This window comes from Pelobates fuscus, chromosome 4, assembly GCF_036172605.1.
Source record: "Pelobates fuscus isolate aPelFus1 chromosome 4, aPelFus1.pri, whole genome shotgun sequence".
NCBI lineage: Eukaryota > Metazoa > Chordata > Amphibia > Anura > Pelobatidae > Pelobates > Pelobates fuscus.
The window spans coordinates 163,831,958-163,904,046 of NC_086320.1; the positions used below are offsets into that span (position 1 = coordinate 163,831,958).

A 72,089-nucleotide genomic window follows, 5' to 3' on the forward strand; every position below is an offset into this window, starting at 1 on the left:
CTACACCCAAATACAACCCTGCATCCAAATGTGAACACTGCATAAAAACACACCACCATATTCAAAAACCACACTACAGAAAAATGCACGCCTGCATTCAAATGCCAATACGTGCAAACACAAGTACATTCACTCTTACACTCCATACAAAAACATTCAAACACACAAACACTGCTCAGTGCTAAATACATTTAAAAAAAATGTGGGTGTTTTTTTACATTTTTAAGCTTGGTCAGGGGTGCCAAATATAGGATCCGCCCTGGGTGCCAAATGCTCCAGGTACGCCCCCGGCGCTGATTATCACTAATAATTGTAAAAACACTAACTGCACATTGCATAGTGTTTGCTCAACTTCCCAGTGCCCAGCATATTTTTTTAAAAGTGCTCAGTCACTCTGTAACTCAGACCTGAAATACTCCTGCTGCGACTAGTTTAAAAAAACTAAAATATCTTTACAAAAAAAAGAAAAATAGGTGTGCTGAGCCTTTAAAATCATGATTGATAGATAGATAACTACAAACTAAAAGTGCAATCTGTAATAATAAACAAACAAAATGCATGTGCTTAAACACACTAATCAAGTGTAATATACAAAATATACAAGTGCATGTGCTTTATATCAGAAAAACTTTACTATATATAGCACATGTGCCATACAAATGTACAAACAGTGTAATACTGTGCCAATGCAGGTAACTTAGGGCTGCATAAACAGAAACAAAGGTGATTTAAAGGGACACTCCAGGCACCCAGACCACTTCTGCCCATTGGAGTGGTCTGGGTGCCAACTCCCACTACTCTTAACCCTGCAAGTGTAGTTATTGCAGTTTTTTTATAAACTGCAATAATTACCTTGCAGGGTTAACTCCACCTCTAGTGGCTGTCTACTAGACAGCCACTAGAGGGCACTTCCTGGTTCCTAGCACAGGACCTCCAGCGTCGCTCATTTCCCCATAGGAAAGCATTGAAATTCATGCATGCGCATTAGGTCTCCACGGCCGGTGGGCGGGATCAGTCTCGCCCACCGGCCGACGGAGTCAGAAGGAGGAGCGGCACGGAGGAGGAAGCAGCGACGAGGGACATCGTCGCTGCCTCAGGTAAGTTACTGAAGGGGTTTTTACCCCTTCAGAAACCAGGGATTGGGGGGTGGGAGGGAGAGGGGACCTGCAGTGCCAGGAAAACGGCCAGCTCACAGAGAGCACCCACACAGTCAGAACTGAATCTACAGGCCCAGACAAGGGCCCACTGGGTCCCTGTCTCAGCTTCGGCCCATACAGCCTTCTAAGTCGCCTTATGAGTAATCCAGCCTGTCTGAGGACACTCTTTATAATGCAGTTGTGAGTAGAATGGTAGACTGCTTAACCTATTTGTCCTTGATCTAGTTAGCTGACTTACAGTGACGACATTTGCTAAATTTACGAATCTAGACGTCTACCTAAGTTATAAGTTTAACCCCTTAAGGACCAAACTTCTGGAATAAAAGGGAATCATGACATGTCACACATGTCATGTGTCCTTAAGGGGTTAATGATTGTAGGGCTTCTGACATGCTTCACTGTCATTGTATTGCTTGCACTGTATTTTGACTGTGTCACTGCTACTGAATAAATGTATTAAAAGTAGACACAAAAAGGCACAGTCCCACACATGCACAACCCGACAACACCTACCACATGGGGTGTCGACCTTATACTCCACCCTTATGTCCAGTGGAGACAAACCCCCACTGGGATTCACTGCAAAATGGGAACAGGTCATAAGCCCATCTAATTTATGCTTTTGGGGACACCAGGGAATACATTTGGGATGGCAGGTCAGTGCCCTGACATAGGTACTGTCTCACTGAAATCGAGACAGTTGGGAAGCTTATTCTTGAGCTTGGGTAGCTATATGTGTGGCTTTACATTTTGTTTTCTTGTTTGTTTTTAGTTATTCTTGTTCGGGCAGTACGACTTTAATGTTCTATGGCTGTATATGCAAAATTTATTTTTTTATTGGTGTATACTGTGTGTCAGTATGCAGTTTTGTTTATGTATGCATTGTGCCTTAATGCATGTACAAATATATCCATGTATGTTTGTGTTTTACATTTGTTAATGTATGTCTGTGCCTATGTAAATGTGCATACATGTATACAGTGCTGGAATAACAAAGGTGGATAGAAGAGATAAAGCTCCCTGACCATTCATTTTAATAGGCCCAAATAGAGATGCCAAAAGATTGAATTAAGCCCCACTCACTTCTGCCTGTCCACCAATCAAAGCGCATGCTATTGGGGTGTAAGGGTTTGATCAGGAAGGGGTTCTGCAACAGTGCCTCAGCAATGAAATTTACATTAAAAACACAATATGCAAGGAAAGAGGACACAACACAACGAGATAAAGTAAAACAAATATATTATTGGCTACAAACCTCCCAACGTTTCAAATGTACAAAGAAATTCTTCTATTTTATAGGTTTGAGCGCTGTGGTGCCCTGATCTCCTTGGTTTTGAGTGGGAGGGTGTCTGGGACGGTTCAAGAAATTTTAGGTGACTTACTATTTTTTTAGGTAACTATATATTTAGGGGAGCTATGATACTCTGAGTGAGTATCTCTGCCATACAGCCCTTTTAATCCTGCAAAGTCTTCAGTGATTATAACAGATCCACCCAAACATCAGTCAAGACTTTATGAAGGGTGAAAACAAGTATTCTGTATTAGGAACTTGCACAGATATTTGTACCCAGCATGGGGTTGGTGACAGAAACAATAGAAATCCCGCCCAGGTGCCTCTGTGTCTGGGAGATGATTTGATTAAACACGGTTAAGTTAATTAACCTATGGGGGGCGGGGCCTGACTAGCAAGCTGTGCAGACATGTTTTCAAGGAGCTCCTGCAAGAACAAGCAGTAAATCTGCTAAAACTACGATTTAAGCACAAAAAAGCGCTCAGAACCAGGCCCTACCATCAGCTTTCACAAAGGGGACCATACAGGTTCCAAAATAATCATTTTTTTAAGCATATGCTGAAGTTTGGCCCTGAGAATTCCAGGGACAGCTGGCCCATTGGCTGGGAGAGTTGGCCGATCTCCCACCTGGGACCGTGTATCCCGACACAAATCTCCTCAAGCTCCGTTAACGCCCCCCCCCCCCCCCTCTGGACCGTCGGGGTTATCCCGGTCTCCACTGGGAACACTATCTATGCTGCAGTAGCCACTTTAATCTTGGATAGCCAGAAACCGCATGGTTACCCAAGATGGCCGCCGCACCAAGACTTCAGCAGAGTACAGCAGGCCCAGAGACCCTGGATTGGGTACAACACTTCGAGATAAGATTCAACTAGCTCTGCCAAAAGTTTTGGGGTCGTATAGCCTGCCGATCAAACCTTACTGCCTCACCTGTTCGAAACAAGCGACAACTGCAGGGCACTGATGCCGTGGCTTGCCCATTCCGGACACACCGCAAAGCAGAGCTGACCCGGGACCAGCTGGGCAAGACCCTGATACACTGCCAAAGGTAGGGAAATGGAGGCAGGTGCCTCAAAAACAGCGGTGATCCTGTCGACATGGGGCTGCGGAGAACAGCTCCCCCTCTGGAACGCAGACCTTCCTACCCATGCACGCCACTCATATCCACTGTTTATAATGACCCGAGATCAAATCCTGATGGCGGTCCGACACTGGACTTGTGAGACCGGGGTTTCGGCCAGGGGCTGGAGGGGCACAGATGTGGGGGGCCTCTGTGATCACCCACATCAGGCCACTGTTCACCTTTTGACGGGCATAGGATGAAATCTCCACATTCTGGATGTAACCCCTACTAAACAGAGTTGTTGACTACCTGCTCATTTAATGTATATTCTCATGCCCATTGGTATCTATAAAGAAGCTAACTGACAACCAATTAGCCTAAGTTGCCCTATGTCTTCTGTACAATATAGTAGACATATGTGCCTGTTTTCCTATGTTTTAGTATGTCTTATGTCTTGAAAAAAGTGCCGTCTCTCTTGACATTACCTAAATCTATAGTAACTGTCTACATGCCTATATTTTGTCAATTTCTAAATGCACTACAAAAAAATGTTTTGTTTTTTAAAAAATGTTAATTAACCTAAAGACACATATAGGCGCCTAACAGACACATATAGGCCCAAAACAGGGTGAAATACAATAGTAGCCTCGCATTTTTGGCATCCACAAAGAATAGAGTTCCTACAATATCCTAAACAGGGACAGTTGGAAGGTGGCCATACCCTGGCAACTCTAGTAGGCAGGCCAGTTATGCAAATTGCACCACATACTCTACGCAAACAAGAGTGGACTTATCCGGAAAAGGCAGGAACGAAATATTAGGGCAGCCTGGTTTGAATACACACATTTAAAACAATGATGACGTCAGACTGACCAGAAGAAGACTTTTCACTATAAACCAGAAAACAAATCATTTATGCTGGATAAACTGTAGATAGATCTGATATTATTCTTGTGTCTGGTGATCATGTCCAGCTCTATAACATCACACTATTGTGGGCCTGTTGTATTTAGATGTCTACATTGCAGGTTTAGTATTGGGCTAATAGTACAATCTCATTCTCTTAAAGGGATACTACAGTACCTGGAATACAAAGCTGTATTCCTGGCACTAGCGCTCCCCCTGCCTCCCCCTCCTTCGCATGCCCCCTCTCCCCAGTGAATAAAGGGTTAAAAACCTTTGGCGCTGGGTCAAAGCTCCTCCTCTGTCCCGCGACAAGTGGGCTCTAATGCACATGCGCAGCAAATGCAGCGCACACATTAGACCTTCCCATAGGAAAGCATTGAATCAATGCTTTCCTATAGGGCAATATATTATGCTGGAGGTTCTCATGCAGAGCATCCAGCATCAGATACCGGACCAGGAAGCCCTCTAGTGGCTGTATGTATGTATGTCTGTATGTATGTTTCTGTCTTGTGTGTATGTATGTGTCTTTGTATGTATGTGTGTCTTGTGTGTGTGTATGTATGTGTCTGTCTGTATGTGTGTGTATGTATGTGTCTCTATGTATGTATATGTCTGTGTGTATGCATGTGTGTCTGTATGTATGTGTCTGTGTGTGTATCTGTCAGAGGTGGGGGGGCACATGGATTGTGTGTACGCCACTGCAGACACACACAATCACTCAGACACACACTGACAGACATATGCACTCACTGACAGACACACACAGACAGACAGACTCACTTACAGACATACACTGACAGACACACACACATTTACTGACAGACACATACACTCACTCATAGACATATACTGACAGACACACACAGTCACTCACAGAGATAAACTAACAGACATACACTGACAGACACACACACACAGACATACACTGACAGACACTCATACTCACTCACAGATATACACTGACAGACACACACTCACTAGCAGACACACGCTTATTCACAGATATATACTGACACTAACAGACATACACACTCACTAACAGACATACACTGACAGACACACATTCACTGACACACACACTCACCCTGATACTGACAGACTCGCACTCACACATATTATCTCATGCACTCACTAATTGTTTTTTATTGTTTTTTTATTTTAATTTAAATCCACAGGTGGCTTGTCAATTGAGACTATAATCTTCCTGCTCAGCTCCCTTGTGTGCCGTACTGATGCCAGGAGCCAGAGTGTTGTCATATTCCAGCTCCAGCAACACCACTGGGCATGCGAGAGAGCTGAGCAGGAAGAGCTCAGAAGGCAGTACTCCCTTGCCACCCGCCCACAATATTAGCAGCTGCCCTCCTCAGGGCGGGGCCTAGGGTTACCAAACGGCCAGCTGTTGGGTCCCCCATGACAGAGGCTAACAACGCATCTGCCAGGGCGCTTGTCAGGTGGCATATCTTGCCGTCCCCCTGAAAGTGCTGCCCAATGAAAATGCCTTGTTAGCCTCGTGGAAGATACAGCCCTGCTCTCGATTACTTCTTTGCACCAAGCCAGAGTCCGGAATTAAATTTTAAGGATTAGCATCGGAACTTAAACTGTAATTAGAAGGTTGGAAACCAGCTAGAAACCAGTAAATAAGCAGCATTTTGGGAGTCAGTAACTAAACGCTACTCATTCACAGCGGGAACAGCAGGCAGCAGGCTGTTAAAAAATAGCAACAACTTTGGTAAGAAGCACTTAGATTCCATATCACTTCTTATAGTGTAGATATGGACAGGACAGAGAATAAATGCTGAAGAAGAACAAGAAATATGGAATATGTGCACTTTAGCACTATCACCCAGAGTAAAGAGTTTGATTTTGATTTGTATTGCATTTTTTCCCTTAGTAGTATGTCATATATATATTTTTTTCTCTATAGCATTGTGTTCAATACTTGGATATGCAGTTTTCATGGCTCATCTATAACGAGTAATAATGAAAAATAACTTTTTTTATTATTATTATTATTATTTCACAAAAAGACAGATAAGACCTCAAAAGGTCATGCAATAGGGCAGAACCCCTTTTGAAATATTGTTTATTACACTTTAAAAAAAAAATAAAAGGGATAAACAACTATGGGAAGGATACAAAAGATAAAAAAGGGAAAGGTGAGGTAAACATTTTCTCCTTCTGCAAACAATTAATCAGATATGGGAACATAGGACATTTCCAGCAATCAACTAATTTAACAAGAAACATAAACCATGAAGTATAAGAAAATATCAAACACTGCATTGTTTATTAAATAAGAAACTAAAGATGTCTATTTATAAAACATTGAGATGTAGGCCCAACATTTTTAAATTAAAGTCCAGGTTCATCCTATCAAGATCAAGATTATGAGAATAAACATAAAAAATAAGATTTTTTTAAAAGGGGGGGAAACCAACATAAATAGAAACATAGTTTCTATAGCTTCATAGGTCTATAGAAAATAGATCTTAAGGGAGATGAGTAAAAATGCCCCCCCCCCCCTAAAAAGATTACAAGGTCTTAAAAGTTGGGGGGTAAACATATACATACATCTAAAGATAATATGGATCCATGCATTAAAAAATTGTTATAATGTAGTAAATACAGTAGAAATAAAGAAAACATTAATTATACAATATTACTGCGTAAACAATAAAAGATATATAATATATAAAAATAATAATATATATAAATAATAAATGATAAAAATTAAAACAAAAGGCCACGGCACTTAGCTCATAAAGGATCATGTTGGAGCCCGGGGGTGGTCATACTAGTTGGTCTGGGGGGGATTGCCACCTACAGATGAAAGGTCCTAACCGGACCAACTTATGTACCACAGACACACAACTACCGTTTCGATTCATTACGAGAGGCAGGTCACTCCCACTAACACCCGTGTTCAATCAGAGTTTGCAGGAATCTATGATCTGCAAACTTTCTTTGTCTTAGGGATGAGCATAACCACCTAGCAAAACTAGTGGGTATGCGGCAGCCTCCCGGAGTCAAATGCCAGAGCTGAAAAGACTCGCGCTGTGCATCTGCACAGCAACAGCCTTTCAGCCAATCAGGTAATCAGGAGAGCCGTGTTGAGGGCACGAATCCTGATTACCTCAGGTTTTTAAAATTGGGAAACTGCGGATGGTTAGCACATCCCACGAAATACTAAGGAGAAATATTTCCCACAGTGTACAGGAATATAATTAAACGTCTATAAAAGAAAATAAAACAATTCAAGATGCCAATAGTACAGGGGAACAAGAAAATATTGAATAAATCATGAAGACATACAAGATAGACTTGAAACTTTGTATAAAACAGCTGAACTGAAAAACAAGGCAACAATGTATGCCAAAGGAAAGTATCAAATGAACAGTGGAACATTCAACATAAATTGCAACAAAATAAGTTCAGTAAAAGAGAAAGGAAATGTTGAAACAAGTCCCAGCAAACATATTCTTTATGCAGGGAGTCCATGAGAATATTAAACCGACGAGACTACTTGCATTCAATCCTCCTACTTAGGTGGATCCTTGGTTTGTTGGTCCTGTCTTGGAGTACGGCTATAGCCTGTAAAAAACAAAACAGAGAACAGTTATCAAAAGGTTGAATAAGCACCAGATAACCTTATGTTTTAGAAAAACAAACTACCACCAGCAGGCAAAACCCTTAACTTGGAGGAGGGTGGGAAGGGCGCTATAGCTAGGTGGTTATGCTCATCCCTAAGACAAAGAAAGTTTGCAGATCATAGATTCCTGCAAACTCTGATTTGTCCTCCAGGAGGCATAACCACCTAGCAAAGCTAGTGGGTAGAATAGCACACACCTGGTGGTGGTCCTAAGAAACTGAAGGCGTTCAACTTCTGATGGCCTCCAGTAAAATCTAACAAAGGTTTTACTGGACAACCATCTTGTAACTTTTTAGATAGTAGGGAGAGAAAGGCCCGTTCCTGCTGCTTTAGTAGCCGAGGCTCCCCTAATTGAATGGCTTTTGAACACTGAAACATCAATTCCAGCCGTAGACATGGCGGAAAGTATCCAGCCTCTAATTGTATTAACCTTGGCGGGACGAAAGGGATTCCTTGATGTAATGAATAATTGACTGATATCATTTCTAAATACAGCAGAAAGTTGAAGGTACGATTGTAACAAACTGACTAAACATAAGCCTGGTTCGGAAGAATCTTGGACCAAGTCCAATTCTACCGGACCAGGAGAAAAATGGGATGTTTTTGTCTGCTTTTTAGTATAATATGGAAACCTCCCGGGGTCCTGGACAAAGGTTCTGAAATATGGATTTGAGTTAACTCTGCTCCTCTAGCTGCCAGGGCCAAGGACAGCAGAGAAGCCAACTTAATAGCAGTCCATCTTTTATCAATTTTAGCATTATCCAAAGACTTTAGGAAATTTAATAAGACATCTATATCCCAAGTAGATGTGTAGCGTGGGGTATATGGGCGGCAGACGGCTAACCCTTTTAGTAATCTCAAATACAGGGCATCCTGAGTAAGGTTGGGGATCAGGAAGTTTAAGGCAGATCCGTAGGTCTTGATTGAACTGACAGATAAACCAGAATGGAACTTAAGGGTAAGAAATTCTAACGCCAAAGGAATGGTATCAGATCCTTGTGAGTTAGACAGAAAAGAAACCTCCCATTCTTTGAATTCCTCAATCATCTTTCTATAGCTTACCCTAGTTCTACATCTTAAAGATGAGTTAATAATATCCAAGACCTGATCCGATAAAAGGGGATGTGTTAACAGCCTACCAGGGCTGCGATCCACATCAGCTGCGGGAGCTTTAGCAGAAGATCGCTGGTTCCCTGAAAGCAGTCCACTGTCATGCCTAATGGGATCTTGGTTCCCTTGACTAACTGATGGATCAAGGGATACCAGGATCTGGAGGTCCATACTGGATAAACGAGAACTAAGCTCTGCACCCTGTCCCTGCTGATCTTCTCCAGCACTTTCATCAGAAAAGATGGAGGGGGGAAAGCATAAGGGGCTGGAACATACGTCCATTGGAAAGACATTGCATCCATTTTCCAAGCTCCCTTTGAACCTGGGAGTTTGAGCAGATGTTTGGGATGCAAACAGATCTACCTGTCTCTGGCCAAAATTGCTTTCTATCCGTTGAAAAAGAGCAATCTTTAATTGAATCATTGCCAGGGACAAACTTTGGCGAGAGAGAGAGTCTGCAAGCTCGTTCGCCTCTCCCGGAACATATTCTGCGAAAACCTGAACATTGCTTCCTAAGGCCCAGGACCAAAGATCTAGAGCCTCTAAGCAAAGACCCCTTGATCTTGTACCCCCTCTGTGGTTTATATAAGCCACCGCTGTCCTGTTGTCCAAATGGACTTTTACCAACGTCGGTGACTGGTTTAGAGGAACTAGGCCCTTGAGAGCTAATTTTATAGCTCGTAACTCCAAGATGTTTATATGGAGGTGACTCTCTTGGTCTGACCAGATTCCTCTTATGGCGTTCTGGGTTGTGAACACACCCCAACCGTGACTTGAGGCATCTGACGTCAGAGTGACTGTCGCAGGCTGCTCTAACAGTGGACGAGGAAGTGGAATTTCTAACTCCAGAATGGACTTCAATTCTTCTCTGACCTTCTTGGGGAGAACAAATTTTGATTCCCAATGGCCACCCTGTCTTAGTCGGTTCCCTAAAAACAGCTGACTTCTTCTGCAAAGTAAGGGGGAATTGTTGTATGCTGGTGTTAAAGCTATTCATTTCCCGATAATCTTTGCTAGGTCTCTCAAGGACCAACTCTGGTGCTTGAGAGATGAGTTGAGATGTACCAGTAATTTGTCCCATTTGTCTTGAGGGATTCCAAGAGACATAGTCCTGGTGTTCAGTATGAAACCCAGAAAGAGGATGCTTTGAGTGGGAATTAGGACTGATTTCTGTAGATTTACTACAAATCCTAGGTCTTGTAAAAGGGAAGCAAGGTAATCCCTTTGAGAAGCAAGTGCTTCCCCATCTGGATGCATGAGCAGGATGTCGTCTAGATAGTATAGACACATGAAACCTTTTAGTCTGACATGAGCTATCACTGATTTCATAATTCTGGAGAATGTGTATGGTGCGTTGGATAGGCCAAACACCATAACGGTCCACTGCCACACTTTTCCTTTCCACTGAAACCTGAGAAAAGCCTGTGTTTCTTGGCTATGGGGACTGAATGGAAGGCATCTTTTAGGTCTAACTTTATGCAGAAAAAGGCTTTCTGTACTAAGCCTGGAAGATCTGATAAACCCTCCATCCTGAACCTTTTCCTTTTGATGAAAGTGTTCAGAGGCCTCACGTTTAGGATCGGTCTCCAGGAACCGTCTGACTTTGGGATTGGGAACAATGGGCTGACCCATCCTGTAATAGACGTGTCTGCCAACTCTATTTTCCCTTGACTTAAAGCTAAGGAAAGGGAGGCATCTAGCACTGGGTTCACCTCTCTGTGGGGTGCAAATTTCTGGACTGGGAACCTTAAAAGGGGGAGTTGTAAACCCCTTTGAAAAATCTTTAGAACCCATTTGTCTGAGGAAATATCCTTCCAATTTAGTGGCATATGAAGAGGCACACTTACTTGAATGCATGGGTTTTCTTGGAAGCTGAACCGCCTCTGGAATGCGCTCCTCTGCCACCACCTGGGAGCTTATGTCTTCCACTGTAGTGGCGGTACTGGGCCTGGTGAGAGGCTTCTCGGGACGCTCCTGCAGCCCTATAGGGGCGACCCTCTGTCCGAAAGGGCTTTTTGTAGCCAGGGACAGTCTTCTTGAGTTCTGAAAAGGATCTCCTTGCCTTGTAACAGCCTTTAACCTCCTTAATGAACGAGGGACCGAATAGGTAAGAATCCTCCAAATTTGGGAACTCATGCGATTTGGGGGCTAGGTCGGACAGACCAGCTGCGTGGAGCCAGCGGGATCTGCAGATGTTTGATATATAATTAAAGGATTGCCCAATAATTAGCACTGCCCTGCCAAACGCTTTTAAAAGGGCCATCTTAGATGCTAACAGAGATGAAGTGGAAGGTTTCTGAGCATTGCCTTCTTTTTCTGCCTTATCCAGCATCAGTAATAGTGTGCCCACAGCATCAGCAATTTTAAACTGTATATTGCGAAAAGTCTGGTCTGTGGGATCAGAGGATACGCTGCTCCCTGTGATGGATAACAGCGCAGGGTCTACCTCTGGGGCCATTAAAGCCTGAATGTCCGGGATACCTATGTGGTTCCTGAGGAGAAGGTCATCTTCCTTAACCAAGGGGGATCTGAAGGCTAGTTTAGCAAAATCTCTAACCTCAGAATCGTGCTCCATAGCCCATCTGGAGTGAAATAATTTTGATGGGAGAGTCTTTCCTAGGAGACTTACTCTGGCCATCTGAACATTGCTTAGCTTCCCTCGCTCAGTGGAAGCTGCTGAACGAACCACTTCCTCGGATTCCCAGTCTATTTCTGGAGAGCCGTATCTGGAACTGGGACGGCTTTGGGAGGAAGAGTGAGCGAACGCTCTAGAAGAGGAAGGAGAGGGACTATCTAACCTCCAACGAGATTTGCCCTTTTCCTCTGGAAGGTGTTTCTGGTGCTCAAACAAGGGAAACACACTATTCCTTTTTTGGGGTCCTGTCCCCTTAAATTTTCACTTACTCAAACGAGTATGAGGGGAAGGAGAAGCGGAGAAGTTTTCCTCAGACGAGGAACTGGCGGAAGAGACCAGCTGTCTTCCTTTATGCTTTGTATTTAAAACTGGGACCAAATCCTCCTCAGATGATGAAGAGGATAGTTCCCTGGCAAGGAAAGCCCTCTCTTTCTAATATTGATGGGGCTGCCTTTAAGAGAGGCATCCACTAAATCTGTGGCAGACACAGAAATAGAGTCCTCCATCAATGATGCCATTTTAAAAATCTGAGGTAATCAGGATTCCCGCGCTCAGCACGGCTCTCCTGATTACCTGATTGGCTAAAAGGCTGTTGCTGTGCAGATGCACAGCGCAAGCCTTTTCAGCTCTGGCATTTGACTCCGGGAAAACCTCATGTCGTCACCGTGCCCACATGTCTTGACACTTCTTATGATTTGGTAATAGGATGGAATAATCCCTGAGCCCCTCTGGATAGCTGTGGAAACTCCATTTATGTATTTTGCACCCACACAAGTGAGCATGGTGTGGGGAATGGAGAGACAGGTTGTTCTTGGGCCCTATGGACCATACTTATTAACTTGATTGTTTATTTATTTAATCAGCACCAAAGGTCAGCTCCACTCTGCTTAAATGAACACTCAAAGCACCTTAACCCACTACAGCATACTGTAGTGGTTATGGTGTCAGGAGTTCCCTGGCACCCATATTGTAAGTCACTCGGCCACTGCATGCCCCGGTGCAGTTGTGCACTTGCCCTAAAGTAATGCTTGCCCACAATCGCAGGGATCGACAGGGCTGCGACCCCTACGGCTGTGGTGGTTATGACGCCCACTGCCCTTATGTATTATAAATGAGAATGCTCATGAAACAGGATGTGTTTAGAGCACGACACCAGGAAATGTTTAGACATTGTTTATATATGTGTTTTGATGACAGATTCCCTTTAAAGCCTCCCGACAATCAAGAAGTATGATTTCCTTTAGAACATTAGATGGTAAAAAAAAAATCGCTTCATAGAACAAATAAAACAGGTAGGGGTTCTTTGCTGAATGGAGTTGTGCAGATTTGTTTTTATAACATATGATGTGTATATTAGGAGATAAGAGAGAATATTTGCAGTGTTCTCCCCACCATACTCTGTTTACTAGCAGATACTAAAGATGAGCACATTCAGACACTCATGGAACAAAAATGTACTTTCATTGTTTGATAAGGTGTGGCTATTTTAGTTGCACAACAGCTTTTTTTGGCTGGTGGAAGCAATGCAAACCATAGATGATATATTTAACTAAAAGGTATCAAATATTTTCAACATGTATATTATTTAATGAGAAACTGCTGATGTTTTCATCAATCAAACCTGTCAGGGTAAAGTATATGCATGCTGTCAATAACATCAAAGCAGATCTTCATGGCAATGGTATTTGGACACCTCCACCTATTTTCTGCCCAGCCCACTCGTTTGTTTTCTAACCTTTTTCATTGACAAAGCAAAAAAACATTTGTTATACATGAGAAAATGGTTTATTTACTAAAGTGAGAATTCAAAGTGAATTTCAAATTTAAGGCCAAAAAAGCCAATTGGAAAAATTATCTACGTTAGCTATCCTTCAAGTTTGGAGTCAAATTGGAAAATCAGTTAGAATTTTCACTTTAGTGGATAACCCTGTCTTACTTTTAACTGGTTGACTTCTTTTTATTTTAAAACATCAAGACACATTGGTTTCATCAGCACATAGCATTGTTGGTGTATTAAAGGGATACTATAGGCACACAAACACCCGTTAGGTGACTTACACAGCCTTCCTAAACACTTTCTGTACATATAGATCTAATATTTAAACTTCCTTTATTGCACAGACTGTAAAATTTAGAATGTCTTATCTTCTGCTCTGTTAATGTCTTCTAGAGCCTGCAGGACCCTCCTGTGTATGATTTATATGGACATGCATAACTTCAACACAACTGTCTCAGCCAAAAGCATTAGCTTTGAATGAGGCAGTAGCCTCACTCTGCAGGCTGAAAAAAGGAGGTAAATATGTTTTCTTTTGTTTTTTTTTTTATATTTACCTGCTTCTACTCTCTTATTGCACATCAACTCGAGTGGGACACTGGTCTAACCAATCAGTGTCCTGTCCCTAGTAATGCTGAAAAAGTGCGTTGACAAAACAAATATTGTCAAGCGATGTATGTCCCTTTAAGTTTCATTTACATGGCCGGGGATAAAAACTTCTAAAGTAATTTAAGATTTGATGTCTCTATGTGTCACAGCCAGAGGTGGTGTGGCTAGGACTGCATGAACAGAAACAAGAAGGCTGTGTAGGTCACATAAAGGAGATGTATGACTAGGGCTGGATAAAGCAAGTGATAAATGTCAGAGAATTAAGCAGTGAGACTGCAGGATATGAACTATACACACACTGGCGTACATACCGCAGTCACAGGGGTAGCAGCTGCGACCGGGCCCTAGCCCTGCAGGGGGCCCGACCGCCCTGCGACCCAGGTATGTATGCCAGTGCAAAAAAAATAACAACTAAACCGTGCAATATACGCGCTCAGATACAATATAATAAAGAACCTAAATTCAGTAAGCAGCTCAACACACGTGTAGGTACCTCAAACCTTAACACAATAACATGCAAAAAAGTGGAGTAGTATAAGTGGGACAGAAAGTCACAACAAACAAAACCCAGTGGAGCGCTAATTTAAAATAACATAACTTACCCTTATAATAAGGGATACAGATTCATGAGAAAATCTGGAGAGGAAGAAATAAATAGAAACGTTTCTATCTGTATCCCTTATTATAAGGGTAAGTTATGTTATTTTAAATTAGCGCTCCACTGGGTTTTGTTTGTTGTGACTTTCTGTCCCACTTATACATGTGTGCCAGTGCGGCCACGGCCGCATTTTGCCAGGCTCTTCTCCTGGGAGGCCCAGGAGCTGGCCACCTCAGGGCCCCCCGAGGCTGGCAGTGGCGTCACTTTGCGGGCGCGCGAGGGAGCATTCTCCCCTGAGTTCTCTGTGTGTGTGTGTGTGTGTGTGTGCGTGCGTGTGTGTCAGTGAGTGTGTTACTGTGTGTGTGTCTGTTACTGAGTGTGTTAGTTGTGTGTCTGTTAGTGTGTGACTGTTATTGAGTGTGTGTCTGCTAGTAAGTGTCAGTGAGTGTGTTGTGTGTCAGTGAGTGTGTCTGTTACTGAATGTGTTAGTTGTGTGTTACTTTGTGTGTGTCTTTTATTGAGTGTGTGTCTGTTTGTGAGTCTGTTTGGTGTCAGTTAGTTAGTTAGTTAGTGAGTGTGTGTTTGTCAGTGAAAGTGTATGTTTTGTAAGTGAGTGTGTATGTGTGTCTGTCAGTGATTGTGTATGTATGTCTGTCACTGAGTGTGTGTCTGTCAGTAAATCAGGGCCGGATTAACATAGGGGCTGATGGAGCTGCAGCTCCAGGCCCAGGCCCATGGAATAGGCCCATTTAAAAAAATATATATATTTTTTGTAATTTATTTTTTATTTATTTTTTACACACTACTCTTAGGTTTGCCACTTGACTGGTATTTTACTGGCACAGCTGGTATTTGAGGCTGCCTGGCCGTTCCGGTATTTCAGTAATACTGGCAATACAAATGCAGGTATTTTTCTCAGAATAAATGGAGATTACTCTACAATACCAGCACCTGCCAGTAGGGGTCACTGTGTGTGGAGAGAGGCAGGGATAGGAAGTTACACAGCATATCCCTGCCTCTCTCTACTACTCACTGATCCATGGGGGAGCAGCAACACAGCACAGAGTCCAGACAGCAGCTCTACAGGTCAGGTAAGTGAGGGATGGGGGAAAAGGCAGCAGGGACACTGAGACACTAGGGGACACTGAGACACTAGGGGACAAATGGGAACACTGAGACACAAGGGGACACAGACACTAGGGGACACATGGGGACACAGACACTAGGGGACACAGACACTAGGACACATGGGGACACAGACACTGGGAGACCTGGGAACACTGAGACACATGGGGACGCTGTGAGACATAGGGACATTGGGAGACACTGAGACATTGGGACACCGAGACACTATGTCCCCATGTCTCCCAGTGTCCCCATGTCCCCCAGCCAGTGTCCCCAGTGTCTGTGTCCCATGTCTCTCAGTATGCCTAGTGTCCCCATGTGTCCCTATATGTCCCAGTGTTCCCATGTCTATGTCCCCTAGTCGCCCAGTGTCCCCTAGTCTCCCAGTGTCTGTGTTCCCGTGTCTCTGTGTCCCTAGTGTCTTAGTGTCCCCAAATGTTTCAGTGTCCCCATGTCTCCCAGTGTCTGTGTCCCTAGTGTCTCAGTGTCCCCATTTCTCTCAGTTTCCCCAAATGTCTCCCAGTGTCTCCATGTCTCTGTGTCACCATGTCTCTTAGTGTCCCCATGTCTCTCTGTGTCCCCAGGTCTCTCAGTGTCCCCATGTCTCACTGTGTCCCCAGTATCCTAGTGACATGGGGACACACTGAGACATTGGGACACTGGGAGAAATGGAACACTGAGACACTGGGAGACTAGGGGACTGAGCGACATGGGGACACTGACACTGAGACACTGGGTGACTTGCAAGACTGAGACACTGGGAGACAGGGGGACACTGGGAGCAATCCATCTATACAGCAGAATCAAACTGTGAGTAGTTTGTTGGTGATTTTACAGAATTTTCTCTGATATCACTCCTTGTGATTTACATCATGTGATGTCACGCATAACTAATTAATTATACAAATGATTAAGACTGGTAATTTTTTCCAAGAAAGGTGGCAACCCTAACTACTCTTCACATACTCTTGCTTAAAGGAGCACTATAGGGTCAGGAACACAATCATGTATTTCTGACCCTATTATATTAAAACCCCCACCCTGGCCCCTTCTTGCCTCCCTAAATATAGTAAAATATTACTTGTATTCAAGTCTGCAGCTGCTGACTCTGCCTCTGAACTGACTGTCTGCTGACATCATCAGAAGTGGTGGTCTGAGCAAATTACAATACTTCCCCATAGGATTGGCTGAGACTGTCAACTAGGCAGATCAGGGACAGAGCCAGCCTAAGTCCAACATAGCCCTGGCCAATCAGCATCTCCTCATAGCTGCATCCTATGAGTTTCCCTCCAGCACCATCTCCATCTGATGGAGATGGTGCTGGAGGGAAACTCATAGGATGCAGCTATAAGAAAACACGTACTCTATGCTAATCTCTCCATAATTTATGACGTTGGGAGGTATGACTGTTTTAGTGTTTTTGGTCGATAAGATTCCGTAATTAGGCCCATCATAATTGTCAGCACCAGGCCACTGTGCTCTTAATCCGGCCCTGCAGTAAATGTGTGTTTCTGTTAGCTAGTGTGTATGCGTCTGTTCGTAAGAGTGTGTGTATGTGTGTCTGTTAGTGAGTGTGTGTTTGATAGTGAGAGTGGATATGTGTATGTCAGTGAGTGTGCATGTGGGTCTATTTCTATGAGTGTGTGTGTGTGTGTGTGTCTGCATGTGTGTGTGTGTGCCTGTATGTGGGTCTGTATGTGTATCTCTTGGTCTGCATGGGTATCTGTTTGTCTGTATGTGTATCTGAATGTTTGTCAATAAAGGACCACTATAGTGCCAGGAAAACAAAATAGTTTTCCTGACACTATATAGTCCTTAGGTCCCCTCCCCCCCCCCCCACGGTAGTGTAGCGGGCCCGGGAATAACGCCTGAATAGAAGCTGCCAGAAGACCGATAATCCTCGCCAGCTGTCTGACAGACATATCCGGAACTCGAAGAGCCCGCCGGAGCTCTTTTTGAATGGTCCTCATCTTGGAATCCGGTAAGTACAGGAATTGTCTGATGGAATCCACCCGGAAACCCAAGAATTCTATTGATTGCGCAGGGGTCATGACCGACTTGTCCCAGTTGACCAGGAAACCCAAGTTCTGAAGAAGGTTGATCGTCCAATCCAAATGTAACAGTAGAGAGTCCCTGGATTGGGACATGATTAAAATATCGTACAGGTAAATAATCAGTCGTACCCCACGGGTACGGAGGAATGTCACCACTGGCTTCATGAGCTTGGTGAAGCACCAAGGAGCCGAGGAGAGACCGAACGGCAGGCAGGTAAATCACCAACGCCTCCCGTGCCATGTGAAGTGGAGGTAGTCTCTGTATTCCAACGCGATGGGGACCGTAAAATACGCGTCCTTCAGATCTAACTTGGCCAACCAATCCGATTGCCAAAGAAGGTCTCTGAGGCAATGTATGCCTTCCATCTGAAAATGTTGATAGCGGGGGAACGCGTTGAGGGGACGGAGATTTATCACGGGGCGGACCCCGCCCCCTTTCTTTGGTACCAGGAAAAGATTGCTAGTGAAGCCCGGAGTAGCGAACGGCAACTCTTCTATGGCACCTTTCACGAACATCTCTCCCACCTCTGTGGAAATCATTCCGTCCTGATCTGGCAGGAGGGATAACTCCCTGGGGGTGGAAACTTGGACAGGCATAGAAACGAACTCTAGTTGATAACCTCTTACACATTGCAGAACCCAAGCATCCGAAGTTATATCTACCCACCCCTGGTAGAATAAGGCCAGCCTCCCTGCCATAAGTACATGATCGAGAGGGGAAAAAGGGGTACTCACCATAAGGACGTCTGCCCGAAGTGGCACCACGGGGGTATCTGGAGCCCCAAGATCTCCCTCTGGCTGGGAAGAAGGGAGGTGTCCTTGTATCCTGAAATCCTCGGGAAGGAAAGAAGGAACCTCTGGTGGCCCGAAACGAGCCTCGGAAACCGCGGCCGGGTGGACGGTTCCTGCTACACCCAGCCCCTCCGAAAACCTTGGGTGCGAACATGCGCTTCATGTTCGCCTGGGCCTTGTCTATGGCCGTAAAGGTCTTCACATATGAACCCAGGTCTTTTACAAAAGAGGTTCCGAACAACAACCCCTCGTCCGAGGGACCAGGTTCCACCACTGTCATGACAGCCAATTTAGGGTCGATCTTAAGGAGAATCGCCTTACGTCTCTCTGAAGACATAGCCGTATTCGCGTTCCCCAAAAGGCAGATTGCCCTTTGGACCCATCCAATGGCCACATCCACATCCAAAATGGAATCACCAGCTCTAGCGGCATCCAGCAGCTCGTACAGCTTCAAAAGAGGGCCCAGGGTATCCAATATTTTGTCCTGGCATCCCTTGAGGGAGTAATCCAGCCCTTTCTTGGGCTTCCAGCCTGACTTGTTCAGGAACTGGGCAATCTGGGGATCAATGTCTGGAGTCTTGCAGGCCGATCCCGGGAGGGAGGGCCTGGGGCACTCGGCACGCAACTTGTTGCGACCCTCCTTGGACAAGGGGGTACGCAGGCGCCTAGCCACATGTTGGGCGATATGGTCCGGAGGGACCCATTCTGCTGACCGTGGGTGACGAAGGTCGTCAGGGTCGAACAGGGGGTTGCCCTGGGGGTCAAACAGTGCCTTACTATCCCCAGCGGGGCCCTGAACCTGACCTCGGGTAGCGGCAGAGGAACCAGAGGGGGTTACACCCGTAATGGGCAAATCCTCGCCTGACTCGCCCTCATCATAGGAGTCATACTCCATAACATCAGAGTCACGCTCCACACTCCGGTCGGAATCCGACCCATCATCCAGGGCTCTAGCCCTTTTCCTTGATCTAGCCTTTTTAGCCCGGCCAGGGGCTCTTTTGCGCGTGGGGTGCGCGCTGTCTGTGACCACTTCCAGTGTGTCAGTCATGGCAGGTACAACCTGCATCGAGGAGTGGGAGTCAACGTGTTTAGACTTTGCCTTCACCTTACGGGCACCAGGCACAGTCTGGGCAGGGGAAGGGGTCCCCTCACCCAGGAGGGTAGGGGTCGCTAGTGAGGGCATAAGCATGGAATGCAGGGACTGAGAGAAGGAGGAAGAAACAGCACCCATAGATGAAGCAAAAGCTTTTTGCAAGGAAGAAGCCATAGTGGCATCCAGCAGGGCCTGAAATTCCTGGGAGGCCATAGCTCCTTCAGGATTGTCAATAGTAAAATCCCCAGTGGGGCCATCAGGCCCTTCCTCCCTATCCTGCATGATGACAAAATTAACAGAGCAAGGTATAAAAGACTAGGGAAATATACCTTTAAATGTGTACATTTTAAAAGACTAGGGAATATACCTTTAAATAAGTAAAGTATAAAAGACTAGGGAATATACCTTTAAATGAGCAAAAATGGAAGGGTTGAGTAACCCACAGATAAAACGCAAGGGAAAGTGAAAACCTGCCCGCTGGTGCACTCAGGGGACCCAGGGACCGAGAGCCAGACCGCACGGCAGCAGAGTGAGCGACCGATCAGAAGCAGAAGGACCGCCCAAAATGGCCGCCGCACGTGCAGCAGAACGATCGCGGACTGATACCCGGCGGGGGAAGGGGCGCATGCACCTTACCCGCGCGGGCAGCCCGCGATCGAGGAGAACAGCAGGGGAGCAAGAGACAGCCGCGGCAGAGAAGAACAGCTGCGGCCAGAGAAAACAAAACTGGATCCCGCGCGGCACCCGCAGGGAGGGCGCAGGGGAAGCCAAAAGTATAGGGGAAAACCCAGGACACCAGTCAGGGGCTAGACTGAGTACACCAGCGGAAGGCAGAAAGGAAAAAAAAACAGCTGCACAGATAAAGGCAGCTACACACAATAATAACAAGTAAATATAATGAATATTAAACAAGAAAAAACAATAATATCAGGAATAACTCAATAACAGGAGCAAAATACTTAGCTGTCTGAGAAAGCAGCAAAGAAAGAGGGGGATTGTGGGAGACACAGGCCTTATATAGTCACTTCCTCTGTTATGTGATTGGTTGCCTGTGTACCTATACAGTTTTTTCTTTCATTTTTGATATATTTATATTCCTTTGCTGCTGAGGAAATAAAGAAAGAGTTATGCATAATATGAGCCTCCGTGTCTTTAATAAAATTCAAATAAACAGAATGTTTAGTAACCATATAAGACACTTTTTAAAAAGCCTTGAAATGGAAGGAAGAAAAGTTTTGTCTGATAGTGACAAGCACTAATATGCCTGACATTACAGGCCAAAAAAAAACCTGTTTGAAGAAGAAATGTATATTAAAAGGTTTGCATTGCAAGTCATGCATAATTATATCACCTGAGGTTAAAAAATCCCATAAATAAGGCTTCATGTGAACTGAATATTTGTACTCATGACATTTTGTAAAACCAACTACCTTTTAACACCTTGGTCTTTTCACTGGACTGTAAGTTGGGGTGCTTGGCAGTATTTGAATAAAAATATCAGCATTAGGCAAAAAAAAAAAATTGTGGGGGAAAGAAATGGAGATTATTTTTAACTTGGCTATTTGGTCCTGGATTTTTAAGGTAGGCTTGTTTTTAGTTAACAATAAACATACACTAATATTAGAAAACTACTTTCTCTTTATACATACATACCTGTGGGACTTATTCACTACACAGTTAATTGTCCATTTGGATATTTTATAATTGAGGAAAAGCAATACTCATAGGGGTTTAATCACTAAATAAGGAACTGTCAAAAATTATTAGTGTAGCCAAACAAAAAAAAAAAACAAAACCAAGTCAGCCATGATTTCCTTTGACCTAAAAATAAAAATCACATGTTTTAGTGAATAAGTGAGTTGTTATTGAAAAGTTGCCATTTTGTTCACTTTTGTTATGGCCTACTTTTTTCACTGTCCACTGTTTAATGAACTGAGGCACAATCCATGACTAAAAGGGGAGGTCAGAGGGATTATGTATATAGAATAATTATGCTGCAAACATTCAAGCTGGCAATTTAAAATGTGGCGCAAACAGCTGGAACGTTGCCTTGGTTTCCATAGTGACTGCAACAGATATGTACCATTTTATAATTACAGTTGACACTCGCAAATCTTAAAAAACGTAACAAAAGACAGTAAAACAATACTGTAAACCCACAAAAAAAAAAAAAAAAAAACTATAAAAAAAGCTGTCTTAAATCATGAAGTTCTGGAGAGTTTACAGGTCCCTCTTTGTATCATAACTAATTATCATCGTAGAGTCAGTTACGATTGGACGATTGAGTAGTTGAAACATGCAGTCATCAAGGGGAGTATTTACTAAACAGCGAGCTGTGAGAGTTGACTACCTGCTTGCAGAGATCATATACCATAAAAAGCAGATTGAGACGTTTTCCCAACTCTGCTAATATGGTGCAATTTTGTAAGTTTGTAGACAGTTTAAAACAAATCGTTACCTAGTAAATAGGGGTAAATAGGGGTAAATAGGGGTTCAATCTGAACTTCATACAACATCCAAGCTTCATTCTCAACACGCATTGCTTTCCCTTCTTAATCCAACTATTACTGTGCAGTTATTTGTAAGGACATTAATTGGCATCTCTTAAGGGCAAATAGAACAATTCCTGGTTCAGATCCTGGGGATTGAAAACATTCAGTAGAGTCCCTAAATAATCCAGTGATGTCATGTATGAATCTTCAACAGAAATATTCGCTTTGCTGGAACCGCTTATAAATCAAAACACAGTTCATTAATTGGAAGCAGGCAGGAAGTCCTGTACTTTACATTGCAGTGTTTATGTAAAACACAGCAACTACAGTCTGTCCGGCACAACATTTAAAGCAAGATATAACAAAATACAAAGTGTTTACATCCTTGTTATCATTTCAAAGGAAACATATTTCGTTTAAATAGCATATTCCAAGTATCTCAAAATTATATACAAAATGATTTCATGTAAAACACTATAAATGTATGTATGTGTGTGTATATATATATATATGTGTGTGTGTGTGTGTGTGTGTGTATATGTGTGTGTGTGTGTGTATATATATATATATACAGAGTAAGAAATATATATCTATATATCTATATATCTAGAGAGAGAGAGAGAGAGAGAGAGAGAGAGAGAGATTAAGTTTTCGTTCAGTGACTGAAATTCGTTGCCTGATGTTTGTTCCAGTATTAAATAAATAAAAATAAAATAAAAATGAGTCTAAATAAACAACGAACTACATGATAATAATAACAATGTAAAAAGGGAAAAAAGAAGAAAAAGTATAAACGAGAATATACATACAGTTTTAACATTAGCATTAATTTTATCTGGGATACAATAAAACCACTCCCCAGGGGAATTGCAAGCTTAATAAAACACTTGTAACATTAACACGTGTTATACAGGACATTCACCTTAGGAGAATTGTTAATGCATATTATCCCTAACATTGTCTTCTACACAGGATATTGTAAAATACAAATATATGTCATTATGTTAGTTGTACTAAACTCTATGGAGTTTATTCATTTGAAAGTTGTTTTTTATGATTAGACTAACGAGTAAAAAAATAAAAAAAATAACCTAGAATAGTCGACTTGGATATTCATCTAGATTTAAGACATTTGTTCACCCTCTTCTAGTTTTTCCTGAATTTTCGAGTCAGTTGCCAACTAAATATTGAGAGAATTATTGAGAGAATAATCCCGAAATAATAAGAATGCAGGTTCAAATTAATTACAAGGCTCCTGTTGTTTTAGTTTTTTTATACCTGTCTTTTCCTGGACAAAAATAAGCTTTGAAGAAACCACTGAAGTCTTGAAAACCTGTTTTAAACTGGTTTTTAACCTCAGGAAAAAAAAAAAAAACAACCAAACAAGCAACTATAATTTGCATAATTTATTCAAGGTTACAGTGTATGCTTAACTTTTTTTATTTGCAGATATTTTACAATTTGTTTCTTATTTTGTTACAATCCAGATCGAATTTCAGAAGCATTTTCTTAACTAACGATTTAAAAAAAAAATCAGTCCACTTTTAAACTAAATCCAAATTCAGTCAATAAATTGATGCATATTATTATATATATGCTGAGTTCTTGTCTGATTTAATAATTCGTTTTATCGTTAAATCTGCGAAAAGAAAGACAATTTAGAAAGTGTGATTAAACCTTTTTTATCTTTCTCAAGTTATTTTACCCCAGGGTAGATTAGTGTGTGGCGAGGCTTGATAAGTGCTTATTTTCTCTGTCTTTGATGATAGTATTGCTTTGTAAACATTTTGTAAATACAATACACCGCATTAATCTGCTCACTGGCACCTGTTGAAAAAGTAACACGAAAATGGCAATGGTAAAGTAGAATAAAAGTATCGGTTTTCTTGCACACTCATTATGTTATATTACTTTATACATATATGGAAAAGTCGTCATTTAAAAGACAGTATGTATTTACATTTCAATAGAGTGTTCCGAATAGATTGAATTCATAACTTGCAAGCATATTACAAATGAACAGAGACAGACAGATACAGAGACACACAGAGACAGAGTGTGTGTGTGTGTGTGTGTGTGTGTGTGTGTCTGTGTGTGTGTGTGTGCTGTTATTTCTCTGTTATTTTTTATGTGTATATATAATATATATAGTGATTAAATCTAATATTATATATTATAATGTTACATTGCATATTCCCCTTTGTAATAAGAAATGCAAGGTATATCTGTTGTTTAAATATCTCTCTTTTTGCATGCCACAGCAGTTTCTACGTATTATACACGCCATACCTAATTAGATGCAATGGTTTAATCTCTAAACACAATGATTTGAAAACCTACATATAATACTTTAAATGGCCGGGCTGAATAAAATATTAACTTAATCAAAGTTGATTTTTTTTTTTATTATTATTATTATTAATCCAAACTATGTTATTTTTTAACCTAACTTTTTCAAGTCACCATGTCATATTTCAACTCGCCACAACTCGCTTTTTTTTAGTAAATACACCCACTTAGGGTTTCCCTTTCAGCAAACACACACATAGCAAACAGACTGTCAGAATACAGTTAGATACAGGTGAGTGCTGTAAGTAGTGATTTTTCAGTCTTTCTTTGCAGTCGATGTAAATTGAAGATAAATGTATAAGCTTTGGGAATGGTTAGTTGATGTGCTATGAATGGCATATTTCATGGCTCATTACTTGTGAGATGTATCTCACGTGTCCTTCTAACTCTCTCTCCTGGCTGTATACACACACAGGACAAACTCTGTCATAGCAGACACTGGGAGATCAGGGAAGCTCAATGAGCACTCACTGGATTGCAACTCTGTTATTAGTGGGAACCAAAAGGCAATGTGTTTAATATATAGAGGGATTAATAAATCATTTATTGTATGAAAAGAAAGAGAGAGAGAGAAAAAGAAAAAAGGAGAAATGTTACATGACTGGGATCGGCATGCATAAGTTTTAAATATCTATTTAACCATTTCAATTCTTTGTATCATGGATTCTGTGGCAAAGTAGAGCAATCCGTGACTAGATCCCATCGTGATGGCCCCCTTTACAATGCTGCTACTACTGATCTTTAACCTTTAATATGGGACTCTGTAACCTCTGTATTGTGCTTAATCCTTTACTACTGAGTACATCCATCCATTTTAACAAGCCTATCAATCCCAGGAGTTGAATCGGACCACACATTAATCCTGTTATTTAATTGTAACTTTGCCTTTAAGCTTAAATAAATATTTGAAAGGCTGATTTGTATAGCAGGCACCTACAGAGGGAAGCCCCCTGACACACTCTCTCCACAGCAAATAATGGGCAGATTGTTACCTTAAACTCCCATAATACTTAGGTCGCCAATAAATGGATCAGCATGATAGGAGTTAACATTCACAGCAACTGCGGGGACAGACGTTACCTATACAAGTCCCGAACCACCACCTGTATAATACACCTTATTGGCCAAATACCAATAATACCATTTCTGGTAAGGGGTTCCTGGGAAGGGGGAGGTGAAGGCAGGAACTGGTGTTTATGTAAAGACTTCTACGGCTGTAAATCCATCAACTCCCCAGACAGCTCTGAACATAGTGAGCAAGTTAGCTAAGCGAATTCCTGCGCCACTGCGCATGCGCGCACAGGTAGCAACCAGTTCTTTATGAGCAGGTGAGATGTTACCCTACAGGTAACAGAAGGATTTGCTGAGACTGGTCGCATCAGCGAGAGGATCCCATCAGCGAGGGATCACAGAATGTCCATGTTGGTCAAAATGGGGGATTGGCAGGTGAGCTAACACTTCAATTCTGGAAAGTAGTTTATTTCTAAAATAATGTGTAGATTGCCTTTCCGTCATTGCTTTATGTCTGACTATTACTGCTTCAGGTAGTCATAGGGGGGGTTAAGTGTAGTAAAATGGATTGGGAGCAGTTTCAAAGTCGCACAGTCGTCATAGAATCCTATAGAACGTTGCTACCTAATCGTTCCAACTTTAGAACGTTGACCCGCAATTGTAGATCTTTTAATCTTCTCACATTTTTTCTACGTGAGCAGTTTAGATCTATTCTGTGTATTTACTAACGTTATGGTAGTTTCTCATTTCAATCTCCTTACGCTATATTAGGAGTTAAACTTAATTATTTAGCTTTAGAAAAAAAAACTCTGAGATTTGACTGTATTTCTTCCCAGGCCCTGGTCCTATTAAAATGCAATGCGTGTTAATCGTACAGCTGGTTATGACTGCCCCGAGACACTTCTATTTGCAGCGTTAAAGTCTTTAGGAAAGGGCGAGTATGCATGTATAATGGGCCTTTAACATGCCATTCATAGAAGGCATATAGATAATTACATAGATAGAATTCTGCATGGATCGCGATGCAGTGTGAATGGTGTGTGCATACTGTACGTGCAGAGATATTTACTAAAGTAAAACAAATCTGACTTGGAGGAATTCAACTCTGAAGATCTAACATTTGAAATTAACTTTGAATTCCCATTTTGAGTAAATAATTCTAATGTATTCGTTTTACTACTTGACCATACCTTGTATAGGGGGCTGGGGCAGGTAGGGATCACTAACAATTGACCTTAAAATCCAGGAATATGTAGCTGTGCAAATTCCTTGTAAAATCTTTCCATTTATGGACTTAAAGGTTTTTACTAAATGCTAAATAATATGCATTGAAAATTGCAGTAAGACTAGTTTATGTTGGCCTAAATTTGGAAGATCTGTGTTACAATGACCACACATCCCAATTTAGACAACTCACTACAACATATAAAAACATAAAAAAAGTCAAACTGCAAAAACTATTTATGTACATTCTGCTAGCAAATGGATTGTATTACTGATTGCTGAAGGTCTAGCTATATCCCTTCTGCTGCTTTCCATTTGAAATATTGATATCGCTCATAAATAGACATATAGAGATATATATTCAATATATATATTTGTATTTATTTGATCTGTTTCTCTTTCAAACATCCCAGCCATAAAATAAAGACTGCAAGCTTTTAGGTTTAGTGAGACAAGATGCAATGATTTATCTACTAAACCTCCCATAGAATTTAATGGTGACTTTGTGGATAACCTGTTTGAAAAGTTTTCTAACAGATTGTGATCAATTTAAAAGCTTATCCAAGATCATTTAAACGAGGCCTTAGTTTACTGCCTAACCCACACAGTAGCTGCATTGATTCTTTTTTTTTAACGTGTGTGTTCCTTTTAAATGTATTTATGCCTGTACATATGTTAAACTGTAAGTTTTTTTTTGTTTTTTTTTAATAGAAGACTTAATAGATGTAGTAAAAATATGTTACCTCTGGCACTATAACTCCCATAATCCTCTAGCAGTGTGGCAGTGTGTGTGGTATATGAGAGAGAGAGAGAGAGAGAGAGAGAGAGAGAGAGAGAGAGAGAGAGAGAGAGAGAGAGAGAGAGAGAGAGAGAGAGAGAGAGAGAAAGAGAGGGAGAGAAAGAGAGAGAGAGATTAATTCAGTCCCCTGTTTATGAATGGGAATAAGGAAGGTGTAAAAAAAACCTTCACCAGAGGCATATTAATATGGTCTATTAATTACTCTCTGACCATTATTATTCCCATAATAGGGGTTTTTCTGACAGCTGAAGTTGAGAAAAATGCCATTTAGCTGTGGGGCTCAATAAAAATCACGGAGCACAGGTATATTTAAGAGTTTCTCACAATTAGCAGATCTTGAAAGCAACTACTCCACCCAAGAAAATGTTAATAGGTCTTTTGCTATGCTCCCTGGTGTAAGACTGTTCACACCCTTTGTGACCTGCTTGTTGGCCTGTTTGATCCTCTATGGCTTATTCTGCTGAAGCTGGGCAGGCAGGTAATGGACTGAATACAGTGTCTGGAATCTTATGCAAGTCTCAAGTCTGTTAGCATAAATTTAAGGATAATCTGACGGGCATTTTCAACTCAACAGCAGACAAAACAAGTATTTGGACTAGACTACAAAAGCAGCAGGAGCTGTTGGTTTTTCATCAGAGACTCTGTAAATATCCATGACATTGGACTGGCATATATAATAGAGACTATTTAAATCCTCATTACTCACCAGACATTGTGTATTGTTACATATGACGCCTCAGTTAATGGGTCTGGGAATTATTCGCTAAACAGTGAGCTGGGGCTCATTGATAACATCTTTAAATCCAAATAAACGGTTTGCAAAATACAAAATCAGTTGTCAGTCAGTAATTATCATTTTTCATTTATCACATGACACTCTGATTGGAACCATTGGTGAATATGAAATGCATTTTATCCATTTCAGTTATACTATTAATGGCTGAACCTTCACATAGGTAAAATACACCTGAGTAAAATGAAATTTGTAGAAAGTGTCAAAGTGAGACTATGTGTATTGATCACAGTATCAGTCCTTCTTTACACCTTAAGCCACTTTGAAAACAGTGACTTATTGACTTAAAACAATGATTAAGAAATATCAACACATTAAAAAGTGTTTCCCTCTTTTACCTATTATGTCCAACCTTGCTTATCTGCAGTTTAAGGGTTAGAGTGTTATGTCCTCAGGAAACGGCATAACTTAATATGTAAAATGTGCATTTTGTGTAAGAAAACAACAAATGGAAAATTGATCATTTTACATCAGACTTGCAAATTTAGACCGAAAAAAAGGCTGTTTTCAAATGGTTTCGCTGCTTTGTGAATAGGTGATTAGATCATTTTATGAATCTGATTAGCATACAATATACAGTTCGCTATAGGATGTTTAACAATAAATGTACATACATTTTATGTAAAGGAAGCAGTGCTGATGGATCTGATAAAAGGCACATCATTGTAAAATATTTACAAACACACACACTTGTATATGTGTGTATTGTTTTTATAAAAATAGATAGATAGATAGTATATTCACCCACAAAAAAAATCCTGGAGCCTTTTTTTATGACCGATTTCCTGAATATTGCTAATTTCTGGACAGAATATACATACAGTATACATTGTGTGCAGAGATGGTACACAGCATGTGACTGTCAGTAGAGCAGTACCTGTGTGCACGTTGTAGCCGGGCTATTGTTACTATGTTAATGAGGCGATTAAGCCTTGTTGGTGAGGAGCAAGGGGAAAAAAAGGGGAGAGAGAACTTTTCACCATTAGAGGGAGATGTCAGTGCACCAAAGCAGTGCTCCAGATTCCCTCTTCCCGTTCAATACAAATACACACACAGAGGGGCTTCAGACTTTTGGTGAGGGAAAGGAATAAAGGCAAAATAATCCAGCCAGCAACTCATGAAAATGCTCTGGAAACTGACGGATAATATTAAGTACGAAAACTGTGAGGTAAGATAAGAACTAAAAATCTCTCCAACAACCCTTTGCTTCATTTTGGCGACTAATCGCTCATTTGAACTTATAGGAGCCAAGTTTCTGCATCATGTTCTGAGCACCTCACCTCTGTATGTCTGTCTGTCCTTCTATCTACCAGTCTGTCTGTCTGTCTGCGCTTGTATTTATCTCTATTATTATATATTATAATTTACATAAAACTATATATATATATTAAGAAAAAAATGTATTTGAGAGATTGTGAGACTTTGTCCTCAAGTCATCAGGGGGAAGTTGACTATCAATTTGGAATGTAAAGTATTTTAATCATGGTGAATTAATGAAAAGTTGCTATATATTATTATTATTATTATTATTTATTAGATGTGGTCCTGCTCTGACACATTTGAAATACGCTGGTACCTTTCACGTTGAGATCCAGTTTATTCCTGGATTGCTGTGTTATATTTCTTAGGAGTTGTAGCTTTATATTCAGATTTTTTTTTGAATTGTACCTTGTTGGGTTTTAATGATTGGAGAGTCAAGAAAGTGAATCCATAGGTGGATTTAGATGTTGTGATATAGAATTATTTTTTTTTTTTTACCTTCTCGGTGTTCTGATGTTAAATCACCCAGCCTCTGGGATGAGTAGTAAGTTAGGCATTGGTAGTGAGTTTGGCTTACTGGCTTGTTGTGACTTGCAGGCAGCTGCACTGGAAGGTGTTCATGAGGATTCCCCAAGTGGCTGTTTTTTTTAGTTTTTTTTAAGAGAAAGCTTGTCTGCAATGTACAAGTCAATCACAGGTGTGATCAGATTAGTCATAGCTAAGTAATATATCAATCTATGTCTGTGCTGTTCAGATCTGTGTCTGTGCGTTCAGATACATTTTACATTATTGTTATTTGACTTGATTATATACTTTACACTACCCCTTCGATTTACAATCGTGTTTCTATTACAAAAAAACAAAACAAAAACATACATTTTGATTTAGCTAAAATGTGTTCCCTAATCCTGATTTGCTCCTTTAAACAAAAACATTGTTTTGTATTTTGTTAGAGATCTGTAAGACATAGCTGCACCTTATCATGAAATCAAGATTATTGTGTGAGGATCACAAGCCATTTGTAAAATCCCCATAATTAGAGCGGAGTGAACTGTTTCGGTTTTCAGATCTAGCTGCTCACAATCCGCCTTCCAGTGTGATAGATAAAGAGCCCATTGCAGGCTTACTGCACCCAAACTCCAGTTCAGAGCCTGTAATCTGCCTTTCAATGTGAGATTAAAGCTTTATTTTGTTAGGTGTGCATAGCTGTGTAGGAACATGCAGGCGCTGAATGACTATTGTTATTCTAACCCTAGCCAGCTAGGAGCTCTCTGTAAAGTTGAGCATGTAATATTTTGGAGGAGTTGTTTGCTGGAGTTGTAGAGCCAGTCGGACAGGTTTGGAGTGGGAAGAAAGAGCCAGGATCAGGCGGAAGGGAGACTGCATCAGAGCCGGGCTAAACCAAGCTGTGCTGGACTCAAGCTGTCCCAAGGATAGCCAAGGACTGCAGGCAGCCTGATTCAAGATTCCCACCTGACCCAGACCCAGGTCCACAGAGCATCCTTAGCCTGGATCTCCAATCAAAGTGAGAAAATCACAGCCTTTCCAGAATTAAAGACTTTCTGTGCTCCCTTCCGGGACCAGCATGCTCTCAAAACACGCACAACCAGGGCTGAGCCTCTTCCCTGTCTGCTGCCCACTCTTTGTCTGAGTCCCAGCCTGCTGTGTGTGTTCTAGGGGACAGGATCTGCTCTGCATTCTGAGAGCTAAACCGAAACAGGGAGTTTAAAGGAGACTTCTCTCTAAGCACAGCATAAAAGGCAGGGTTAATTATAGCTGAGGGGAGCAGGAGATTTCAGAGATCTGCCTGGCTGGATTTGCTGGCTGCTTTATTTGTTGCAGGCTAATTTTATTTGCTGGAAAAGGAAGCATTTTTTTTTTTAAAGGGGGGGTGTGGGAGTGGTTGTGGTTGTTGTGGTTGAAGCCCATCGGGCTATGGATCAGGTTCAGAGGACTGGAGATCCGGGCCCCTCGGATACAGAAATGAAAAGCAAAGAATTGGAGAGTACAGGCAGCCTTCCCAACCCCAGCAGCAAGAGGAGGACTTCAGAGCTTCCCATGGCATATCCAGCTTATTCCCAGGATTCTCAGGTGCCAATCCCTTGTACTAACCCCCATCCCTCCTTTACTGTCAACTGCTGATCCCCACACTCTAGAACTCTTTCACTTTACATGCCCTCCAACCTTTACAACGTCCCCTCTTCCCTGTGATTCGCCAGCCAACCCCCCTCTCTCTCTCACTCACTCTGTGTCTCTCCCCCCTTTATCCTCCCCCTCCACCTCTGATTAGATACACTGATTCTTCATTCAATGGACGTCATTTAGAACAAGGCACTGCCTTGAGTTGCTTCCCCGGTTCATGCTCGATTTGCAGCCATTCTTCCTTTATTAAGTATTGGTGTAATATTAATAGTCATGAATATCTGCTATTAGTGGCTCCAAGGAAAACAGCTCGTGTCTGTTAGCAGGAAACCTTTGCACAAGTGAAGAGGAGAACAGAGAGAGAGAGAGAGAGGGAGCAAGGATTAAGGAAAGAGAGAGAGAGAGGGGGAAAAAAAACTTTGCATAAAAACATCCCTCCCAGATTGTGTTTTCAACATCAAATGAAGAACAATTTATTCAACGTCTGATGGATTATGGTCTTTGGTCGGTGCATAAAAATCGGTGGCTTTATGTTTTTTTACTTATAATATTTTAGTGCTGAGTGTTTTTTTAAAAGCACATCGTTCTTTTCCCTCCTTGGTAAATTATTTCCGATTTCTTACCTTGATTTTTTAACATACCATTCAGAAATGTTAGTTCACAGTTTTTCCGCTATGGTGAGTTATTGAAATAGTTTTTTTTTTTTTTTTTATATGTGCATTTTTTTTAAAATCATTATTACCTTTGTTATTCTATTTTGTACTTCATCGTTTTTGGTTTTCGGTTTGTTTTGTTTTCGGTTTCACATTTGTCGGTTTATTTTGCCTGTTCGAAAACACCCACGATTTTGATTTTTCACCTTTTCATGGGATATTTTGTATCATTCATTATATTTTATTGCTGCTATTACACGCTGTTGTATCTCATATGCCTCCTGTCTGCTCTATGATCAAATAAGTCTTTACTATTCGAAAACATATATCTGTTTAATGTTAACCTTAAACATATGCTAGAATGGTATGTGCTCTAATTTAATGCATGCTTCTTTACCTCTCTCCACCAGGGCTGATGGGGAATTTTTTTTTTTTTATGCATTCTATATTTTGTTTGCTGCCTTACAATGCTTTTTATTGCTTTTATTAAATCTCCATTACATGCATTGTATGGCCTGCATACCAGGAGAATTGTGCTACACAGTGTTCTACGCTGTAAAATCAGACAAAACAGGCATTTAAAAAAATAAAGAGACTTGTCACTTAGATCATAACAAACCATAGTGGTTATATGGGCTTATCTTCCAGAATTCAAGCATGGAGATAGCTAAGGCTTAGTATGTGAAAAATATTTTAATGCAAGATGATGGTCTTTGTAAACTGAAACTTTCACATGATTTGTAAGATTTGTAAGAAATAATAACACACACACACACACACACATATATATATATATATATATATATATATATATATATATATATATATATATATATATATATATATAATATATATATCGTGTGAAAGTTTATATATATACCTCGGGTCAGTAATAATAATGATGTGCTTAAATAGGGGTAGTGTATGACTGTGTGTGTGTGGCTGTGTATGTATGTATCCAGCTGAGGAATCCATATCCATAATTCTTGTTTTTGTATTATTTACCCATCTAACACTCCCTATGTCTCTGGCTATTTTTTTTTTAGGATCGCCATGATGGTACCAGCAATGGGACTGGTCGGCTCCCCCAGCTGGGCTCGGTGGGCCAATCTCCCTATGCCAGCGCTCCCCCACTCTCCCACACCCCCAACGCTGACTTCCAGCCACCCTATTTCCCCCCTCCTTATCAGCCCATATACCCCCAGTCTCAAGATCCATATTCTCACGTTAGTGATCCCTATAATCTTAACTCACTCCATGCCCAACCGCAACCTCAGCACCCAGGATGGCCAGGGCAAAGGCAGAGCCAGGAGGCCAGTCTGTTACACTCACACCGGGGACTGCCCCACCAGCTGTCTGGCCTGGACCCTCGCAGGGATTACAGGAGGCATGAAGACCTACTACACGGCCCTCACGGGCTCAGCTCAGGACTTGGGGACATCCCTATCCACTCCATACCTCACGCCATTGAAGACGTATCGGTAAGCAATGACTTGTATAGATCATCATGAAAAAAACAAATACTTAATTTCTCATGATTTATCTTAGCTTCTAAAAACTATACTGTCTCAGATCACAGACCTGAAGAAGGAATTGTTAAAAAAAAAAAAATCTTCCATTTTTCACAAAACCAGGAAATGATCCTTAAATCTGTTTATATGATGTTCTCATAAAATAAAATAAATAAAACAAAAATCAGCTTTTCAATAGGTTTGATAAGGGAATAGAATTCAGGAGAAAAGTGTATTTTTAGGGCTAATGCAGCTGATATTAGTCTAAATATTTATAGCTGTAGACTTATATCAATCTAAAGACTTAGGTCTGTAGAAATGAATGGGCGGGCTTAATAAAACAAAATGCATTTTACTATTAAGAAAAATGTGGGGGAAATCAGTGAAGTGTTGCTCAAATGTTTCCATGTAGCTGGACAGAATATTAAAAGGAATCTTGTAATAGATGTATATTTTGTATATTAAATATACACAGTTATAAACCCATAGGAAATCTAGCAGTATATACCAAGGCCATCTATGAACTTGTAGCAAATGAAATAACTTGAAACAGTCGAATAATATATTATTCGGGTGTGATTCAGTTGTCAATGGGTGCAATTAAACTATTTTCCAATTAAACATGACACTGATCATTTATTGCACTAAACCACTAAATACAAAAGCAGACATATTGTAAACAAATCGATTGAAGGACATTCCTCAGTTCTGTTTGCAACCTTGAAATATCCTATATTATTTATTGAAATGGCCAGCTAGTTTAATGAAATAGCTGGCAAGTGTAATGCATATTTATTAATAATACACACAGAAAAAAAATCCAGATTTGCAGAAGTACATAATGCAGTCATATTGGTGTTGACAGTTTAACGATTTCAGTGTCTTCAAGCTGATTTGAGGTTATACAGACATTTTTTTTTTACACGCCAGTTTTGTGGATATTTAAAAATAAATAAAAATGAAAAAATAAACTGTGGTTATTTGACATTGTTTTTGTTGAACGGAAATGAAAAAAAAATTATGTTTGTAGTTACATAATATTTAGATGTTACAATGTTTAAAATAGGATCTCAAGAGCCTTCTAATTATATGTTTATAAAACAATTGCACAATGCAATAGTCGATCCGTTTTAAAGAACAAAGGCTGTGTGGGACCTAGTCACTGCTGCAGCCAGTAATTCAATATTTTACCATTATAATGACCTGTCATTCTTCATATCATAGGCATTTACATTAAATTCTACCTCATGCGTGTTAAATATAAAAAATAAAGTAGGTTACCCGGGGCAAACGAAAGATATGGGCGGCTATTCAGGATTAACTTAGTCTTTGTTATTTGTTAAGTGTTATTCTTCTGTGTTTCGTGATTTAAGCATTTCAAAGACCATAAATATGAATAAACCATATGCAGTATAATATCAAAACTGAAGGGTTAAAACGAATTTAAATGGTAGCACTAAAATCATTTTCAGTTACCACTGACAGCCACATTTTCCTGATAGAGGTAAATAGGCCTTTAATAACTAGGAAATAGTTTAATGATCACATAACTAAGTAAGGTATATTAAAGTAAGTATTAGGCTTAACTGAATGTTTTAGTTGAAAAAAAAAAATCTAAATCAAAGTATTAGACCACAGTACATTTATTTTATGGATCTTATGTTGTAGCACAAAGGGATCATATTTCTCCATATACTTAAAACACGAGGGCTGTAGTAGACTATTCTGAACATTTCTCAATTTAATTATACTTAAATTCAGGAGCACTTTAGGCAAGTTACAAATGAGAGCATTGAGTACAATAAAACATGTAATAAAGCAACTTAGTACCATCCACCCGGAATCATAGAGATCAGCCTCAATTAACAGGAGCATAAATCTAAGAGGGAATGGTAAATGTACTTAACATGTCTATTATTATTGGGCAAAGGCATAGAAATAAGTGGCGATTAATGACAGTATCAATGTGCTGGAAAATTGTATTATCAAATGGATCAGATCAGAACCAGGCTGGTGCTCTGATCACAGGCCAGCTCCTTTTCAGAGCTTTCGTTTCACTGGTTAAATGGATCTCACTCAGTTTGCATGTGTGGTTTCTGTTCTGATCCTATGCATTACATAGGGGTTTTGTTGTAGAAAAAAATGCAAATTCCATATTTCCTTTTTTTATTTGTTTTTGAACATTTTGTTTCAGTTTTGATTTGATGTAACATGTTGTTTAGCATTTAGAATTGGGGATGTCGATTGAGCCTCCCAATGGAGCTTAATTTGCCCTCATACTTAAAATTAGAATTGGATGCATTTTATGTTTTGTCAGGTTTTTTTTAATTTCGAAATATTTTTCTGCTTTCTGTTAAACACCGGGATCCAGGGTGGAATTGTGAAATCATTACTATTGCAATGTTTTGCCCACAATGCTGGCTCTCGGAGGGTTAATCTGGCACTGTGAATGGACTTTGGGTTTTTTCCCCACCTCAAAATATGAAAACTGTTTTAGCATTAATGATGGAATGTTCCAAAGTAGCAAATTGAAAAAAACAAACAAACAAACAAACAAAAAAAACAAACACGTTGCAGCACACAGCTATAGCAAGCTCTGTTATACTTGTATTTTTTATTAGCACGTTATTGACAGGAGTCTCAGAATTCCTTCTTTTTGTTGTGACAGTGTATTAAAACATTTATGTATTTCTGTTGTTGCAGCACGTAGAAGACCAAGGCATCAATATCCCAGATCAAACTGTAATTAAGAAAGGTAGGCTATTTTCGTTTGCATTCCTAACAAGTTCTCACAAGCTTTTTCCATACTTAAAAAAGGCCAGGCTTCGTTTTGAAGTATTTAAAACTTGTAGGCTGAACAGATATTTACACATATTCACAGATATATTTGTAGAAGTATGGTTGAATTTTATTTTTTAATGTAGTCACATACACATCTTTATAAGTGTGTGTGTGTGTGTGTGTTTGTGTGTGTGTGTGTGTGTGTGTAATGTTTCATTGTACGTATTATTTAAGTAGATATTAACATATCACATACATCGCATGCCTGTTTTGGTCTGTTTAATGGCTTCCTTACAGAAGATACTGGCTCAGTTCTAGGTATATATTGTGGACATTGAACAATAGGTCTAGGTTATTAGATGACTCCAATAATACAGTATGTGATTATTCGCTATTGTGGCAGCGCATGTGGCTGATAGGAAAAGGAATGGTACCAGTACCAAGCATTATTTTCATAAATAGAAAACAGATACATAGTTATATTTTATTAATGAATTATAAATAACCAGAAAACGAAATTACTTGTATGTATCATTTTTTTTAAATCGCTGTTGCGATTTAAATTAAGAGAGATAGATCTGAGAGATACTCTTTGCGAATACAACATGATAATTGGTTCTTCTATTAGTAATCTCAAGAGTTCGTTTAACTCCTATTGTCTCTATTAGCCTCCCCAGAGCTATTAATGTCACAAGTGATCTATCCATAGCAGAGTCCCCATACGTCTGAATATCCCCACCAAATTAGACACACACCACTTCCATACCCACATGATTATACATTTAGTTACATCGCTGGGTATTTACATACATAACATATGGAGCATGAATGTGGATCTTCTGAGTGCATGTTACATGTGCTTTCTTTTGCCTGCTGTATTCTTGAAACATTGTACAAGCAATGTGTGTAGCTGGTCTAGACTATGGGGTGGGTAATCCAGATTATTATGGATGAGTGGGGTGAGAGATTTAGAGTTTGTTCTAAAATAAAAGACAAATTGCAACATATTCATATTTTCTAAATTGCTTTTTTTAGTCCAGGTTAAAATTCAAATCCTCAAATATGACACTTTAGATCAAACAATGTCTAAAGAGGAATTGAATATGGTATTGTTTATGCTCTCACAAATAATGAAAAATCGTCACTAGGGTCATTGCAGAATAAAAATGATAAAATAAATGTAAATGTCAGTAAGATGAATCTTTTAAACACAATCGGACATACATAAACAAAATGTCTACAAGCATGTATACACAAATATTATGATTGTATTTATTGTAAATGGATACTTATTAAAAAAGATTGCTTTTCATTTTTGACGTCATTGTCTAATATCATTTTTAAGTAAGTTAAGGATGATTTTTGAATTTCATAGAATATAAAAAAATAATAATTTGTGTGTCCATTCTTTGTAAGCGGTCTATTCACTAAACAGTGAATATGGATCCTTTGAGAGACGATTTGTAACATTTTAGCTAATTTAAGTTAAAAGAAAATGCTCCAGAACTAGTGAATTGAGATCTGTTTCTGCCTCTGATATTTTAGCCTAACTTTTTTCAAATCGGTTCTCTGCTCAGCATAGCTCGCTGTTTAGTAAATTGATACCATTGTGAAAAATAAGCGTATTTCCCAAATTTTGATTTAAGTATTGTATTTGAAAAAAATATTGAAAATAATCCTATGCTTAAAGTCCTACATGTCATAATCTTAGTATTACTGCTTTTATCTTTGGGTGAACAAATCAAACATTTATAAATCGTATTTTTTCCGTCTTAATATTATTAGAACTGCTTTTTACTTAAGCTGAAAGATTAGTGCTCCTCGTTTAAGTTTGGGTATAAAATTGTCCAGATCTGTGTGGTACATCCTTGCATAGTGGGTAATGTTGCAAGAGGGGGTGTATCTTAGTACCAAACTATCTAACCTTAATCAGTAATTAAATCAGACAGAATTTTCCCTCAACAAGACATTGTGCAGTTCAAATGCCACTTTCTGCCTCAACGTGGCGCTTGAGGACTTTTCTCTTTCCAAGTCTTTCTGCTCTCTGGGTTAACCCTGCTCATTGCTGGAGGCTTTAACACATCTACACATCGCTGGTCACTGCCACATTACTGGCCAAACAAAGCACACATAGAGCACATCATAAAATAGCAATAATTATCTATCTACTGCTAGCACTACTGTAATCCAAAAACATGTCAAGAATACTCTATTCAATATTGAAATCATTGTTTAGAGAAGTATTTATGGCTATGAGGGATTACAGTCTTCTTAGGAAAGAAAACCAGTAAAACACACACACACACACAAACCCCCCCCAAAACAAAACATATAGGAACAAAACTAGTAATACACACAACAGCCATATACTACTATACACAATATATATATATCTATATAGTGTTGTGTGTGTCTATATAAATATATATAAAATTCGAAAACGATATGTATATTTATTATTATTATTATTATTATTGCCATTTATAGATTCCGTAGCGCTTTATTTAATAGTTACTTTTCTCCATTTACTTAGTGTATGCACACACACACACATATAATGCTGCACACTTACAATCACCCTTTGCACTATATATATATATATATATATATATATATATATATATATATATATATATATATATATATATATATATTATAATAAAAATAATTATAAAGAAGAAACTCTTTTAGTTTCCTGTCACTCCTGTTTCTTGCAGGGCCTGTATCATTGTCTAAATCCAATAACAATGCAGTATCGTCCCTCTCTCTCAACAAAGACAATCTGTTCGGTGGAGTAGTCAATCCCAATGAGGTGTTCTGTTCAGTTCCTGGCCGCCTGTCTCTACTCAGCTCAACTTCAAAGTACAAGGTGACAGTGGCAGAAGTACAGAGACGATTGTCCCCGCCCGAGTGCCTCAATGCTTCTCTGCTGGGTGGAGTGCTTAGGAGGTAAGATTCTGTTCCTGCTGTGTCTGTGGGGTTTGGGATTGCTTGTGGTGATTCATCTGTTCTCAGCTTGTCTCCTGGTGTATTTTCAAGTTTGGGTAAAATATCAGTGAACACAGGGAAAAGATAAGAAAATGAATCAAAGGTTTTCATATTAGAAAATTACATGATGAACCATGGGCCCTTCTGTATGGATACAGAATGATTCTGGGGGAAAGTTCCAAACTTGCAGCTACCAATAGGAGCATTCCATTGGTTTCCATAGTGATTGCTTTACTTTAGAACGTTACCCTCAATTTGCTGTTGCTACTAAATATCTGCAGCTGTGTAACAACAGTTGAGATATATTGACCTAATTTATACTAGATCTCATAGAGATTATTAAATGTTAGGCTAATGGAGCCACTGAAGATAAACACAAGGAGAGTTGAGTACATTAGGTGTATTTGCATGGAGAGAGAATCTGTATTTGCTAGTTATTAGTTGTTGCCTATTGCAGGGGGATTTTAAGGAGTTACTGGTAAAATAACAGCTCTGTAGGTGCTAGTGCTGATGCTATGTTGTTTGTGATGAGGGATTGCATCATGGAGACTGGTGTTTTGTATATTAAATGGCCCTTCAAGGTGCATATAAGGACATGCAGAGTACATACAGAGTATGGGCCCTGCACTGGGTGATACAGAAAATAAATGAAATTGTGTCTGTAACCAAATCTGAGTTTGCTGAATGAAGTGTTGCATCAATTTTGGATGGTATTCAGGAAATTTGCTTTTTTTTTTCATTTTATTTTTTTTGTTCTCAAGACTTTGATTAACTGTTTGAGAGCCAGGTATAAGCCTACTCAGCAGTTCACCTTAAATACTGTTGCCGTTTTCTTTTCTTTCATAATGCTGTTGAGATGACAGTTACAATGGCACACGTGTATGGTGTCTAACAACTATTCATAAACAGTGGTTACTTACCCCTAAGGCACAAGGGAGGTGGCATGTCACTGAAGCCTTAGTATACAATGTGTGAGGTTCCATCAACATTAACAGGCTGTTGACATACATTGGTCTAAAACCACGCCCCCTTTGCTCTAGAATCACACCCACGAGGCTAGAATGACACTAGATTAGAGAATAAAAAAGGCAGATAGGCTCCAGAAGACATTCACATTATGTTAAATTAACTCTATGTCTTATACAAAGTAGTTAATAGATATGTTTTTAAATATGCACATATACACTGAGAAAGCATCTCTATAACAATGCTGATTCATTTTAAAGTCGTTATTATTATTATTATTATTATTATTATTATTATTATTATTATCACTTACAAATACAATTCACATCTGTCTGACCATGGGTGATCAGACTATTAGGTTGATGAAGATTTTACATTTAACTCATAATTGTTCGAAAATAAATCGGGAGCTCAAAGTAATATTATTCTTAATATTTAGAGACTACAATATATTTAGACGTCACCAGCATGTACCGATCCCTACACTATTACAATCTGGGTATGCTTGATAAGATTAGCCAACACGAAATAAACTGAAAATACTGTAAGATTGGTTCTGCGCTATTTTCTATAAATAGATAGAAAAGCAATTCTAATTAGGTGCTTATTTCCTGTGCAATACATAATTTATTAAGTTCGAACACTTTTTGGTTGAGTTTAAATTGTGTAAACTAAGAATACATTATTTATTTAGTTGCTGATTTAATGGTATATATCCAATTTTAACCTCAATCCATTAGTAGTATTTTAATGTCATTGTACTTTGCGACGGTTTTTTTTCCTGTTGAAATGATTTGTTGTAATTAACAGTCTTGCATTAATAATAAATAAATCGCAAGCCATGACCAATCATTTTATCAATTCTAATTACAATACCAATTTGATACAGCGTAATGCTTATTTAAATTGGTTCGGTTATAGGAAGAAAAAAATCCCAACTTGCATGCTATTAGTTTATAGAATAACTCAGCTTAGAATAAGGAAATGTTATTTCACTGTGATGATGTCTATCAGGTAAACAAAACACTCTAGAATTAATTGTGGTATTCTAGAAGACAATTTAACCCTTATCTTCCCAAAGGAACATGTACTGAGGTTTCATTTAATAATCATATTAAGCTTCAGGCATTTCAGTTTATGATGCAATTGTATCAATTCTTTTATTTTACCAGTTCATACCCCTTGTCAGTGTCTAAATTCATCCAGGTATCATAGGTTTCTCATAAGAAATTTGTATCTAGGGTAATCCTACTGTGCTGTAAGTTTCAAGTTAATAGTAACCCTTCAGAATGTCCTTATTACCTGATCAAATAACACAGTCTGTATTTAGGAAAGTCATGTGGATCTTGAGTAAGGAAGAGAGGATCAGATACAATATAACTAAAACCAGGAAAAATAAAACTATATATATATATAATTTCAACCACATATAATATGTTCATTAACCCCTTAAGGACCAAACTTCTGGAATAAAAGGGAATCATGACATGTCACACATGTCATGTGTCCTTAAGAGGTTAAATACATGTATTTGCTTAAAATACAAAACACTAACTGTACACAGAAATCAGTTAGTACCTTTTTCATTTTTCCTGCCACATACCTACCCATGCCCCCTTCACAGGTCTAACTTTCTTTGAAAACAATGCACAAGCCTTCCCTTTTTTTTCTGAAATACAGGATTAATCTGATTTCTCTGATGCCCTTCAGAGATGTCCCATACAAGACGTTAATGCCACGTTCTAGCTAGGCCACCAATATCTAACTATAGGAGCATTCATGTGTTCTCTAAATGACATGAATGGAGGGGTAAGGGGGTGGCCTCATTTTACTGGGTCAGAATAGGTCACTTTTCTGAGCTATGATGATCTTGGTCCGTGGCCATGTCAACACATTCCTCTCCCCAGCACATCAATTAAATTTTGCCCTTGCATGGAGTGACCTGTGTGAAAGTTTTCTGTGTTGAATGATTTAGGGAGGAGCTCACGTGACGTTCAAAATGTTTAAATACATTCAAAGCCTGGGACATTGGCTTTAAAAGAGCACTGATAGAGTTAATGATAGGAACAAGGGAGGTTATGTATAAAGCACTATTCTGGGGCAAAGTTCCAAAAGTAATGCAATCAGCAGAAACAGATATTGGTTTCCATGGTGATCACTCCTACTACAGTTAGAACTTTGCCTAAACATTGATCTTGGAAACTAGCTGTTTATTATTATATTAGGGTTAATGTTTTAAATGTCTAACTGATATTTTATGTGGGAAATACACATATGTTGATTTATCATAATATACTGTGTTAGTTGATCAAAATACTAACGTGCTTACTTCAAAACAATGCTGTATACATTTGCTTTACATACCGGTGTGCTTCAGTGTGAATCTAGAAGTGAATTTATTCGAATGAAAATATTATATGCTAAATGTTTTCTTTTTTTGATCGTGTCTTTGATTGTATCATCCATTTGTTTACAAAAAGAAAAATGTGATTAGGTTCTTTCCTATGTTAAATGTGTAAATGACTAAGTGCTTATTTCAGTTTATCACTTATCCCCAAACTGGTTAAATAAATGTTTTTTTTTTTTACATTTTTTTATTTTATAACTTTTTTTCTTTTCTTTTTTTTTTTTTTTTTATAGGGCAAAGTCCAAAAACGGAGGGCGATCGTTGAGGGAAAAACTAGATAAAATAGGTTTAAATCTCCCAGCAGGGAGGCGTAAGGCTGCTAATGTTACCTTGCTCACATCTCTAGTAGAAGGTAAGGAACAATTTATTTGTTTTTCTTCTATCTGCAGTAGCTAAACCGCCCATAATCGTTCCTGATTGCCATCATTTACTGATCTCAAATATGACCAAAAAAAGGCCAATACCAATTTGATAATAGTTACATACTTAGTTTAAAAGTTGTTTTCTTTCAAAACAATATAGTAAATAGTTTAAGCTGATCTGCCATCTGCAGAGAGAGAGTGGCTGACTATTATTTCCTGAATTACTTTGGGGATGCTTGACCTATGCCAGAGGGAACATTACCCTGTGAGGATCTGACGTGGTCTGATTGCTGCTTCGAAAATATAGGAAGTGAATCTCAGCAAAGCTACAACACATTGTCCCTTCTTGTACTACTGTAGCAAATAATACACCATGCATGCTTCCATGACACAATTAAAACAAATTAACAATAAACTCCAACAAAATATATTCTAGAATGTGGTGCAATATAAGTTAACAAATGCAAATAAAATATTATGTTGTATATCCTATTTTATATTGTTCTAAATTATGTTTGCTTGAAACCCCTTAAGACAGAATGGATAATGTGGGAACAGGAGTAAATAATAGGGTAATTTAAATCTGAAAATTGTATCAAACTGCAATGCATAGGGGTTAAATATGGAGAGCTATTCTGGGGCAAAGTACACGTTCAACAGCAACATTCCATTGTTTCCATGGTGATTGTTCCACATTTAGAACGTTGTCCCAGAATTAATTCTTTAGGAATAACCCCGATAGCAACGTGTTTTAAAAGGGCTACACTTCACATGTAACGCTCACAGAGCCTTCACTGTCTTAAAGGGATACCTCGCACGTCACACTTCTGGAACACATGGCAATTGTCTGTCTGCTTTTGTTTGTGATGTTTGTGAAGTAGGCGAGAGAAATGAGGTTTGTAAAGGGTGGGAGGTAGATACAATCGGTGTCCTGGCCTGATGAGGCAGTTCCTGATGAGTGCTGTTACTGTTTATGATCTGTTCCATCCTTCTGGAAACCAGCTCAGTGCCTGGGACTTTGAAGCCCTAATTGGCGCATGCGTTCTTCCGGAGTGCAACTAATAGCAGGAAACCCTGCAGTAAAATCCAACTGCTTCAGGAAATTAAAACCAAAGATTTGAAAATCAACAAAACAGACAGACTCCGAGCACTGACCCCGAAATTTTCATAGCTAATCGTTCAGGATATATATATATATAAAAAAAGAGATCACTTTAAAGAGTAAGAGTCATCACATGTCAGCACTTGGACCACTGGCCTATTCTCTAATTCCAAGTGGCTGTTGAGGAATCTATACATTAATACGTATATATATTTTTAGTTACAGAGTAACTGCTAAACGGATCAGTAGGTTTAATGCACTGTTTTGAAGGAACAGATCGAGGTCAAATAATTTCTTGTATAACCCTGTGATGTTTTGGTAAAATCATTCATTATTAGTATAGCGTGTTAGTCAGTTATATCTATGCTGTGATCTGTGCATTTATTTATGTATAACCCAAAACAAACGTATAACAATTAAACTGTACTTTTAATATTTCATTATTATACACTATATTTATTTGAAATAATATGATATCCTCTGCAATAAGGTTGTGAATGGAAGTTAACTTGAACAGGGCCCTCAACACCCTAACAAATACATGTCTGTTAGTCCACCTATTGTACAGCGCTGCGGAATATGTGGGCGCCTTATCAATAATAATAATAAGTAGAAGTGTATACACTAAACAGCGACTACTGATCCACTAGCCATATTTAATATTTAGATATATATATATATTTAAAATAATGTCCTGTTGATTACAGTTAGAGATTTTATTTAACTCTATCATTACTGTATTATGTTGTAGATCTATTCATTCTCAACACACTGCTTAGTGAATAGAGCTCTCATTTAAAGTCCACATCATGATATATTCTTTGTTGTTTTTATTAGTAGAGTTGGTTTGTGTGTGAAAGGTTTGGTTCCATGTGAGGCTTGCTATGTGCAATGTATGTAATCAGAAGCAAGGCATTCTTTAGCTGTTTGTCTATGTAAACACAAGTGCAGAACAAACAAAATCTCCTTCCTTGCCACTTTCACTCACTCAGTATTTGTTCTGTTTCTTTGAAGGAGAAGCTGTTCATCTAGCCCGGGATTTTGGATACGTCTGTGAAACCGAATTTCCTGCCAAAGCAGTAGCTGAATATGTCAACCGACAACATTCTGACCCAAACGAGCAAGTGACGAGGAAAAACATGCTGCTGGCTACAAAGTAAGGAGTCATTCTAGAACATTCTAAGTGGGTCAATGGTCGGATGGCTTTGGAATAAGACCACCACCAATTGGCTGAGATCACACATAAGTAGTGGTCATGTTGAAGTTTGAGGGTTTGTTTCAAATTATATTCAGGCAGCTTTATATCAGGCGAAACGTTGTCCATAGTACCTGTAAACATCCACAAATGTAGTTTAACAACAGGGCCTCAAATAGACCCACATTTATTTCTATGTCTGTTTAGAAAATGGTGGATATACACATATTTAATGGAACAATTAACTCACTGATATTTCTAACTAGATACAATCATTTTAGTAAACTATTACCAGAAAATCATCCCTGAGGCCTGGAACCCAGCACCTCTGAGAGGGAACCTCTATTCCCCAGCTAAGTGATCTAGATTGGCCACAGACCTATAGATCAGCAGGGAACATGTGAAACCATGCTTGTATCCTATATCTTATACTAAATACACAGCGATAAACTGTTGGCACTTATAGACTGTGCCGAGTTAATCATTTTCTACAAGCAAATAACTTCCCATCTTGGAAGCGATAAGAATTCAACTCATTAAAGTACTTATCTTAATTAACTGGAAATCCAGTGCGTGCCTAAGCACAAGACCGTTCAGATATTTCCTTTAGCAGGGCTGTATTTTAATATATGTTTACATAATTTCTGTTAAACATAGGATTGAGAAATTGCTGATAAGGATCACACTGACCATTGTAATATTTTATACTTGTGTCATCTAAGATTGGAAACACGTGTCAGGAAAGTCATTATAGTAAGACAACATATCTTGGGGCTGTTTGCCTTTGAGTGTTAGTGAATTGGCATTGCAGAGAGATTGCTTTGGAACTTATGTACTTATGTATAGTTTGTCCAGTTAGTGCCATGGTGCACTGGTGGGATAGCTGTGCAGAATATTTGATATAGACAAGAATACCTGGATACATTGAGGGGATACATTGTTGAGCAGAACATCAAGGGTTCCAGTAGATCCATACAAAATAGATTTTAAGATAACTTCCAAATTAACATTCTAGATGCTGTGAGGTCCATTTTATAGGTAGAAGTACATATGAGAACGATATATTGATCAGATTCCAAGTTGTCATCAGGGTTAAAGCAGACAGCAGAATATATAGCATAATACTATGACATGTAACACTGCTTTAGAGTGAGTGATAATTACATTGTTGTTTGGCCTACACAGAGTCCCCATGCTTAAACCTTCTAAGGGTTCCCTTTAGAACATGTATCTGTGTTAATTGTAAGAATTAATAATGCTGAATGCTTGTATCCTTTGTGATCATATTGATATATTTGTACAGTTCAATCTGACCTTTGTTCTGTTTATTCTGTTTTCCAGACAGATTTGTAAAGAATTCACAGATTTGCTGTCTCAGGACAGATCCCCTTTGGGTAATTCTAGACCTTCTCCTATTCTAGAACCAGGTATCCAGAGCTGTCTGACTCACTTCAACCTCATCTCTCACGGGTTTGGAAGCCCAGCAGTATGTGCAGCTATCACTGCCCTGCAGAATTACCTTACAGAGGCCCTCAAGGCTATGGACAAAATGTACCTCAACAATAACAACCCCAACAGTCACACAGACAACAGCAAAGGAGGGGACAAAGATGAAAAGCACAGAAAATGATCTCCATTTTGGTACAACTCTATATTGATACTTTACCCTGTGGGACTAACAGATACCATTATATGGCAATCCTGCTCCAGATGAGGAACACTGGTCTGCTCTAAAACCTTCTTTGGATTCTTGACAGAACAGGCTATGGATGGAGCCAGCAATTAAAATCCTGTCTTTAGTGTTCGAACTTTTTATAAGAGGACTTCTTTTTTTCTAAAGAAACAAGATAACGATTATTAAACAAAAATATATCTATATATCTTCCCTTACAATGCTCTAATTGAGATTGTGGCCATTGAAAGAAGGCACAGAGGAAACACTTATCAGTATTGTGAATAAACTTGACACAAAATAGTTGCAGTTCCATGTCATGTCTTCAAGTTATACCTTTTTTTCCTCTAAAGGTAATTTAAAAACATTGAACTTTCTATTGGACCGAATTCACATACAATATATAAGGGAATCAGTGTTTATGTATATATTTATTTATGTGTAATTTAATGGGGATTGTAAATATGGTGAGTCTGTTGAAGCTTTTTTTATTTTTATTTATCTGGTGATCTGTTTACCTATTGTTTAGTGGGTTTTCAATCTTCCTTCTTAATTTTTTTTATTTTCATGTGGTTCTTAGTACTTAATTAGGAAGCAGAGTTTTATCGTTTCTTTCAGTGGGATTCATACTTTTTAGCCCTGTTGTAGCATGGTAAAACAACAAAGAAGCAACAGAACAAATAATAATAATAATAAAAAAAAGACAATAAAATGCATTTTATAAATGATTAGTTTGAAACTCAGCCTTTCATTTTGCAGAAGAGAATGCATTTCTTAACTTCACTTTGGACCCTAACTTAAAAAATAAATAAAAATAAAATACCCAATGATCTCAAAAAATGTTTTTGGCTTTACGAGTTGATTGGAAATTGGTAAGGGGGTAGCTTTTTGCCTCAATTGACTTTTAACCCTTTAAGTTGCTCTCCCCCTTCCTTGTCACTCAAAGCTCTGAGTGTGAGAAGAGAGTTGACAATATTTCTCGCACCTCTCCAGCACTTAAATGGTTAAACGAATTAAAACAATGTCGTACCTATTTTCACGAAAGCTGTGTTTTGTCTCAAGTACCGAAAAAAAAAAAATACAAAAAATAAATAAATAAGAAAATAATGAAATCAGAGACATATCTCATTGTCCTTGGTGGAACTACTGCATTGTAGTGACTTGTGATAGCAGGATTCAATGTATTATAGCCTTTTGTTGCCCAGGTGAATAAATATTTGATACGTTTTATGTCGATTTTTTTTTATTCAGTGGCTGTCTTTACCCAGGCGTATTTTTGTCCTTGGCAGTATTTTTTATTCAGTATGGTTACAGTAATTGAGTTTAAGTCTCCCCTGACAATTACTCCCTGCAATAAGCAGCTGAACCCATTGTGTCCCTCAAGTATAATAAAAACTTACTTTCAACTTAGAGTTCAGAGTAGGGGATCATTCTAATCTTTCCACTGAGTTAGTATTCAGCTAAATGACATGATAACTCACAGTTGCATTCTTTTTCATATATGTGTGCATCTATGTGTATGTGTGTGTGTGTATATTGTGTATATGTTTGTGTGTGTGTGTGTATATATATATATATATATATATATATATATATACACACACACATTTTTATACATACATATATGATATAATATATATATATATTTATATATATATATTTATATATATATATATATATATATATCTATATAGATAAGATAACATTATATATATAATCTTATTATATGTTGGATTTTACAGCTCATATAAATAGAATCCTTTTGCAGTGCTTCGTGAATGGGTGGGTTTGTAAGATGCTTGAGGGTATATTTCATAATTGCTTATGGAAAGCCCAGCATGAGGTATTGAAAAGCGTTAATATTTTTTACTTTCTTTTCAAACCCATTTACATGAGATGGGTTGGCCTTTAAATACACTTGAAAAGACATGACAGAAGATTTCTATGTGTGCATGAACATATATAATTATATATATATATATCCTTTATTCAGTAAATGGGACACGCTGTGTACTGCATTGCAAATCCATGCTGTAGCTCATATTAGCTCTGTTAAATAGACATTTTATTTGAGCGTTTAAGTTTCTGCTCAGTTGATACATTGCATTTTGAGATAAGGTCAATTTGTCAGCACGTGTTGAAAAGCTAAGGAAATATCCGAAATAAGCAGTGATTTGGGGTTCCATTCATTCTGTAAGAATCTTAGGCAGACATGTAGAAGGTTTATGGTAAGTTGTTTACAATAGCAATGCAATAGGAATTAACATTTCCTCATGCTGTTTGACGTTTGCTTTAGCTGCTGAAGCAACACATTGGATAAAGCACAAGATGTTTCATTTTCCTCTGTAATCTACTTATGGAAGGAACTGTAAAATCAATCTCACCCAGCTGAGGGGACTTGGACTCTAAATTGTATTTTCATGAGCCAGCTAGCTCATAACAATGCTATATATGTAAATACAAATTGAAAGTGGATCAGCAAAATGCTTAGCTGCAATTGTTTTCTGGAGCAGTTATTTATCCTTATTTTTGATTCTGGAGAGCCTGGTTAGCTATAAAGTAGATGGGATAAAATAATGAGGTGAATGAACCCTAACTGTACGTATTCTTGACATAAATGAAATGCACAGTGTTGCAGCAGGTGAAGTGAAGCATTGTCTATCAGGGCTGCTTTTGTTGGCTGTATCTCAGATTGTGTGTGGGATCCTATCCTGAGGCACAATAGCTTTTCATAGACTGCCATCCACGGCTGCTACTATTGCTGCAGCAAAGCAGAGCGATCTTATTAAACACTATTCATTCTCATATGGATTTATAAAATGTTAAGGAGCTTCATTTTTTAAATCACACAATAAATGTGTATGCGGATTGTAAAAAGTGTACATCTATCTATCATTATAGTATGGCTGAAAGAGTGAGGACACACACACACACACACACACACACACAAACACACACACACACACACACCAATTGTTTAGTTAAATTAGACAATAAGAATTTCATTCGATTAAACCAAGAGACTCCTGATTACCCCACACACGCAGACAATGACACACACAGACATTTTTTTAATTTTTTTTTTAAATGGCAGTAATATATATGATAATTGATGCATATTCCAAAGTTACACCCTTCCGCGACTCCACCTCACCTCTTCTTCAGTCTCTTTTCCCCAGCTTCAACCAACAGCCCCCTTCTCCCCCCCCCCCCCAAAAAAAAGAATCGAATATTAATATAATTTGAGATTTAACTGGTGGAACAGCCATCAGGATAGCAATGCCCTGCAGCTGAAATAATATTAAAAATAGAAAGGATTTGACATTTGAGAAGTCAGTGGCTTGAAATACCCAGTTGTACTTAGCTAATTCAGTCCTTAACCTCTGGTTTCGAATAAATCAATTACAGTCGATTCCACTTCAGTTCAGAAGTGCACGAGATTTTTAGTTAATTGAATACAGTTTATTCATTTGGTATAAATATTCATATTTTAAACTCTCTGCTTCCGCCAATATAAAATATATTTTTATACTGCTAGTCTAGTGATTTGGGCTAATAGGAGTTCAAAACAGGCTCCCCATGTGCACTTTGGAGACTTATCTTTGTTTGGAAAAACACGAATTAGTTATGGAGTTGGCTTTATTCACTAAACATCGAATGTAAAGAAATTAAATCCAAATTATTTAAATGTAGTCAAACTACCCAAACTGGCAGTAAATATAGGTGTTTTGATGGATCTAGCCAATTCTCCTATTTTGGCTTAAATGTAAAAAATTCGATTTCAGCTTCCAATAGTTGACTGCTTAAAAAATAAACGCTGAGTGCCAGTTACAGCGTTTATAAAATGTAGAATTTGCAACATATTGTACACAGAGAACTGTCTGCTTTAACCTTCAATATTCTGCTAAAGAATACGACAGAATGTATCAATCCCTGATTAAGTTACATAGTAGCGCCAGTCATTGCAAGATTCTTCACATTTTTGTCAAAGCTCCTTCTACCGGTATAAAACCGTTAAACCATTTGCCATTGTATATTTATTGATGTTTTAAGATCTAGTCTAAATCCAAAATATACATTTATCATCTAAATACAGAAAAACAAACCTGTGCCTAACTCATTAAAATGAATGTTTGCTGCTTAAAAAGAAAACGAAAAAAAACAAAAACCCAAAACCCAAAAGTTGTTAAATTATTGTATAATGAAATTATTAAATATATTATAGTTCTAATTCTAAATGACACACTTTGGTATAAGACGATGCAATAACTAGTCTGTTCCAGGGTACAGCTCAATCATGTTTTCTAAACATGGGAACTTCTAAATGGATATTTTTTAATCTAACCCAAAGATATAGGGCAGCACATAATTATATTTATTGTTCGAATTTTCACGCAAGTAACGATTTAGTGTTGGGGGAGGGAAGGGGTTAATTAACGTCATGATCAATCACCAATGCTTTCCTAACGTGTCCATTGAATAATCGAATTACAGGGAGGTCTGCATGGAGAATCCATCTGCCTCGCCAGGTTCGAGAGCCCATCCCAGCCAGTTCACATATTGGCAGTCCTCTCACGTCTTGTACAGAATTGTGTGTGTATTATTGGCATATAAAGCATGTTCCAATCGTTATAGATCTTGGCTACATGGAGAATTTCAAATATAAATAACGAATGCAGATTATTTGTTCCATAGGAAGAGCAGGTGCAAGACAAAGATGGGGAAAAAAATACAAAAACCCACTTCTCATGCCTACATGTTTCCATTTTTTTGTTTTGTTTTGCTATTGTGTTCAGTTCTAGTCGTGTCAATAAAAATAGAAAAAAAAACGTTGTTATGAAACAAACAAACAAACAAAAAAATAGAAAAAAAGAACCCCCCCCCTCCCCCCCAATTTACAGCATTCCAATCCTAACAGAGTCATATTCTGTAAATTGGTATGTCTTTATGGAATTCAATAAGTGCTTTTCGGTTGACACGTGCCATGTACATAGATTAGCTGCTACGTGCGAAACATCACACCTATAAAAGCAAGAGTTGATACAATGCATTGTACAGCTTGCCAGGATGCAGTGGCAGAGCAACTCTTTTTAGGGGTTGCTTTAAAACCCTTAGGATACAGCCAGGAAACAGGGTATGGGCAATAAAACGATTGAAAATGTGAAAAGGACTGTTGTAAAAGATTTAGAAACTTAGTATAAAGTAATATTGTGTCTTTTAGGGGACCTCCTAAAGGTAATGACAGAATGGAATGCCCATAGACTTTAACAGGGCAGTGGAATGCCCATAGACACTAATGGAGCAAAATGGAATGCCCATAGATTATAGTGGGTACAACATATTTGAATTGTAGTCAGAATCATTCACTATATGCATCTTTAGTAGATATACTCTCTAAGTAAAGTGGCATTGTTTTTTATTATTATTATTATTATTATTATTATTATTATTGTTTTCTATGGAATAACAAAGGTGTATGTTGGAGAATGGAATTAGGTATGTATCTGTAGGTGTTACCAGTACTTAATAACCTTACAATATAGAGTTACAAGTCAAAGGGACTTTATCTTAAAGGGAAACCTAGGGACAAGTTTCTAATATGGGAATGACATATCTTGCTTTTTGAAAGTGACTTTATTTCTATGTTTGAATGACATGGAATGTCTTATGAAATTTAAATTAGTCTTGAGGACTATTTGTATCTTACTCCTTTGTTATATTTTTCAACAGCTCAGTGAAAACTAAATAAAATAATAAAATAGATGATAGAAAGACAGACAGATAGAATTATCTTTCATTGAAAAACAATGGACCCTTTTCTCTAAATAGTGTGTTAAAGGGAGTTGAAAACATATTTGTAGAAATGTTAAAACAATAACGCGAACTGAGTGGCATTGTATTTTCACAACCTTTCTGCTTAGACATATATTTCATGCTCATAAATGTACATCTTTTTGTTGAATAGATTGTTTGTAAATTCTCCACCTATCTATTTGTTCAGTAGACAGGATCCCATTGAATTTTGCAGAATACTGTTTGCTATCATATGATCTGACTTTATTTGTGACTAAATCTTCCTATTAATATTATCATTTCCGGTAGAACATACAGAATACTACAGATCACACTTCAATACTGCAGAAACACCTAGGAATACATTAACAGCTCAAACAGGAGCTATAAATATAAGTGAAACAAATGAGTGCTTTGTCAGATGGATATGATAAGCTTTTTTTTTAAAAGGTCCAGTACACCAAAAACAATATATAATTAATCTCTCTCTCTGTTATTAGTTACATTAAATGGTGTCATAAGATGTGGGGTATTACCAAAAACAAGTTAACCATGTCATTATATAGAACATTTTGCCTATCTCAAGTGCTGAAGGGGTTACATTATAGCTTTCAGATGTGAAGACATGTCTGCTACAAACTAGGGTAAAGTATGAATTGCATAGTGATCAAAGTGAATTTGCCATTTTAGGTCAACATAGCTGAATTAGAAGACTTCTCCAAGTCTGCAATATTTGCAGTTCATCTCTTCAGGCCTTAAAAGGACACTCTAGGCACCCAGACCACTTCGGCTCATTGAAGTGGTCTGGGTGCAATGCTCCATGTCCCTTAACCCTACAGTGGTAATTATTGCAGTTTCTTAGAAACTGCAATAATTACCTCTGAGGACTAACTCCTCCTCTAGTGGCTGTCTGCCACTAGAGGGACTTCCGGAATCGAAACGCTAGACGTCCTGACGCTGTGCATGAGGACCTCCAGCGTCAGATTTTTCCCATAGGAAAGCATTGATTCAATGATTTCCTATAGGGAGGTCTAATGCATGCGCGGCCATTGCTGATCGGCCATCGGCTGATGTCAATGAGGAAGGAGCGAGGGCGGAGCCTGACCCAGTGCAGAGGGACATCGGCGCTGGATTCAAGTAAGTGACTGAAGCCACGCGAGACGGGGGATGCGAGGGAGGGGGGCACTGTAGTATTCTACAGTGTTAGGAAAACGGCTTTGTTTTCCTGGCACTATAGAATCCCTTTAAATTTGAAATTCAATTTGAATCTTCTCCTTGTAATAGTTAATGTGAGGAAGACAGTTTCAGTGGGTCATTGTATAAAGCGATTGGAGCAATGCTGCATTTTTGGTATCTTTGTCCAAACTTGAGGCCTGAAACTCATATCCCACTCAGGGAGATAGCTGTTAATGAGGCAGATATTATATTTAATATACAGCATTGCTCATTTATGTCACAGGTAAAGTCATACTCAGGAGTTTTACATGTTTGTTTTCTGTACATTATTAAGAATAATATGATTATATTGCTATATTGATTATATGCTCACAGCAAATTACCCCATAATCGATTGTATTTATTTTATCAGTATTTAAGGAACTGGAACTGATGGTCTATTTTCCATAGGTTATTTATACAGTGAGCTGTGATGAGTTAATGCCTGGTTGGCATAATTTTAGATTTTAAATGATACTTTCCAGTAATGTTGATTTGGAACCAATTGTGCCAAATCGAAAAGCAAATTGTAATAAAAACAGGTTAAAATAGGAGACACGTATGAGAAACATTTCAACTCAGCTATTTAAGGTTAAATTTTTTATTAAAATTTTCATATCACAGCAGTTAACTGTATAGTAAAAACCCTGTCAAAACAAGGTGAACATATCTCAGCTTAATTCGAAATATTGGTTATTTTGGCTTTTGCACGTGAAAGGGACACTCTAGGCACCAGAACAACTACAGCTTAATGTAATTGCTCTGATGTCTATAGCCTGTCACTGACACAGGTGCTTTCTGTGTCAGTGATGCACGCTTTGCATGGAGACGTTGAACGTGCCTCATAGATATTCATTGATTCAATGCCTCTCTATGAGGAAATGCTGATTGGCGTTTTGTTGCGCAATAGCCTCCCAATGCTTTCCTATGGCAAAGCATTGGACTGGTTGAGATAATCAAGTTTGTCGAACTAAGCCACAGAGCCGGAGCAAGGCAGGGCCAACCACAACAAGATCAACGTGGCGTGGGAGAAAAGGTGAGTAAATAATTTCACAGGGAGGCAAGGGCGGGCGGACACATAGACAGTGATTTTACCACTCTAGTGTCATGTTTTGTTCCTGACACTATAGTGTTCCTTTAATAACTCACTATTCTTTGTTTAAACCAATCAAAGACTTGCATAAAATCTGATTGAATAATTAACTTGCAAATGCTCCCATTAAAATAATTTTACCCTGCAAACTCATTGCAACTTCTGCAGGCACTAACCCTTGAGTTGCTAATTACCCCCCTCCCCAAGATATTTAAAACTGAGCGCTACATGAGTCAACTGAGTTTTTGGGATGAAATATCCAACTTACAAATCAGTCAACACGAAGTAGCCAACACAATCTCAAACGAATATATTAATTGATCCTTAACTGTGTATATATATTGTATGAAAATGTAGTAGGCAAATAACAATTTCAGGCAAAAGGCTTTTACCTAGGCAAATAGTTATACTAGTTATAGTCTAACTAATATTCAGGCAAATCAGGCAACCTGGGAAAGTGACCCCTTCTCATCAATAGACACTCATGCAACCCACGGAAAGTGGCCCTGCTTGCCAAATACCGCCTTGGAACCCCTTAATGAAAAGTGATAAGTATTGAGGAACAGGGGCCACTTTTCTGGGGTACATGGGTGTATCTTGCTGAGCTGGGACCATTTTCCTGTAGTGCATGGGTGCATATTGGCAGGCAGGGGCCACTTTACCCACCTATTAATGAGGACATTAATTGGCAAGCAGGGGCCACTTTCCTGGGGTTCCTGGTAACTTTCCTTGAGGGGTTCCTAGGCAGTTATCGATAATCAAAGGGCCACTGAGCAGGAGACACTTTATGGGATTGCCTGAGCAACTATTTGTGAGAAAGGGCCACTTTCCCAAGTTGAAATCAGAAAAAAAAAACAAAAAACTGAAAAAAACACCAAAACAACAACAACCTGTAAGAAAAATGGAAAACTATTTCCCTGAATACTAGTTAGGCAAACAAATTTTGACTAGGTAAGTGGTGTTTTAATAGTAAGCAAAAGCTTTTGGCCAGAAATTACAATTTGTCTATCATGTATACATGTGATGAATAACTACAATATTACATTGATTGTCAGGCAGGACAAAAAGCCAAATATTTACTCACATTTTTAGCTAAAGTTTTATTAAGAATATCTACCATAACAAAGCAAGTCACATATTAGCATGCTGAAAATACTGAAGGAGAAATTAGCAACTGTAAGCCACTACATGGCGCAGCACAGCGTTCCTCTCATAGAGAAATAGCTATTTTATACAAACATATGACTATGTAAAGTGAGTTTTAGTCAACAGTTATATTTTATAGCTATAATTAAAAAGTAATATCATAAAAATATAAAGGTCATTTAGTTTTAAAGGTAGAGATGAAAGGAAAATAAACAGTTCAGCAGTTATTAATACAAAACAACCAGAAATATTTGGGATACGGCTGAAAAATCTAAAATTAAAAGACAAAAGTATACATAGTGTAAATCTATATTTGATATTAGGTAAGTGTTCATGAAATGCACTCACGAGATATAGATGAAAGATAGCGCTCTAGGGTGCCTCCCCCGGTAATAATGGGGGGCTGATGTCTTCCTCCACTTGCTCCAAAAGTATAGGTGAAAAAACAGGACTTCCAGGATGGTGGAAAATATAAAACGATTTTATTAAGGATGAAACATCACCCAGCAATAAAAATTAGAATACAGGCTTAAAATGAGGTCCTACGCGTTTCGTTCACAGTCTGGAACTTCCTCAGGGACCAAAAATTCATCCTTAATAAAATCGTTTTATATTTTCCACCATCCTGGAAGTCCTGTTTTTTTCACCTATCCTTTTGGAGCAAGTGGAGGAAGACATCAGCCCCCCATTATTATCGGGGCTATCTTTCATCTATATCTCGTGAGTGCATTTCATGAACACTTACCTAATATCAAATATAGATTTACACTATGTATACTTTTGTCTTTTAATTTTAGATTTTTCAGCCGTATCCCAAATATTTCTGGTTGTTTTGTATTTTGCTGTGTAAAGGTCATCTAATCTGGGTGATGACCTGGGAGGCTGTCTTACTTGAATGCTAAGATAAGTATATATTTTTTTCACTTATACACATTATTCATTGTGGTGATACTTAAACGTATATATACTTTTCTGTAGTTTGCAGCAGTTATTAATGACTACAGTCACTAGCTGTCAGGGCCTTACCGATAAGCGAGCGGCGTCCTCTCCTCTTGACACGCCGCTCGCGTCCTCCTCTCCTCCTCCCAGCGGCAGCATGTCTAACGCTGCACGCTGGGAGCCGGCACTATTATCTAAGTGCCGGGGTCACTCACGTGACCCGGCGTTAAAGCTACAGTGCAACAAACACAGTGGGGGGTATAGATATCCCCCACGTGTGTTTGTTAATACTGATTGGTGGTTAGCCAATCAGGATTCAGGCTAGGATTTAAATACTTACCTTTCCTGTCTATCTGTGCCCTGTTGTGGTCTTTGCTTTATAGTATTGATTCTGAACGTGTGCTTTCTGGTTACGTACTCTCTGGCTTGTTATACTGACTTTGTGACTTTCTCCTACCCTTTGACCTCGGCTTGTTTCTCGTTATTCTGTTTTCTGGTTCCCCTTACTCGGCTTGTCTCCTGACTATTCTGTGTGTGCTTAGCCCGGCCACTCTAAGGACCGGTACTGCACACTTTCTGTGTGTGTGTCTGTGTGTGTGTTAGCGTGTTGGGTTCCCCGAATCGTGACACTAGCAGTCATGGTCAGTGGTGTATTTTGGATCTGTGCTGTCCTAGGCATGACGGAACTCGGGCACCCCCTAATTTAAATTTCCCCCACCCCTTCCTGTCAAAGCCACACCTCTTCCTAGTAAAGACTAACACGCACTTTGACTGATAGACACACACACTCAGATACACCGACATACACACACACTTACTGATTTTACACAATTTGACCTACACACACTCACTGACACACACTGACAGTACACGCTCACGCACACACACACACACACACGCTCCCTCACAGACACACACTGACAGACATACACACTCACTCACAGACACACACAATCACTCAGACACACACACATTCACTGACAGACACTCACTCACTCACAGAGACACACTTACAGACACATACAGTCACTCAGACACACAGGCTCCCTCACAGACACACACTGACATACACAATCACTCAGACACACACTGACAGACATACACTCTCACTCACTCACTCACTCACTCACAGACACACACACAATAACTCAGACACACACATACATTCACTGACAGACACACACTCACTCACGCACCCACAGACACACACTATCAGAAACACACAGTCACTCAGACGCACAGGCTCCCACACACTGACATACACAATCAGTCAGACACACGGACAGACATACACTCCCTTACTCACAGAAAAACACTGACAGACATACACACATTCACTGACAGACACACACTGACAGATATACACACACAGACTCTCTGACAGACAGACACGCACTCATTCACTCCCACATTCACTGACAGACACACATACTCACAGACACACACTGACAGACACAGAGACACACACTGACTCACTCACTCACACATTCACTGACAGACAGTCACACACACTTACAGACATGCACTGACACACACACACTTCCCCCAACACTCACAGATTATTTTTAAATTTTAATTAAAATCCACCCAGCCTCCCTACCTTTGGGAGAGATGGGTGGATTTTTTACCTGGGGTCCAGTGGAGCTGCTGGTCGGGCTTTTTGGGCAGGGAGGGAGGCAGGCTTGCAGGCAGGCAGCTAGGAGTTCCAGGCGGGCGGCGAGGGAGCGCTGATTTGTGAGCTCTCCCTGCTCACATTTTTGCCGCCCCCTGTGAGCCCAAGGCCACATGACATATACAGTGCTGGTTATGGTCAAGAAACTGTGGTTTTGAGGGTTTGTTTCAGCACTTTAAGCCTAAACATATATTCTATTGTCCAAATGTATTTCAATTTGGGTGGTGTAACTAGGTAAGTATGTATGGATATGAACATGACAATTCCACCTGGCACCAGTGAAATAAAAAATTACAACTTAACTTATAGGTACACAGCCTCCCAGGTGGTTACCAACCACAACAGAACATAGTGCAAGTAACAGTATGATACAAAAAATTCCTTGTTTTATTTATTTGGGTCCTTGAGGAAGTTCTCACGTGAGAACCAAACGCATAAGACGACCATATTCCAAACGCTATTGTGTAATTATTTTTAGCTTGTGTAATAAATATCCTTTTTTTGGAAGAAACCTCTGGTAAATCATTTTTGGTGAATTAAAACACCGGCCTGGAGAGAAATCCAAAGGAGGCACTCTAGCCCCCTATTGAAATCGAGGGTAGCACCCATACAGCACTTTTACCATCTTTTTCCTATGAGTGCAACTGAGAATTTGCATTTTCTTTGTATTAGACAATATTGCACTATGTTATATTTGTGTTTATAGGTTCGTCAGCAAGATCCTTAAATTCCGTCTATATATACAAGTATGTATGGGTACCTTATTTGGATGCATGTAAATAGGTGAGCATGTTTGTTAAGAAATATCCAGTATTTTTTTATTCCCTGGAGTTTCTGGGGTTCAAGGAGTGAGAGATCAAATAAGGAAAATGGTGTAGTTAAGGAGATTACCCAGAGGTATATGGTAGTGGCCGAGCTGCTGTTAAACAAAAGGGTGAAATCATAGACAGAGACAAAGGTCATCTTGAGGTGCCAAACATTTATAGGACTGGATAAGGTTCCTATAAACAACTGATGGAGTAGGAAGATACAAGTGTACTGTAATTATTTTGACTGTGTGATACAGCAGATAGATTGTGTATAGAAGAAGAATATGATGTACGAGGTTTTCAGAGTTCAGTAAGGCTGATCATTAGATGTTTTCCCTTTGTCTTTAATGCCCTTACATAGTACTAGGAGCTAGACCTTTACATAGGCTTTTATCTCCATTCAGGTTCTCACCCATTCAAATGTTTTATGCCACTCATTTTAGAACACAGTGCCATCAGTTTCACATTACTCCTCTCCAGCCATTACTTATGCCTTTCATATCATTGTCCCTTACCACCCATCACATGCCCCTAATTCCATAATTTGATTGACTTTATGTCTTATGGTACCCATATTATTGCTGCTCCATATGAACTATCACATACCCCACCTCAACAGCCACCCATTTAATTTCTTATGCCATCCATCTCAGTAACCCACAACTCTTTACTGGCAGGGAGCTGTCATCTTCCTCTGAATGGGATCCTACCTCCCAACAAAGTACAAAGTCAAACACTTAAATTTAAGGATTTGAGCTGTGGTAGTGGCCAAGGCTGTTCTTACAAATTTTAGATGACTTACTAATAACAATATATGTAGCTAAAATGTAATTTAGAACAAAAACAATGTATAGTATTTATGCAGTCTCATTTCTAAACGTATTTCTTGTAGTTTAAGGACACATTACTGAAACATACCAACAATATGGAGCTCCGAGAAAAGAGGGACATTATGGTTGAAAGGATGGACAGAGGGACACTTGGGAGGTGTGTGGAAGGAATATTCATTTCCATATTTTGTATACCATAAGTACATCAGTAATGGTATGGTGCAAAAATGTGTAATTGTTACCTGACCATACATCCATTTTGTGACAGATTGGCTAGTTAGAGCCAGAAACTGGACTTCCATTGGTTTGGGTATTTTGGCACAGTATTAGCACTAAGGATGTATAAATGTGTGGCAGAGAAGTCAAAATAATACTTAGAACTAAGGGACTAGGTATCGTCAAAGCCTTTATTATTGTAATAGAGATGCAGTATGTGAGCCAGGTTGCTTGGATTCTCATTGCCCAGTGTCAATATTATCTTTAATGAAATAATCTCATAATGTACCATCCTATCTATCCTCTGTAATGCATAAGTATGTCCCTTATAGGCTCCTATGCTCTGCCGAAGAACTACATCTATCTTCTGTTCGTACTTCCACCTCTGATGCTTGCCTTCAAGATTACTCTAGAGCTGCACCATTGCTATGGAACTCCCTTCCCTTCTCTGTTAGATGCTCACCCAGTCTCCACTTCTTCAAGAAATCATTAAAAACGTCTTCACGAAAGCATATAACATTTCAACTGTTACTAGCTTCCCCCGTACCCTGATTTCTCTCCTGCAACTGTCATTAAAAACACACTAAATCTTCAGTGAATACTGTACTTTTCTACACCTACTCTTAACTTTTGTGCCACTTTACAAAACTCCATCAAGCATGTAAGGTTATTGAGCAGGGCCCTCGTCTGCTCTGTTCCTGTGCGTCCAACTCATCAGGTTACAATTACTGTGCTTGTCAGTCCACCCATTGTGCAGTGCTGTGGAATTTGTTGGCGCTATATAAATAATAATAATAATAATAACACAAGCGGTGGGAGGAAAGGGCATAATCATTGCAGAGGTCCTTTCACTTTTCAGTCACCCAACCTTACTGCATATAGAAATAAAGGAAACTCCTATGTATCAGGCCTTCCCTAATTATTCTTCAGTTCTGTTTTTAAATGTCTACTATGTAGGACTACTGAGGCTCCATACCTGGTTTTTGTTAATTAACTTGTATCTTTTGGTGTTTCCTTATTACACGATCTGTGACTAGCAATCTCTACTTTACCACTCTGAGTTCCAGCACTGGAGGAGTTTTTGTGGAAACATTAATGCTGGTTGCACATGCTTAGCTAGGGATGATTTACTAGTTGGAAAATCCAATTTTTTTGGGTCCCTTAGGTGACCAAAAGGTAGATAACAAGCATTCTGCAAAACTAGGAATCTGACTTAAATCCACCTTACTGAAGTAAGGGGAGATTTATCATACTAGTCTTAATAGGCTCAGAAACCTGATCTGATTTATTAAAGGGTTACTTCAAACACCATGACCAATTTAATGATTTAAATAGATTTGTAGTGCCTTGAGTCTGTGTCTTGAAATACTCCACAAATGGAGTTAACCCCTCTGCTCCCGAAGGTATAACTCCACCTCTGGAAGCATCATTGGGGTGTCATCAGCCATCCCAGAATAGCATTCATTGGCTGAGAATGGTCAGCTGAGCTCTCAGCCAATAAAAGAAGACAGCCATAGCATTCGGCTTCTGAAGCTCTGCAGAAGCCAGGTGAGAATCATCAGAGTAGGAACGACTCACTGGTTGTAAAACAATTTGCCCCATTACAGGAAACGGGGTTAGGGAACTCCTCTTTCTTTTTAAAAGTAGTCTGAAAGTGTAGCCTTTCTTTCACCTCCAATTTTCTTTCCCTATATGTAAGAATAATGTGGAATTATTCTGCTTCTCTTTCTACACCAAGTAAAATGTGGTGTAAGAGAATATTTTTCTGATGCAAAACAAATGCCAAAATTGTTAAAAGGAAGGTGCTACGCAAAAAGCAGCACAAGAAAAAAAATGATGTAACAGTCACACAATTATATTAATGACACAGAGGCTCATATTATGCATTCTCTTTCTATTTATTTCCCTCAGCAGCAAGAATGAGAGAAGAAACTTTAACTTAAAATGTATAATACAATATACTGCCTAGTGACAGGGCAGCCAATCAACAGAGAGTATATTTTACAAAAGTTACGGTCCAACAAGTGAACTCCCTCTTTCTTGCTGCTGCCTCAGACCAGCTATGTATTTTGTGAATTTTATCTAACTGTATAGGGCTTTTATTATCTGTTCCCTACTTGCTTGTACTGTTAAAGTTATTTTATATTTGTGTTGCTGGGATGCACCATCTCCCTGCGGTGTTGGGCAGACTCAGCCGCGAATCTCCCTCCCTGGGAGCTTGCTCAGCCTGTCTCTCCTCAGTGCCTCCCCCCCCGCCTTCCTGCTCGCTGTGCGAGATCTCTACCTGTTCAGCGGCTTTGCTGGGCTCCCCGGCGGAGACATCGTTTGTTCTCGTTGCCGGAAAGCTGGTATGGTTTGCTGTCTGGGTGGTCCTATTCTACACCTATAAGAAAACCCTGCATTTTCGAGACATTGTGTTCAATATTTAGTGTGTTTTAACCCAATTTAGTTTGTTTGTTTGGTAGTTTCAAAACTACCGAACAAACGGACCACCCGCAAGGGGAGTGTGCAGTCTGTTAACCTCCCAGAAGCTGTGGTTAACCGCAGCTTAATTAACGAATGGCTGGAGTCATTCGTATAGTCGAACACGTGGCGGTGGCCATCTTGTTCGCACGAATGGAGGCAGTTGGTCGTGGAGTGTCTGGACCTAAAATCGGACACTCAACGTATCAACCACTGGTCAACTTGTCAAACGCCTGCGTCCTTTTGTCGAACAGCCAGGAAGGCGTTCCCACGAACGGAGGGAACAAACGCTGCCTAAGAACCAGAAGGTCCGTTCATGTTTTCTTTCGTTTTTATGTTTTGGCGAACTAGAATGACCACACAGCCTCATTTCGTGAAACTCTTTGTGGGATAATAGCCTAGTGTGCGGTGGGTCAAAATAGACCCTCCAGGAAACTGATCTGGGTGATTTTCTGATATGTTGGTCACCCAGATCAGGACTATCAGGGAATATAATTTTCATGTATCTGAGATGTTTTTCTGCATGTTTTGGAGTATCTTAAAATATGATGTTTTTTCTGCCTGGGGATAATTGAGTTATTACAGTATCTAACCCAATTATCTCCAGGGCAGAGAGGATGGACTGCCTAATGTATAAGGGGGTGTACTGTAAGATCATTGGTTGTTATATTTTGTGTTGGAGTTCTCCACAAGGTCCACTGTGGGAGTACCCCTTGCATGGGGAATTGTATAAAAGCCAGTGTGGCACCAATAAACCTTCTGTCTTGTTACACCCTTCATCAAGTTTCGGCTGATGTTTGTGTACCTGTTCATTACTTTGGGAGAATCTGCTGGGAAAGCTGTATGTGATCTGGAGAAAGAGACGAATGGAAACCATTCAGGTGGAAACAAACGAACCGATAGCTACCACATCAGGGTTCGTTACAACACCCAACTCAGATGATAGTTTCTGGGATTCAACGTGGATTCTGTCGCCCAGTTCCTCTATCTGTCAGACACCAAGCTCAGAACCATGAGGAAAGAGATCAAACGTACACTTCGAGCTCGGGACTTGTCGGTACGACAACTAGCGAGGATGATAGGGCTACTTGCCTCTTCCATTCAGGCGATATTCCCTAGGTTACATCTGTCGGAATCTTGGTTTCCAGATGACACGTTATCCCTTAAGCAACTCTCATGGTAGCTACTCATGCTACTCTGCCTGATATCATGCAAGCATGTGTCGGATGTACGAGCATTGGACAGGGATGATCTGGTTTTCCTTCCAGAGGGAATGTCTTCCGATATTACTCGCGGGACGAAGTCTTCTACTAAATCTGTATTTTACTCAGGATTTCCGGATAAGCCTCCATTGTGCCCAGTTTTGTGTGTAAAATCCTATTTGGAACGAACGCGCTCCATTCGCCCCGATGGTCATCACCAGTTCTTCATTTCGGACACTGCACCTCCCAGTTTCTACCAGTTCACTAGCTCATTGGCTATGTGACGTAATGGCAATGGCGGGAGTGGATACATCCCTGTTTTCAGCACACTTCGTCGAGTGGGTTGCAGATTGGAGGACATTATGAAAGCTGCAGACTGGTCTAATGACTCTACATTTCGTAATTTCTATTTCCGTCCGATTAAGCATATTCCCTCTAGGGCAGGGATGTCAAACCTGCGGCCCCCCAGATGTTGCTGAACTACAACTCCCATGCTTCCCTGGCTATCAGTTTCATTGAAGGAATCATAGGAGTTGTAGTTCAGCAACATCTGGGGGGCCGAAGTTTTGACATCCCTGCTCTAGGGTGATAGCCCAGCTTTAAACTTGCATAATATGAGCCTACGTGTCATTAATAAATTTCCCAGATTTTACTATTAACATGATGTAAAGTCATGATTTTATTAATGACACGGAGGCGAGTATTATTCCCGCCCACCCCCACCGGGGTGAATAGGGTATGCATTTTCGGATTCCTTACGGTAAGTGTGAGTAAATATATATATCGTAGAATGGTTTATGTTTATTATAGTTTGGTTGTGGACTCCTAGATAATACAGGACACGGTTGTTTATGTAACACAGTCATAGAAACGAATATTACCATCTATTTTATCTCTTAACAGTTTGATTTCTCTGGATGGTTCCAGGATCGTGACTGGAGGAAGTTATTGGTTTCGTTCAGGATATCCTCGTCTTCGATTGCGGATGCCAAGAAAGAGGAAGTTTACTGATTGGACCGTTACTGTTATAGAATATACTCTAACAGTATATTGGCTGCCCAGTCACTAGGCAGTATATTGTATTATACGTTTTAAGTTAAAGTTTTTTTCTCTCATTCTTGCTGCTGAGGGAAATAAATAGAAAGAGAATGCGTAATACTCGCCTCCGTGTCATTAATAAAATCCTGACTTTACATCATGTTAAAAGTAAAATCTGGGAATTATTCAGTGATACTTTAACACATCTCTGTCAATGCTTGTAATAGCCTCACAATTGTTACCAACTAAAGTTGCTGTAAATCTTAGATCAAGGATTTCAAAAAATAAATCCATAATGAAGGTCATTTAAGAGTTTGTTCTGATGATGGTGGAACTACACATGCATCCAACGGTTCATTACCTTCTGTCTAGACAATTACCATATAATATTTCATTTTAGGGATTTATCAATCCATTATATGTCTAGTGAGATGTTATATACTAAGTAATATAGGACCTTAAGTTCACCAAACTCAGCCTTTGAAGGGAAACTCCAAGCCCCAAATTTAGTGGTTTTGGTAAATACATGCAGTCCCCTTTCTTAGACAATGGCACACAGAAGACAGAGCCACTACCTAGCTCTATAGTTCCACTGTTACTGGAGCAAATGCATCTTTTGCAGTCATAATATTAATGCTGACTGCCTGGCGCTTAATAAATTACCCAGGCGGTTTCATGTTTAATGCTGAACTCTTTTAGTTTTGAAGCCATTGCCCATGTATTGTCTTCTCATGCTTTTATGAGAAGCATTTAATTGGACCAGAGATCATCATAGTGGATGGGTTTGCAAAGAGTAGTCTGCCCTGACACTAAATTACAGGTAAGTTTTAGAGGTTTTCTCTCTCTTTTTTTTTAAACTTTTTTTTTTTAATAAAATGTGTCCCAGTAATTTGTGGTAAAAAAAGGGAACAATCTAATCTTTAAAATAAGTATATTTGTTTTTAACTTTAAAGTGCTTCCGTAATACTTCTCAGATTTCTACTGTTTACATGTATAAAAAATAAATTGTTCAAAGTGCTATAAATGAAGCAATTACAATAAAAACCATTGGACTTTTCCTGTTGACATCCATCTGCCTTTACACTCAGCTTTTTTCATGTGACAGAATATGACAACCCTCTAAATGTAAATAATAATAATAATAATAATAATAATAATAATATAACGTAAGCCCAAACTGTAACTAATATATAACATTCTAATATGAAAATAAATCGGGTGTATGGAGTTTCTGTGATGAATGAGAGAAAATAAATAGAAGATGAAGTTGCTAGCCTAGCCTTGTGTGAGGCACATGATTGCATTGTGAGTCACACTGGCTGCCCAGCCAGGAAGAAGCTCTTCCTTTCACAGAGGCGGCTGGGAGGACTGCTTCTGCTGTGGTTGATATTGTAGGTTCTGCCTCTTTCTCTGCTCCCATTCTCTGAGCTCAGCCAGGGGGAGTGTCGCCTCAGGCCAAACATATGCTTCTTTCCATCGCACTAATCCACCTTCAGCGCGGAGGAATAATTGCTCGAGTGTCCATGGATTCACAGAGCATTGTCCCTGGCTGGCTCCCATCAGCAAGGCACACGCCATTTCAATCAACCCCATTCAAGATACTGTCTGCTTTTATCAAACCCCAGACTTTGCAAATGATGTGAACATGTAACAAACCGCAGCATGTTATACCAGCATCACTTGGCACAGGCAAGGACCGCCTGAAATAACTGCAAAGCTCATAACAAAATATAGAACATATAATAATAATACTAATATACTTAGTTTGTGGAATGGGTTAAACAATAAATGCTCTTGTATTTTGAGGGACACATTGTAAACCCCTCTTTTATTAACTCCCTGTGTACCATAATGAGAGAGACATATCTGACTCCTCAAAGTTTTACAATTTGAAAATGGAGACAACAAAAAACAACTAAGTATCAGATTATTACAAATGTTAAAAAACCAAAACAAAAAAACACACAAAAAAATAGACTCCAAGGGGTCACAATGGACCAAGGAGCTTGCATTCTAGTGTCTGTGAAGTTTTCTGTCACTGTTTTTATAGAACTCACAGGGTTATTTACTAATGAGAGAATTTAAGGTAAGTAGTTTAGGGATGTTTTTTTTTTCCAGTTTGGCTAATTTCACCTTAAATGTGAAATTCCCTTTTAACTCTGACTTTAGTTATAATTTTACTTTTAATCCTTGCTGATAGGATAAGTATAGTAAAAAAAAAAAAAAGTGGAAAGTACTAAACGTGGAGCAATCACTTGGAGCATTCCATTGGTTTCCATGGTGATTGCTTAAATTTAGAGTGTTACTCCAGAATTATCCCTTACGCTGATACCAAACAAATTTCTTCTATTGGTCATTGCAAGCTTCATTCAACATCTAAATAATGAGCCCTGAAATAGAAAATATTTTTAAATTTTTTTACAAATAAAATGAATAGAACATTTTGGTGATTTTATGTTCATTCTCTGCCTGGAGTAACAGTTCTAAAAGTTTTAGATCTTTAGTGAAGTAAGCTAATATGTCACTGCATGTGCTTATTATACATTACTATATATATAGAAACACACACACACACACACACACACACACACACACACACACACACACACACACACACACACACACACACACACACACACACACACACACACACACACACACACACACACACACACACACACACACACACACACACACACACACACACACACACACACACACACACACCCCAACTGTGTTGTGGTGGGGAAAAAAGTGTGGGTGAAAACCCCCTTACACCTGAAGTAAGGGGATAAATACATTGCTAAACCCAAATACACACACCAGTCAAGCCATAAGACTTGCTTTTCCCACAGAAATGTCACACATGTATAAAGTGGAATTATGAGGCAAAAATGTGGTTCTTTGTTGTGCTCATTTGCATACGCATACCCAGAATCCCTTGCAGTAGTGAGAGCACTGTTAAAGTGAGATTACACACACACACACACACACACACACACACACACACACACACACACACACACACACACACACCCCAACTGTGTTGTGGTGGGGAAAAAAGTGTGGGTGAAAACCCCCTTACACCTGAAGTAAGGGGATAAATACATTGCTAAACCCAAATACACACACCAGTCAAGCCATAAGACTTGCTTTTCCCACAGAAATGTCACACATGTATAAAGTGGAATTATGAGGCAAAAATGTGGTTCTTTGTTGTGCTCATTTGCATACGCATACCCAGAATCCCTTGCAGTAGTGAGAGCACTGTTAAAGTGAGATTACACACACACACACACACACTCTCTCTCTCTCTCTCTTTAATTCTTAATTGTATTGTTTAGTTGCAAATCTTTTTGGAACTTAACATTAACCTCTGTGGTTTACGTTTTATAAGGGTTAAGAAGACCCCCTGGCAAAACCCAGAGGTTATTTTACACAATCAGGAAGTAGAATCAAAACTGATGCCTAAGGGCAATTATCTTTATTCTAATAATAGTTTATTTTGTGTTGCAGAAATAAATGTTTATTTCAGTCCAACTTTTAAAAAAAGAGTGCTTTGAATGGAACTTTAGCCAGTATGCAAATAGCCATGATCAGATGTAGTAATCCGAAAAAAAGTCTAGGGGAAATCGATGTATTCACAAGCTTCATTTATTTGTCATGTTTTGGAATAGAATATTGATTTATTTTACAGACCTAATTATATTACATATGAACACACGTAAGTATCACAATGGAAATGGACATGTGATTTATTTACAGCAGAAGATGAGTGATTATGTTTGACGTTTCAGAAGTGTAATGCATAATGCTTATTGAAAATACAGGAATTATGAGACTTTGCAGGAGTAGTAATGTGTTAATTATATTTACAATGCTATTATTTCACCGTAGGAACATGGACACTGCTTTAACGAGTTTCTTTAAAGTGCTTCTGTAACCACTTCAGTGCCAGGCTGTTTTGAAAAAACTCCAAAACAAAACAAACAAAAAAAGTAACACACAAAATTAAAAAAGACACAAGCAAACAACAGAAGAATACTTAAATATTTACTTAAAAAAAATAAAAGTGTGCAGAACATGTGAGTATAGTGAACATTGAACACTATAATGAGTCAGAATGCAAGGAGAAACTATGAATTACTTTATATTATATAATAACTTTTTTCAATAAAAAGGTAAGTTACTTTGAACTGATAATCAATTTAAAAATCTCAGACCAGAATTTGGCAAAAAAAATATATCTCCTGTTCATTAGTCAGGGTGGGTATTTATACTTTTACAGCTATTTTAGTTTAAATGTTTAAATCGGTCGACCACATAGCTATAACTAATTGTTTAGTTACTAAATTTCAGGAGTTCCCGACTTAAGGCCACAACCTCTTAGCCTGAGTATAGAAATGTCAGGCCTGTAATATATAAGTAGCATTAAGATAGCCTGTGCTTATTTGTTTATTGCATCTCCAGGATAATAAAACGTAACGGTAACTTAAATTTCTAAATTACTTTTGATCTAGATGTTGTCCTTTAATGTATATTTATATATATATTGTTTCTTTGCCCACTTTTGATTATGGATATAATACTGATTTGCTATTATCTGCCACTTCGATTTCTGTCTATATATATATATATATATATATATATATATCATCAGTGGGTGGTAATTATAAAAATGCGGGTCAAAGTTCTAAAAGTGGAACGATCACCATGGAAACCTTTGGAATGTTCCTGCTGATTTCTCCACTTCTAGAACTATGTCACAAATTGCTCTTGATACATAACCTCCTTTGACTCTTTCTAGCTAAAGGGACATTTTGCTCAAGGGGGCAGTCTTTGTGACAAGTCGTCTGTTGCCTTCGATATAATGCACATACAAGCAGCTCATACACAAATAATTTCTGGATTGTCTTCCAAAATATGAAAAGAAACATAGCAGAATTGTAAGACACCAATTGTATCAAGTAACGACAATCGGACACGTTCAAACCATTTACAATAATCTGGAGTCAAATTTGCTTTTGTTGGTTTATCTGCAATTAAATATATGATTGTATTATATACTCCAGGATGGGTTATTGGCATATAGAGCTATAGCAATTCTAAAACGTGTTGCGCGTAAATGTTCCAGAAAATGACGATAACCCAGATATCAGTGGAATGTGTAGAAATAAAAAATAAAAATAAATAAAAAAAGAACCCTAAAAATCAACAATTTTCAAAACCTAAAATCAACTCACAAACAGTTAAGTCCTGGGTTAAATTGGGACCTGGATAATATTAACTTTAGAAAAAAAAAAAAAGGTAGGTGGATATAAAAAAAAAAAAAGGTTCAATGAGGGAAATGGAAATTTGCTTTCAATTACATTAAAAGATTTTTACTATGAATTAATCTAATGTAAAAGATTGCTATTCACCTACATTGCTGCTTGACGCTGTCTGGCATTTTGTCAACTCATTTTAAATCAGACTTTCCTGCAATCTAAACACTTTGTCCACATGATATTTCAGTTTACACACAGGAAGTCAGACATCTAGGGGGATGGATGGAAGAACAGGATTCCCTATCTGTGCATGGATTCATAAGCATGGTAATTTGTCACTAAAAGAAGGACATTATATTGGGGGCTTGCAGCCCCGTGGTGTGAAAGGGTCATGCAGCAGCTGTGGCAAGTTAGGTCTCTAATGAAGGCTGTTGATAGACTCATGCTTGCCATTACAGTTTAGCTAGAGGCAAGCAATAGCCACAGGCATTGCCAGTGCCACCCAATGATAAAGGACTTAGCCAACGCAACAGAGAATTGAGCAGCTTTCACATCACAGCTAATCATTTAACAGCCACAGAGAGTCTCTATCCTTTTAATCTTCAACTTCAGTTTATTTAAACATTTTCCATGTTACATGTTTACATTTTAACCTTTTCCTGTTTTTCCTGGAAAATAGAGAATACTTACTGTAAACATTAAAAAACAATAGTGAAAAAGTTGTGTATGATGCATTTTTAGTGTCAATAATATGGTGAAAGAGCTGTGAGAGAATATATTAATCTCTGCAATCCCATCTTCTAAACACATTATACGTTAAATGAGCCTATGTAATTTCACCCA

The 72,089-nt window shown here is 39.0% G+C and overlaps 1 protein-coding gene across 6 annotated transcripts; it reads left to right on the top strand.

Annotated features, from left to right (window-relative positions):
- The first annotated feature begins 26,038 nt into the window (after positions 1 to 26,038).
- On the top strand, positions 26,039 to 48,793 carry TFAP2A (transcription factor AP-2 alpha). Of its 6 annotated transcripts, none has more exons than XM_063451734.1 (7): positions 26,039 to 26,143; positions 33,626 to 34,060; positions 36,794 to 36,845; positions 39,589 to 39,820; positions 43,466 to 43,584; positions 45,711 to 45,852; positions 47,233 to 48,793. In XM_063451734.1, exons 1-7 carry the CDS (start codon positions 26,111 to 26,113, stop codon positions 47,519 to 47,521), a joined length of 1,302 nt encoding a protein of 433 aa, XP_063307804.1. In that variant the 5' UTR covers positions 26,039 to 26,110; the 3' UTR covers positions 47,522 to 48,793. The 6 variants fall into 6 exon arrangements, with proteins under 6 accessions (XP_063307804.1, XP_063307803.1, XP_063307802.1 ...); XM_063451733.1 differs by lacking the exon at positions 26,039 to 26,143 and adding an exon at positions 29,524 to 29,692; XM_063451732.1 differs by lacking the exon at positions 26,039 to 26,143 and adding an exon at positions 31,126 to 31,875 and having other exon boundaries at positions 39,649 to 39,820.
- Positions 48,794 to 72,089: the final 23,296 nt, after the last annotated feature.

Excerpts from the sequence above, each read along its gene's own strand:
- TFAP2A (XM_063451731.1), top strand. The coding sequence starts at position 31,720 with ATGGATCAGGTTCAGAGGACTGGAGATCCGGGCCCCTCGGATACAGAA. Across the intron at positions 34,061-36,793 it reads ACGCCATTGAAGACGTATCG|CACGTAGAAGACCAAGGCAT; the intron begins GTAAGCAATGAC and ends CTGTTGTTGCAG. Across the intron at positions 39,821-43,465 it reads CTGGGTGGAGTGCTTAGGAG|GGCAAAGTCCAAAAACGGAG; the intron begins GTAAGATTCTGT and ends TTTTTTTTATAG.